General features: G+C 49.6%; 2 long non-coding RNA genes across 3 annotated transcripts in view; both read right to left on the bottom strand.

Moving 5' to 3' along the window:
• LOC127487640 (uncharacterized) overlaps nt 1-2179 on the bottom strand; it is a 9320-nt gene extending 7141 nt beyond the window's left edge. Inside the window, exons 1-2 of the long non-coding RNA XR_011384047.1 lie at nt 776-2179; nt 409-526 (exon numbers count right to left, since the gene is read on the bottom strand). This is a non-coding gene — a long non-coding RNA (uncharacterized lncRNA). The remainder of the gene's footprint in view (nt 1-408; nt 527-775) is intronic.
• A 19952-nt stretch (nt 2180-22131) lies between these two features.
• LOC127487645 (uncharacterized) lies at nt 22132-40223 on the bottom strand. 2 transcript variants are annotated; one of them, XR_007914693.2, is made up of 6 exons: nt 40163-40223; nt 38167-38298; nt 29769-30008; nt 26383-26867; nt 24340-24465; nt 22132-23933 (listed from the first exon to the last, which is right to left on the bottom strand). It is a non-coding gene; the product is annotated as an uncharacterized lncRNA (long non-coding RNA). The 2 variants fall into 2 exon arrangements; XR_007914692.2 differs by having other exon boundaries at nt 24340-26867.
• Nucleotides 40224-71408: the final 31185 nt, after the last annotated feature.

The raw sequence follows: 71408 nt of genomic DNA, 5'->3' as shown, positions 1-71408 counted from the left end.
GTGCAGGCTTGCTTTCATTTCCTTTTTCAAAAGATTTATTTCTTTATTTGAAACTGACAGTTACACAGAAAGAGAAGGAGAGGCAGAGAGAGAGAGAGGTCTTCCATCTGCTGGTTCACTACCCAGATGGCCATAACAACTGGAGCTGCTCCAATCCAGAGCCAGGAGCCTGGAGCCTCTTCCAGGTCTCCCATGTGGGTGCAGGGACCCAAACACTTGGGCCATCTTCTACTGCTTTCCCAGACCATAGCAGATTGTTGAATCAAAGTGGAGCAGCCAGGATTTGAACCGATGCCCATATGGGATGCCAGCACTGCAGGTGGCAGCTTTACCTGGTGTGCCACAGCGCCAGCCCCCTGCTTTCATTTTCCTCCATAGCTTTTATCACCTTGTACCGCAATGACTTACTTGTTTTTGCTCATCGATGCTTCTGTCTAGAATAGACGCTCTTCAAGGCAGGGGACTTGTGGTTTTCTGCCCCTGTGTCTCCAATGCTGAGAATGATTCTGAGCAGCAGGAGGCAATCCTGAATCAGTGAATCAGTAAAGGAAGGAAGGAATGACCCCTTAGAATTCTCTCTGCCCTGTGCAACATGTCTGGCCCATGCCTATCTCTGCACACTCCTCCTTGCCTCTGGTCTCTGGGCGTGTCCCGCATGGGCCTCAGGCAGGGGTCCCCTCCCCTCCGTGTGTGGCCTCCATCCTGGGAGCTACTCCTCTGATCTCTGCACACCTCCCCCAGCACCCTCCAGCCCCTCCTTCGTTCCTGGTCTTACTTTCCTGATGTCCAGAGGAGTCTCCCTCGTTGCTCTCCCAGTCCTTGTTCAGTTCCCAGGGAGCTCCTCCACGCTGTGGTTGTTCGTGCTTATTGGTAAACCTCGAAACAGGGACACCTGTGTGAGCTCTTGCAAGGGCAGAAGACTGGTCTCAGTCACCACAGCAGCCCTGGAGCCCAGCATGGAGCGACACAGAGCTGCTACTCACTAACTCTTCTTCACCTATTTTACCGATGAGGAATGGGGGGGCGAGGAGCTGATTTGAGACTTGGGTACCACCTGGCGCTGTTCTCGGAGCTCCTGCGGCTCCTGGTAAAGTCAGCACACCCGTGCTTCCCAGGTGACCACCCTCAGCAACCCTTCCATGAACTCGCTTCCAGGTGGGTCTTGGGGGCTATGACTGGAGCATCTCTGGGCCAGGCAGCGTTCTAGAAGACCCAGTCAAAGGAGATGAAATCCCGGGTCTCGTGGGGCTTCATTCTAGAGCGGGGACAGATGTTAACAGGTCAGGAAGCACAACCTCAACTAAGAAATGTCAGAGCAGAGTGGAGGCTGTGAAGAGAGCAGAAATGGGTGATGTGGCAGGGGCTGCGGTGGGGGAAGGGCTGCTTCTGATAAGGTGTCCGCACATCATTCTCCTGTCCGTGCCTCTCCTGAAACTGGGAAAACCTCGGAAGCATCTCTCTGCTTCACGGGCACACGGCTTTTCAGGGGCCTCCCTGCTTAGACTCATCTTTTGCATCCATCAGCCCAGGAGATGAGATCCTGAGTCCATCAGAGCAGCGGCAGGAGGAGGAAGTGAGGTGCCCATGGGCCCTGGCCAGAGCTCATGGTCAGACCTGGTGTCCACCTCCTGTGCTGTGAACTCCTGGTGTGGCTGTCATGCCTGAGCCACATCAAATGCAGAAATTGGCCACAGCAGACAAGGGGATGCTCCCATGACCCAACCCTCCTCCTCCCTGCTCATGCATGGGTAAGTTAGAGCTAACTGGGGTTTCACCTGTAATTCCAAAGTCCTACATTAGAGCCACACCCTTTTTTTAAAAAGAGATTTTTATTTATTTATTTGACAGGTAGAGTTATAGACAGCGAGAGAGAGAGAGACAGAGAGAAAGGTCTTCCTTCCGTTGGTTCACCCCCCAAATGGCCGCTATGGCCGGTGCACCGCGCTGATCCGAAGCCAGGAGCCAGGTGCTTCTCTTGGTCTCCCATGCAGGTGCAGGCCCAAGCACCTGGGCCATCCTCCACTGCACTCCCGGGCCACAGCAGAGAGCTGGCCTGGAAGAGGAGCAGCTGGGACTAGAATCCGGCACCCATATGGGATGCCGGCTCTGCAGGCGGGGGATTAACCAAGTGAGCCACGGTGCTGGGCCCCTTAAACCCTTTTTTGCAATGGGAGTAGCAGAGGTTTAAAATGCACGACGTGTGTGGCTGTGAAACCAGTTTGTGTGAAAGCTCACTGAATTTGACCATTGCGATAGAGCTTAAGGGAGAAAAAAAAAAAAACCTTAGGGCAAGAAAAATGCACCCAAGATTCTTCTGGAAATGAGGACTTACTGCCTGCTCCCTCCTCTTCCCCTGCCCAAACTCACCAAGCCAGTCTGAGAGCATGGACCCCGCGCTCCGAGTGTGCTCCAACAAGCACTTGCTTTGTGACCCTGACACACGCTCCTCCTCCCGGGATCTCATAATTTCTACATTTAGAAGAAGAAAACGCATTATCTTACTTTCCTCACAGGCTGTGTGATTGTGACACTGACTGTGACCATATATAACTTCTCTAACTCTCCCTTTCTACCAACCCACCCTGTAGAGTGGCTGTGTGCATAATGAAGACCTCGATACACAACGAATTAATTGCATGAGTGGAGGACAGATGGATGGATGGATGGACAGATGATGTGGCCCAATCATCTCAAAATGTCCCAGGGTGGCCTCCTTAAGGCACGCAAGTGGAAGGGAAGGGGCTGGAGAGTGACCAGGAGAAGTCGGAGGGATGACTGCCTTAGCCCAGAGGCTGGAGAGTAATTTTCTTCATGTGGTATGTCATATGTCACATATGTCATATGTCGCTCCCCCATTCACGGAGGAACGACACAGGACCCTGCGCTGTTCTTTTGTCTGCTCGGCCCTTCCCGGGTTTGCTGCTGGTCCTTCCCGGGTTGGCTGCTGACCCCTCCACCTCCGTGGAGGGGCGGTTCCCCCTGCCACTTTCCCCGCTTCCGCGGGGGAGCGGCACACCGCCGGCCGGCTCTCTCGGGGGCTGCTCAGGTGTTCCTTCAGATGTTCCCTCAGATGTTCCTGGTGCATGTTGTCTCTCTCCTCCTTTATAGTCCTCTTCCACCAATCCCAACTCTGCTACCCACACGCCGAGCATGCTGCTCTCCTCCAATCAGGAGCAGGATCAGCTCCTGCAGCTCATCAGTCAAATTGGCGAGAGGCAGCTGCGAAGAAGTTTACTCCTCCCCAGCGCCATATTGTGGGAGAGCAGATGCATAGAATAAGTCTTAATTCCAGTAACTTAGTCTAGTCTCAGTTGCTCCCCACAGTCATATGTCCCATATGATAGGGACATAGGCCTGACTGGAATGGAGCCTCTGATGGGAAGAGTAAAGCATTATGAAAATAAAGGAGGGGTCGGCACTGTGGCATGGCAGGTAAGGTCGCCACCTGTGGTGCTGGCATCCCATGTGGGCGCCAGTTCTCATCCCAGCTGCTCCACTTCCAATCCAGCTCTCTGCTACAGCCTGGGAATGCAGTAGAAAATGGTTTAAGTTCTTGGACCCTTGCACCTGCATGGGAGACCCAGGGGGAAGCTCCTGAGTGAACCAGTGGATGGAAAATTCCCTCTCTCTCTCTCTCTGTCTCTCTCTGCCTCTGCCTCTCTGTAACTCTGCCTTTCAAATAAATGGACAAATCATTAAAAAGAAAAGAAAATACAGGAAAAATTGTGGTTCCCAGGGTACGACTGTCACATGTTGAACATTTCCAACGGCTTTGGGAGATGTGGAGACTTCAGAACCATAATTCATTCTCCTCTGCCTCCCTCCCCCTCTCTGTGCCTTCCCCTATTGGGCTGGGGAATCTAGGTTCCATAGAAATATCAAGCATCAGGCCGGCGCCGCGGCTTACTAGGCTAATCCTCTGCCTTGTGGTGCCGGCACACCAGGTTCTAGTCCCAGTCGGGGCACCGGTTCTGTCCCGGTTGCCCCTCTTCCAGGCCAGCTCTCTGCTGTGGCCAGGGAGTGCAGTGGAGGATGGCCCAAGTGCTTGGGCCCTGCACCCCATGGGAGACGAGGATAAGAACCTGGCTCCTGCCATCGGATCAGCGCGGTGCGCCGGCCGCAGCATGCCAGCCGTGGCGTCCATTGGAAGGTGAACCAATGGCAAAAGGAAGACCTTTGTCTCTCTCTCTCTCACTGTCCACTCTGCCTGTCAAAAATAAAAAAAAGAAATATCAAGCATCCTTGGGGAGCACAGGGAGGAGAGGAAGTTGGCAGAGGTGACTCAAGCCTGGAACTTGGGGCCAAGATGTGCATCAAGCCTAATGCCAGGAGGATGGCAACTGTGGCCTGACTGTGACTGATGGGGGCACCAACCACTGAAGAGCCCCTCAAACAGCGCTGCCCCTGGGCTGAGCTTTCTCCAGGAGCCAGCAGCCCGCTGGTGACCAGGCTCAGCAGCAAGTGGGCAACCTTGAGGGAAGGGAACTCAAGCCCCTCCATGGGCTGGGCCCTGCTGACTCTGCCAGCTTCCAACATCACTGCCTCCTTCACTGCCTAGCCCTGCCCCCATCCCCCACTCCTCTGGGCGGTCCAGGGCCTCCCAGCCATCGCTCATTTCCACACCATCTTCAAAGGTTTAGTCTGTCTCTTCACCATCTGTACTGTTTATTTTTCCCCTCCAAATGATGTGTTTTGTTTACTTACATATATTAAAAACATTTCCTGATTGCTGGACATGAGAAAATGGACCGCCGATCATAATTAAGGATAAAAAGTTGATAGCTATGACAATAAAGCTTCTTCCGTGCACCAGCCAAAATCTTGCACATTCATGGTGGTCCCCAGGCATATCCAGAGATTCGGTGGTGGAAATCCATCCTGGATTAATTTGAATTCACCTCTTTGTGATTTTCAAGGCCTAAGATTCTTTCAGAACTAAGCTCTTCTCTATGAACACTTAATCATGCTATAGTGCTATTTGCACCTTAATTAATTTCACAGAAAACTGTTTTTTTTTTATTTGACAGAGTTAGACAGTGAGAGAGAGAGACAGAGAGAAAGGTCTTCCTTCTGTTGGTTCACCCCCCAAATGGCCACTACAGCTGGAGCTATACTGATCCGAAGCCAGGAGCCAGGTGCTTCCTCCTGGTCTCCCATGCGGGTGCAGGGCCCGAGGACTTGGGCCATCCTCCACTGCCTTCCTGGGCCACAACAGAGAGCTGGACTGGAAGAGGAGCAACTGGGACTGGAACCTGGCACCCATATGGGATGTCGGCACCACAGGCAGAGGATTAACCAAATGAGCCACGGTGCCGGCCCCCAACACAGAAAACTATTGAGCACCTACTGTATGCTAAGCATTGTTTTTAGAAACTTGATGCATACAACGGGGAGTAAAGCTGACTCAAACACTTGTGCCTTCTTTGAACTTACATTCTGATGGGCAGATAGACAAACGATGCTCACAGCAAGTAGAGAAGTTATACAGGGAATGAGAAAGCAATAGTGCTGTAGGGTTAGGAGATTCTGGAGCAAGGGGTTGCAATGTCGAACAGCGGGTGAGAGCAAGCCTCACTGAGAAGGCAAGATGGGAAGAAAGTGGGGAGGGGGAGACGTGTGGCTGTGGGGGGAAGAGGATCCCAGCAGAGGGATCAGCCATTGCAAAGGTCTCTGGGGAGTAAACCAGGAGATGGAAGAGATCTTTCTGTCTCTGTGTCTCCTCCTCCCCCCTCCCCATCTCTCTGAGGCTCTGCCTTTCAAGTAAACAAACTTAAAAAATGAACCTGGCCGGCGCCGCGGCTCACTAGGCTAATCCTCCGCCTAGCGGCGCCGGCACACCGGGTTCTAGTCCCGGTCGGGGCGCCGGATTCTGTCCCGGTTGCCCCTCTTCCAGGCCAGCTCTCTGCTGTGGCCAGGGAGTGCAGTGGAGGATGGCCCAGGTGCTTGGGCCCTGCACCCCATGGGAGACCAGGAAAAGCACCTGGCTCCTGGCTCCTGCCATCGGATCAGCGCGGTGCGCCGGCCGCAGCGCGCCGGCCACGGCGGCCATTGGAGGGTGAACCAACGGCAAAAGGAAGACCTTTCTCTCTGTCTCTCTCTCTCACTGTCCACTCTGCCTGTCAAAAAAAAAAAAAAAATGAACCTAACATTTTGAATGATTAGTATTGACTTGACATCAACTGAAATGGAGGAAACTGGGGAATGTATGGGAGAAGGCGTGTGGTTTTGGATAAGATGAGTGTTTAAGATATCTCTTGGGTGTATCTGATATACTGTGTTATTGTTCACAAATTTTTACTACAGCTTCCCACATCATGGATGTCAAGAACAACCATGGACTTGATTTGGCTAGAGGAATGTGAGCAGAAACTTTAAGAACCCCTTCATGGTTTGCCACTCTTTCTATTTTCCTTTGCAGGAGGATCAGCAGTATTCTGAGAGCCGCTCCATCAGCCTGAATCCTGGAGAGCTGATGACACCGTGCTGAGCGTGGGGAACACATAGCATGAGTGAGAACTGAACCTTTCTGTGATACGCTGCTGAGATGTGAGGATGTTGTTAGCAGAGCATAGCATCCTAGTGGGGATGCCAAGGAGGCAGCTGAGCGTGCTTGTCTTCAGTCTGTGAGAGGTCCAGGCTGCAGATACAAATTAGGAAGTCACTGGCATACAGATAGTGTTTTAAAGTCATTGGCTGGATAAAACCAACAAGGGAAGATACAGAAAAAGAGAGGGCTGAGACTGAGCCCTAGAGCTTCCAACATTCAGAAGAAGTGAGATAAAGGGAGCTTAGAAGGAGTAGACAGGTAATGGAGGGAAAACAAGAGAATGTGCTGCCCTGGTAACCAAGGGAAGGAAATGCATCCAAGAGGACAGGTTGGTAGCTGACCCATGCTGCTGATGGCTCACCCAAGACAAAGACCAGAATGGACCATTGGACTGGGCAACATGGAAGTCATTGACTACCCTGCCAATGGCCATGTTGATGGTCTGGTGGGGGCAAAAGTCAGGCTGGATTTGGTTTGAGAGAAAAAAGGAAGAAAGGAACTGGAACCAGCAAATGCAAGCAATTCCACAAGGGCTTGTGCCTCAGAGATGGCCAGACAAAGAATGCTGCAGCTGAGACTGGAAGTGGGGCCAACATATCAGTGTGAATGAGGGAGAAATAACAGTGTTGCTTGCGTGCTTGAGGGAAAGATGCAGTAGAGAGAAAAATTTTGATGCAGTGGGAGATAGGGGATAATTGCTGGAGAGCCATCCTTGAAGAAGCAAGAAGGGATGGGATTTGGTTCACAAGTAAAGAGACTGGCCCCCTACAGGGCCCTGACAATTCTTCCCTGGTAATAGGTAGAATGGCAGAGCACACAAGTGTTGAGCCTTTCTCGTTCTAAATTCAGAGCCAATTTCATGGCTTTCCACTCACTTTCAGGTACTCAACTAATAGAGTAAGCTCACTCCCGTAAATCATTTCCTCCAACCTCAAACTGGATTCAAAGCTCCTCTTGTTCATGCCCATAGCCAGGCTTCAGCTGCACAGAGAAAAGAGATAACAAGGTCCAGTCTGAGATGTGGCCTTTCCCTGATGCCAGTTCTTCTAGATTGAGGACAGGGAAGAGAAGTGACAGTAAGCATTTTTTGGCTTACAGACCTGGTGACGGATGAGTGTTGAGGAGGGTCCTAGGTCAGGCTAGCTCTCTCTGGAACTGCAGATCCCACATCTGTAGTGCCAAACACAACTTCACCCTGTCTTCTGGATGACCAAGAACCTCTCTCAACAATAGCTGCAATGTCTCCATTTGACCTTGCTGGTGGGACCACCCTCCTCCCCTCTCAGGTCAGGCATTGCACTGCTTGGCCCAGAGTTCTTTCCCTTCTGCCAACTTCCTGTTCTGCTCGCATTGACTTCTGTATTTCCCAGGGCCACAGAGCTCTGGACCCCATGTCTCCCTTCCTGCTGTGTTTTTCTCCTCCCCACCCTCTGACTGTATGTTGTTTATACACTTTGAGTATTGTAGGACTCCCCTAACTACACTGTAGAAACCATGGCAGTGTTGCCTGTCTAGTTCACTGTGAAATCTTTGTTCATGGATACCTGGCTGCCAGGTATCCATGAACACTAAATACTAATCCAACAAATCCAAGCTCAACAAATACTAGCTGAATATCAATGAATGAATGAATGAATGAAGCAGGAATTGTGCCCAACTTGTTCTTGAATGCATTGCAGTAGGTTGTTCTAGTAATAGCCCCAATGAATCACGTCTCCCTGTGTGTTCTGCATCTTATATCAGCTGCTACCACACTGAACCCAGGCTTGGTCATGTCACTTGCTTTGGCCAATGGGACCTGAGCAAGAATTGTCCCCTCAAAACTCATGTGTTCGGGGGTTTTGTCATTCTCCTTGCTGTTTTTGGGACATAGTCACCATGTTAAAAATCCATGGTGGACTTCATGGGGAGAATGGCCCAGCTGACAGCCGGCACAAACCCCCGGACAAAAGACATGGCCAGCATAGACCTCCCATCCCCAGCCGAGTCCCCAGATGACTGCAGCCACAGGCCTTTTAGCAAACCAATGGCCCATGGACACGTGAGCCAATCAAATGACAACTATCTGAAGCCATTGGGTTGCAAGGTAGCTTGTTATGCAGTGAATGATAGCAGCTACAGCCCGACACGTTTATCCCTCCATCCTGCTGGCACGAGACACTTTGCAGAACAGATTCCCAAGCACCACCTCTCTCTTTTTCAGTAGTGTCCAAACTCAAGAGTCTAAAGGATTCAACAAAGCCCCATGCTGCTTCGTATGTCCACAATCCCAGAAGTCGCTGTGGTGGCTGATGCAAACTAGCTCACAGAGATCACAACCATTGCCCAAGGTGACCTTCCAGAAATAACCAAGGTAGCTCGAGTGCTCAGTCTGCCTGGGCACAGCAATTGTAGAGGAGGTTTCTCCAGGACTCTCCCAGGAGCCCTTTGCCAGGGAATGTGTAAGTTTTTTTCCAAGAGGAAGTGAAAGAGGCAAAGAGGGACAGCTTCGGAGCGATGGTCCTCGGCTGGAATGCTCCAGGACTCCCTGAGCCCTCAAGGCCCCACCCCCGGCTTCTGAAGCTCTCACCAGAGTCACTGCTAGGATTTGTTGAGACCTGCTGTGCAGTTATTTCTCTCTCGGTCCCCCAGGTATCTGCAGCTCCCTCCTACCAAGCAGGGATCTGTACGGCAATGCTCACCAGGGAAATCATCTTCTAGCATCCTGACCCCATGGAATTAAAAACCTGGCCTGCCACGTTAGCAAGGGTGAGTGGACAGGACCTGTGAAGCTACCTCAAACACCTGCAATCTTAGCTCTCCCAGCCCCGGGGAAGGTGTAATTAAGGCGCCCAGGAGCAGATGTGGCCTCATTTTGCACAGGCCACTGGTCCCCAAGTCTTTGAAGCTAAGCATTGGGGGTGGGGAGCAGGAGGGAGCGATCCAACAGAGAATGTGGCTCCTTTCCAAGACTTCTATTCAATTCCCTTCCTAAGCAAGACCCCAAGATCCAGGCTTCCATCACGTTTTGAGAAGGAAGCACCTGGAGGTGGTAGATGTCCAGTGGAGGGAAACATAGTACCTCCAGAAGCCCCACTCAGCCTCTTCCCCCACGAGCCCCACAGCTCTGCAGGATGGCTCTGCACCCACCCAGGGAGGCCTCCAGCCTGTCCCCTCCACTCAGAAAGCAGCCTTGCTCTCTAGATCCAAGGTCACATAACCAGATGTGTTTAATGAAGCTCAACATTTCCTGGGTCTCCTGGATTTGGGCAGCAGCATGTCTGCTTGCATTCATCGACTGGAGTTGGGGAGTGCAGTGCTCCAGGCCAGCACAACCCCCGTCTCTCCACTCAGGCCACCTCACTCACTGGTATTATCTGCCTGGAGCTGAAAGCCATTTGGATCGGGTCCTGTGGCTGGTGTGGAGATGTGCCCATCAGATAACCCTGCGCAGAGGGCTTGTTGTTCAACTGGCAAAAGTGTGAGTGGCAGAGAGCTTCCACCTGCCGCTCCTTCAGGGTATGGCTCCGTGAGTGTGGCCTTACCTGGGGCCACATCCTTCCCAGGACAACCTGAATCTGCTCCTGTGGGAAGTGAGGCCGGGGCAAAAATGCCCAGCCATTTTAAAAAAAAAAGATTTATTCATTTTATTTGAAAGGCAGAGAGAGAGAGATCTTCTATCTGCTAGTTCACTCCCCAGATGGCCACAACAGCTGAAGCTGAGCTGATCCAAAGCCAGGAGCCAGGAGCTTCTTCCGGGTCTCACACATGGGTACAGAGGCTCAAGCACCTGGGCCATCTTCCATTGTCCTGGGCCATAGCAGAGAGCTGGATTGAAAGTGGAACAGCCAGGATTCAAACTTTCAAACTGGCACCACATGGGAGATATCGCGCTTTGGGAGTGACAGTCCAGGTGACTCTGGAGCACATGAGACTCAGGGGCAGGCTCTTCCAAGCTCCCCAGAACAGAAAGGGACTGAGGCATGGTCCCCAACTCTGAGAACAGAGCCCCACTGGAATAGCTCCTCTGGCAGGCCGCCCCACACCCCATCCCTGCCCAGGCCGTCACAGGTTAGGCGGTGTTCCTTCCAAAATGGATGCCAACACAAGGGTGGGGAACAGGTTGGTTGTGTGGAAGGTGATCTTGGACACAGCAGTGAGGGCTTAGGGCAAGTGGCACATAAGCCAGTGTGTTGTGACCGCTGCTGCCAGGGGCCACCATGACTCCATTCCACAGCGCCTCTGCAGGGCATGCAGGCTGCCACTTGGAACTGTCCACCAGCAGAGCCTCTGTCCCCCGACTCGGTCCTGAGTGGTTGAGGGTTGGACCCAGGACCCAGCTCCCCATTCCTGGATCCTGCTTGAAGCTAGGCCAATGTGGTCCCCATATTGTCTGATAAAATCATAAGACAGTGGGAAGTTGTGCCCTGCACGGAGGAGCCAACCATGGACCCTTATGTAGGGGACGGCATTGTAGGGAAAAGTCTGCAGGATGCCCAGCAGGGCAGAAGAGGGCCACCTAAATCTGGTGGTGAGGAAGACAGCTGCATGGAGGAGGCTGGCTCTAAGTAAAGTTTTGAAGCATGAATAGGAGCTCTCTAGTTCAGCAAGGTGGAAGGCTCCACAGAGAGGCAAGTCTACAGAGTGTTGGGGGAGCTATAAGCACTTTGACATTTCGGGTGTGGAAAGATGGAGGTGGAGAGGGAGCAGAGACAGAATCAATGAGGAAGGCAGCAGCCAGGCCTGAAAAGGTCCACATTTATTCAAAGGATATTTTTTGCTTTTTTATTGCCACATAGTAAAATTGACTTTATTTTTCTTTGGTTGTATGGTTCTATGAATTTTATTTTAAAGATTTATTTTTTATTTATTTGAAAGCCAAAGTCACAGAGAGAGAGATGGCGGGGGGGAGAGATCTTCTACCTGCTGGTCCACCCCCAAATGGCTGCAATGGTTGGGATTGGACCAGGCTAAAGCCAGGAACCAGAAGCTTCAGTTGGGTCTCACATGAATGCAGGGGCCCAAGCACTTGAGCCATCTTTCACTGCTTTCCCAGGTGCTTTAGTAGGGAGCTGGACTGGAAGTGGAGCAGCCGGGTCTCGACTCAGAATACATATGGAATGCCAGCGATGCAGACGGTAGCTCAAACCCTCTGTGCCAGAGCTCTGGCTCCAGTTCTGTGAATTTTACTACAAGGATAGATTCAAGTAGCCACCACTACAACCAGGATACAGAACAGTTCCATAATTGCAAAAAATTCCTTTACCGTGACATCTCTGCCAGCTCCCAACCCTGACCATCACCAGTCTGTTCACCACCAGTGGTTTTGCCTCCCAGTGAAAATCATAGAAATGCAACTAAATAGTACATAACCTCGTGAGGCTGCTTCCTTCACTCAGCACAAATCCTTCAAGATTCATTCAAGTAGTTGCCTGTACCAACAGCTGATGTCTTTGAGTAGTTGAGTAGTCTTCCATAACAGGTGGATCTTTGCTTCCCTGTTGAAGTCATCAGGGCTGTTTCTAACTGGGGGGTAATTCTGAATAGGAATGCTGTAAGCATCTGTGTATAGGTCATTACAAGAGCACAGCTATTTATCTTTCTAGGGAAAATATTCAGCAACAGTCAAATTGCTCAAGCAACAGTCAAATTCTTTCCCAGAACAGGCAGACCTGTTTTCACAGTCTCACCAACAGTGTATGGGAGTTACAGCTGCTCCAACTACTCATCAGCACTTGCGTGCATGTTTTATGTCAGCCATTGCAACACATATGTAGTGGCTTCCCCAAAGGGTTTTAAGAGATTAAGTGACATGATCAAATTGGAGAGAAAAATTGAAGCCAGGGGAACCAATTTGGAGAGTGATATTGTAATGCAGGCAACTGAGGGCCTGGATGAGGGCCAGTAGGGGGTGAGGGAGGAGGAAGACGAGGGAGAGAGACTCCAGCGAAGGAGGAGTGGACTTGGGATGGAAGAAACGTGTCTTCCGTGGCTTTCAGGTTTCTCCACGCAGAGGAGCTGTGGGAATTCCACTGCGTGAGCATGAGTAAGTGGAAATAGAGCAGACTTCCTCCCTCTGCTGGTCCTGCATCCCCACCCCGAGGATTGCACCAAATAGTTGGGCTCCATCTACTCTAAGGAAAAATTCTGTCCTGCTCTGTGGGCCGGGATGAGTCTGTCCACCAGTCTGTGTTTGCAGAAGTAGACAGCTGCTGACAGCCCACATTCTGCGAGTGGCCCATGCTGCCTGCAAACGTGAGTGTGACTCAGAGGAAGAGCCTTGAATGTGGAGCCAACTGGACAAGGAGGCAGAACTCCGCCACCCCAAACACCAGGGCGGAAGCTGCCTCCTTCCTGAGGGGGCCGCAAGTGCTCTTGTCGGAATTTCTGCTGAGTTTGGGGGTTGTTTTCTGTTGATTCTGTTCTCAGAGCCCTGGGTGACATGAACTGTTTGGAAGCCCCAGATGAAATGACATGGGAACATCAAGAAATGGGAATGCTGATGAGAAGCTACTGCTTTGATAGGATGTCTGAAACTCGCATTTAATCTGGGCGTGGGAGGGCTGGGTACCGAGGCTCTGGCTACCAGGGAAAGGAAGCTCCAGAGAAAACACTCCAAGCCCTCAACTGCGTGCTAACCAGCCCAGTGCTGGGTCCCAAGCCAGGGGAGCTGTGCAGAGGAGGAATTCTGCAGAGTTCCCCAGTGAGCTCCCTCTTCTCTCACCGCTCCTCTGAGCCTGAAATATTCTATCTCACGGTAGCTTTGCAAAGTCCCTTCTTATCCTTGCTTTTACAACAACTCCAGTATTCTTATCCTACTTTTCCAAAGAAGAAAATGAGATTTAAGGAGGGTAAATGACTTATTTAAGGCCAGGGGTTGAACTGAGATCAAAACCCAAAGCTTGGGGCCGTCACTGTGGCTTAGCAAGTAAAGCTGCCTCCTGCAGTGCTGGAATCCCATATGGGCACGGGTTCGAATTCCTGCTGTTCCACTTCTGATCCAGCTCTCTGCTATGGCCTGGAAAAGCAGTGGAAGATGGCCCAAGTCCTTAGGCCCCTGCACCCACGTGGAAGATCCGGAAGAAGCTCCTGACTCCTGGCTTCAGATGGGCACAGCTCGAGGCGTTGCAGCCATCTGGGGAGTGAATCAGTGGATGGAAGATCTCTCTCTCTCTCTCTCTCTCTCTCTCTCTGCTTCTCTGTAACCTGCCTTTCAAATAAAATAAATAAATCTTAAAAAAAAAGAAAAAAACCCAAAGCTGAGGATTCCATAGGCAGGACAAGGTGCATCTTGCTCCATTGCTACCTTTTCTTTGGGAAGTTACTTCAACTCCAGAAGCCAATCAGATGTCTTCCCAGTCTGGGGCACCTGCAGAGTGGACTGCATTTGGGTTGACTGCTCCCACCTTGACTTCCTGGGAACTTCTCCTCCCGCCTTTGCCTCACATGGTTACAGCAGCCGTGTTTGTGCAATGGTAAACACTGTGCTCAACTCATAGCTGATTGGTCTAGAGTAGACAATTGACAAAAGCTGAACCAATCAGAATGTGCTCTGAGAATCTAGGATTATGACTGAGAAAATAAGAACAGGTTCTCCCTGGAGAGCTGTAACCTTTGACCTTTGACTTCCACTCCCTGGAATGGGAAGCAGAATCCACAGGAGGAAAGAACACAGAGAGTTCTAGACGTCATCCAGTCCTCCTACCTCATCTTGCAGAGTGGAAAAGTGAGGCCTGAGGCAAGGAGGCTGTTGACGAAGTTCCCACAGTGAGTTTTCAGCTGACCTGGGGCTGAAATTCAGGCCCTGTGACTGTCCATCACTGGAGGAAAGGCCACCCAGCACAGTGCAGTAAGAGCCGCAGGTGTCAGCCAGCCCCTGGAGCCTGGTGGCACGTGAAAAGCTTGTCCCATGCTGGTTCACTAAAGCCTCATGCATGCCCGGAAGTGTTGGTGCTATGGCTCCCATTTCACAGGTGAGGACACAGAGGCCTAGGGACACTGCACAACTTTCCCAATAGCACATACTTGGTACACAGCCATGCACTCCTCCCACGTCCCTCTGCCTGTAACTTCTACCGCTCTTGCTTCAAAATGCTGCATGCAATGGCGGTTGTTTTGCCGAGTGGTTAAGATACTGGATAGGATGCCCATATCCCGCCTAGAGGACTGGGTTTGAGCCCTGCCTTCACCTTCTGATTTCAGTTTCCCGCTAGTGCAGGCCCTAGGAGCCGGCAATGATGACACAAGCAGTGGATTCCTGCCACCCATCCAGAACACCTGGATTGAGTTTCCAGCCTTCGGCTCTGGCTCTGCCCAGCTTGCAGGCCACTGCAAGCATTTGGTGAGTGAGTTCCGGCTGCTCCACTTCTGATCCAGCTCCCTGCTGGCTGAGTGGTTCTCTCTCTATCTGTGTCCCTCTCCCTCTCAAATAGATTTTTTTAAAAAAATTAAGTTTTGCATGTACCAGTGTTTTACTGTTGATCCTAGCAACTCAGGACTTGTGCCTCCTGGGCCACCAGCCCATTTGAGTATGCCATTTGTCTAGTCTGTTAAGACCCATTCGTCTTTAGAGTCTGCGGCAGCACCTCATGAGGATTCTGTGCCTGGTAGTAATTCCCAGGAGAGGTAGATGGAGGCTCCTGTAAGGGGTCTTTGCCCTGGAACCCAGAGCTCACCCAGACTCATCCCCCCCGGGAACACACAGGAAACCCTGCCTCAGTCAGCCCACCACCAGCAGAGAGCATGGGCCTCCTTGGCCTCCACCATGCTGTGGCAGGTGGATGGATGATGGATCCTTGCCATGTGTTGCCTTTAGAGAGTCAGCTGTGATTACTGGGACATGAGAAAGGGCCTGAAAGGGAGAAAAAGCTTTGCACCGTGGTCAGATGCCCTGGGTTCAAGGCCCAACTCTACTCCTTGCTAACTGTGTGATTTTGGATTAGCTACTGTCCTTCTATGCATGACATGAACGTTTGCAAAAAAAAAAAAAAAAAAAAAAAAGAGAGAGAGAGAGCAAAAGAGAGAGGATAATAATAACATCATACAGACATATTATCCAGCAAAATCCTTGTCATGAAAAATAAGTGGAAAACTGCAAAACTAGTGTGGTGGGCTCTTGGGACATTTATTTGCAAGCACTGATTGTGAGCTCCTAGTATGAAGTCAACCTGTGCTGAGTGTGGGAATCAGCCCCAGGCTGTTGTCTTTTCCGCCTTAGTTTGAAAGGGTGGAGTCCAAGGTTTCCCTTCGTGTTGCTGCTGTACCCCAGGAGCCAAAGACCTCGCCAGCAAAGGTTAATTGGTTAAATGCGTTGGCCACTGGAAGAGGAATTTCCACTTGGCAATTAAGTTTGCAAACATTGTACAACCTTATAGAGTGTATTTCTCCAAATTGATGTGTTCTTTTTCATGTAATAATCTATTAGTGGGTGTTTCGGTTGCCTAATTAGCTCTGCATGTAAATTAATCTCTGCATATTGAAATTGCAAACCCAGCCTTGTAACATTGGCTTGTTTCTGAGATAAATCAAATTACAATAGCTCCAGCAAAGGTTCTGAGTTTCGAGAGTCACCCAGGGCCAGCAGGTTCCTTTAGCCGTCTGAGCGTGGGGGCTTAGGGAGGATTTGGCACATAATAGCCAGGCTAATTATATTTACCCATGGAGAGGACTCCATGTCAGTTCTTATTTCTGCTCTTAGGCAAAGCCGCCTGTTGAATGAATAAATTCTTGGAGCCGTGTAGGTCTCCTGCCTGGGTCTTGATATTGCTGAAGAGTAAAAGACATTCCCCGTTTCCCCAGGCAGGAGTGAGGGCTGGCAGGTGGGACAGACTTCCTGCTTTGGGAAGGAGGCTGGCAGGTGAAAGAGAGGGTCAATCCATGACCAGTCCTGGCCCCACCGCCCAAGGAAACTCCAGCAAGGCCTCTTTGTCTGTGCCATGCTGCCCTCTTTCCAGCTCCCACAACCCCCACCTAAGGAGGCCGGAGCCTGCCCTCCCCTGCCACACATGAGGGTGCACACACATCTGGAAGCAAGCAGCCCTGGATCAAATCCCGACGCGGCTCCCTACCTGCTGTGGGACTGTCCTCCTACGTAAAAATGGAAGGAAGAATATCCCACTTCCTCGCTCAGCCCAGGTGAGGTTCAGAGGAGGACAGCATTGTAAGAACACTCAGAGAGTGGTGAAGCGTTGTGTCAATGCCACCCGAGGTCTGGCTGTTTTGGGGTGCATGTTATTTTCCCACTCCTCTTAGGGGCACAGCCCTGGTTGTTGCTTTTCCCCTCATGGGCCACCCTTGACACCCAGCCCAGGACTGGTCTGAAGCTCTGACGAGCGCTCAGCCGATCACAGGCAGGAGGGACCCCTGGTCTTGGCCACCCCTCCTTGGAGTTTTGTTGTGTGGTCCCTGACCTTACTTTTGGCCTGATTTCCTGTAGGTAATTCTGAAAAATGTGAGAGAAGTGCAGACTCCTATGTGCGGAGCCTCCAAAATCTTGGGAGTGTGTGGACAGGCGGTCCACTGTGAGATTCCACCTGCTTCTGGGGTCGACATTGTGGCAGAGAGGATTAAGCCACCAGCTGCCATGCCAGCATCCAAAGTGGGCGCTGGTTCAAGTCCCAGCTGCTCCACTTCCAATCTAGCTCCCTGCTAAAGAGCCTGGGAAGCCTGGGAAAACCACAGAAGGTGGCCCAAGTGTTTGGGCCCCTGCACTCACATGGGAGAACTGGAAGAAGCTCCTTGTTCCTAGCTGTAGCCTGGCCCAGCCATCGTGGCCATTTGGGGAGTGAACCAGAGGATGGAAGATCTGTGTGTGTGTGTGTGTGTGTGTGTGTATGTGTGTAATTCTGACTTTCAAATAAATAAATTAAAAAAAAAGATTCCACCAGCTTCTGTCATTACCTTTCAAATAGCGTCAACAAAAATGAGAAGTGAAGAGTTGCCCTTCCCCGTGACACTCCGGGGAAGAGCCGCTTTGGGGCCAGCCCATCCTGCAGAACTTGCACAAGAGCCCAGCCGCCGGAGGCAGGAAGGCCCATGGACTCTCTGCTGAGCCTCCCAATGGCTCCAGGGTACATTCAGGACCTCCTGGTGGAACTGGGGTGACCAACGTTCCAAAGTAGACATCACCCAGGACCTGCTGCTGTGGTTTGGGTCACGGCAGAGGGATCTGTCACCCTAGGGGGAAGGAGGGCTCCCTAAGCAGGGAGCCTTCGGGCCCAGAGTGTTCAGTGCAATCCTGAGCATGTGGTAAAAGCTTACAAGAATGAGGAGGAACTGCACACCCAGGTCAAGGAAACACTGAACCCCCAAGTACGTGAGAATAGAGGGATTAATACGCACTGATGCACAAACAGAGAAGAGTGGATAAAGAACAAAGATCTGAAATCAGTGTGTCAAAGAGACATCTGCATCCCTAGGCCCACTGCAGTGCTGTTCACAATGGCCAAGTTGTAGAATCAATGCAAGCGTCCATCAAGGGATGCACAGATAAAGACAATGCTGTATACAATGGTAATCCCGTATACACCACAGGATACTATTCAGCCTAGGAATGAACAAATTCTGTCATTTGCAACAGCATGGATGGACTCAGAGTACGGTACACTAAGTGCAATAAGCTAAACACGAGACAAATACTGTGTGCTGGTGTGTGAAACCTCAAACAACCGAACTCACAGAAGCAGAGAAAAGAAAGGTGGTTCCGGAACAGAGGCTAGGGAGGGAGGAGAATGAGAGGCCATAGTCAATGCCTCAGGTGGGAGGAGTCAGCTTAGCTTTTTTTTTTTTTTTTTTTGAAGTCAATTGCAAGCATGATGAATATAATTAGTGATGGAGTGTTGCACATTGAAACTTTTCCAAGAGGTTAAAATTTCAAACTTGGATCATAACAAAAATGTGAAGTCTTTGGGGAGACAACTACGCTACTTAGCTTGGTCAATCATTCTGTATTGCATCCAAAACTCATGCTTTGCACCCCATAAATATATGCAACTATAATTGTCAGTTTTTTCCTTTAAAGGTATGGATTTGAATGATCGAAGCCCAGGATGAGGAATGTCCTAGGCAAGGCCAGAGCTTTGGGGAGCAGCAAAGGGGATCATGCTTTGTGACAGCTGGGATGATCCCTCGTCCGGCATGTATTTTGCGTTCACTGAGAACTTAGTTCTCACACTTCTGGCAGCACAGTGTTTCTGCAGCCAAGGGTCCCTGTGTCTAGAATCTTCTTTCATGCTGTCCTCTTCCACCAGCCCTGGGGGGATTGCACAGAGCTGCCTCGAGGGATCACAGTTCCAGAAACTGCCCTCCAGCTTTTCCACGAACGTTCTGATGACCCAAAGTGACCTTTCCCTGGGGGCAGGGACTGAGGGCTGAAGCATCTTATATGGAATGCAGGGAAAATCAATTCTTTCCCTCCCGGCTGAGGATTCTTCTTTTTTTTTTTTTTTTTTTTACTTTTCTTTTTTCTTTTTGACAGGCAGAGTGGACAGTGAGAGAGAGAGACAGAGAGAAAGGTCTTCCTTTTGCCGTTGGTTCACCCTCCAATGGCCGCCACGGCTGGCACGCTGCGGCCGGCGCACCGCGCTGATCTGAAGCCAGGAGCCAGGTGCTTCTCCTGGTCTCCCATGGGGTGCAGGGCCCAAGCACTTGGGCCATCCTCCACTGCACTCCCGGGCCACAGCAGAGAGCTGGCCTGGAAGAGGGGCAACCGGGACAGAATCCGGCGCCCCGACCGGGACTAGAACCCGGTGTGCCGGCGCCGCTAGGTGGAGGATTAGCCTAGTGAGCCGCGGTGCCGGCCTGAGGATTCTTCTTGCTTCATCTCGGAGCTGAGGGCTCCTGCTTGTGTTCCCAAAGCCGCAGTACTGAGCACCCTCCATTCAGAAATCCCCAGAAGGGGGACGGTGAAGGCCTTGTGTGGGCGCTGCTACGAGGACCCAGCCCACGAGACACACCCCGTGCACAGCTCCACTCGGGGTTTCCTGGAGAAACCAGAACAAGCTGAAACTGCCTCCTCCAACACCCCTCCGTTCTGCTCAAGGACAGGAGGCGCGGCATGGCTTTCGCTGGTTGCTAACTCATCAGTTTAGCCACCCCCACCGCCCCCAACCCACACACACGGCCAGATGCGGACAAGATTCACTGTTCCCAGGTTGCTGCTGTTTTTTATCTTGCTCTTCTCTCTCCTCACTCTTATAAATCCCATCTTTTTTGCTACAGTGCGCAGGCTGTTTTCCCGCACCACTATGACCAACCATCCTGCTTGGCCTGAGCCTGAGGGCTGGTTTCTGGAAGGTTAGAGACTTTCAGTTTTAAAACTAGACCATTTGGGGCCTGGAGCTGTGGTGTCGGCATCACATATGGGCACCAGTTTGAGTCCCGGTTGATCCTCTTCTGATATTGCTGTTTGCTACAGCCTGGGAATGCAGTAGAAGATGGCCCAAGTACCTGGGCCCCTGCACCTGAGTAGGAGACCTATAAGAAGCTCCTGGCTCCTGGCTTTGGATTGGCTCAGCTTTAGCCATTGCGGCCATTTGGGAAGTGAACCAGTGGATGGAAGATCTCTCTCTCTCTCTCTCTGTCTCTCCCTCTCTCTGTCTGTAACTCTGCCTCTCAAATAAATAAATAAATAAAAACTTAAAAAAAAAAGACTAGACAATCCCAAGGCAGATATTTGAAGCAGTGGTTTAGATGTTGTTGGGGGGGGGGGGGAGGTGGAAGCACTGTAGCACAGCAGGTTAATGCTCTAACCTGAAGTGCTGACATCCCATATGGGTGCCGGTTCAAGACCTGGCTGAAAAAAAAAAAAAACAAAACCCTGGCTGCTCCACTTCCAATCCAGCTCTCTGGTATGTCCTGGGAAAGCAGTAGAAGATGGCCCAAGTCCTTGGGCCCCTGCACCCACAAGGAAGACCTGGAAGGGGCACCTGGCTCCTGGCTTTGGATCAGCTCATCTCTGGCCATTGAGGCCAATTGGGGAGTGAACCAGCAGATGGAAATATCTCTCTCTCTCTCTCTCTCAATCTCTCTCTCTCTCTGTCTCTCCTCTCTCTGTGTAACTCTGACTTTCAAATAAATAAATACATCTTTAAAAAACAAAAGATGTTAGTGGGGACACACACATCCCATATCAGTGCTTGATTCAAGTCCCAGCTCAAATTTTGATTCCAGTTTCCTGTACTTTGCACAGCAGCCGCTAATAGCTAAGGTACTTCAGTCCCTGCCATCCATGTAGGAGATCCAGACTGAGTTCCAGGTTCCAGACTTCAGCCTGGCTCAGACCTGCCTGATGCAGGCACTTGGGGAATGAACCAGCAGATGGGAAATCAATCAATCAATCAATCTCTCTCTCTCTCTCTCTCTCTCTCCATCCTGCTTCCAAAACAAAAAACTGGACAATCTCAAGCAAACCAGGACAATTCACCTCATCATCTACATGTGAAAAAAATCTGTATTAAAATAACTGTGTCTAAACTATTGTTTCAAACAAATTAACATACTTAAAACCTGGAAAAAAATAAGTGCTCAGTAAATACTCATTGCTATGTGATTGCCATTGCTGTATCCGAGTTGTTCTAGTGAGATGCCGCTCCCACCCCTCCCATCTGACCCTGGCCTATTGCTGTATCCGAGTTGTTCTAGTGAGATGCCGCTCCCACCCCTCCCAACTGACCCTGGCCTACGGTCCAGCGGCTTTTCTACACAGACCTTTGTGATGGGTGAGATTGCGTCCTTCTCATTCAACAAAATGCACTGGGTCCCCACCGTTCCCTAGACAGAGATCCAACAGTCAGCTCCAAGTCGGCTCGCTTTGCCGGCAGAGGACTTGCAGCTGAGTGGGGGAGATGGACACTGAGTTAGCTGACCCCTGAGCTAACACACTTAGCCCTCTGTGTCTGAGGGTCTTGCGTTTACATAGTCAGCCAACTATGACTCAAACATATTCCAGAAACTTGCATCTGTGCTGAACATGTACCAGTGTTGTGTTGTCATCACACAGTGTCAACAACACAGCACAGCAGCTGTTTATATGGCATTCATATTGAGGGAAGTCATCTGGAGATGTATGGGGCAGATGCGTGGGGGTTCCACGAAAATACTGCACTGTGTAATGGACCTGGGCATCCACAGGCGTCTACAGGGGTCCTGAGACCCATCTCCCCCATGGACTCTGGGAGACAACTGTGTATAGTTACACACGTGGTAAGAGCTGAGGAGGAGATAATGGGGTGCCATGCAAGAGCACAGCAGGTGACCCCTAACTGGGACAAGAAAATCTGACAGCTCTGTGCAAGCCATGTGTAAATTAAAAGTAAAAGGATGCTGAGAGGGGGCTGGCGCTGTGGTGTAGCAGGTAAAGCCCCAGCCTGCAGTGCCGGCATTTCCATATGGGCACCAGTTCCAGTCCCAGCTGCTCCACTTCTGATCCAGCTCCCTACTAATGCACCTGGGAAAGTAGCAGAGGATGGCCCAAGTCCTTAGGCCCCTGCTCCCATGTGAGAGACCTGGAAGAAGCTCCTGGCTCCTGGCTTCAGATCAGCCCAGCTCTGGCCATTGTAGCCAACTGGGGAGTGAACCAGTAGAAGGAAAGCTTCTCTCTCTCTCTCTCTCTCTCTCTCTCTCTCTCTCTCTCTCTCGTTCTACCTCTCTGTGTAACTCTTTCAAATAAATAGGACAAATCCTAAAAAAAAAAAAAAATGATGGTAGGGGCTGCACCGTGGTGCACTGCATTAATCCTCCGCCTGCGGCGCTGGCATCCCATATGGACGCCAGTTCTAGTCCCGATTGCTCCTCTTCCAGTCCAGCTCTGTGCTATGGCCTGAGATAGCAATGGAAGATGATCCAAGTGCTTGGGCCTCTGCACCCACATGGGTGACCAGGAGGAAGCACCTGGCTCCTGACTTCGGATCGGTGCAGCTCCAGCCATTGTGGCCATTTGGGGAGTAAACCAAAGGAAGGAAGACCTTTCTCTGTCTGTCTCTCTCACTGTCTGTAACTCTACCTGTCAAATAAATAAATAAAATCTTTTTAAAAAATGATGGTGAAAGTTCAGAAGCTCAATAAAAGGTAAATTGCTTGAATTGAGAGATACAAGTAGTCCTGCAAGTTTTGGTCATTTCTTAAGCTCTTACGAGCAATAAAGCAGAAAGTCTACTCATTGAAACAAAGTCAATGGTGAAAACCATGGAGTTAAAGACATTCATGTGGCATAAATAATGAGCCCAGATTCAGCAGCTGGGCAAGCTTTGCAGTATATGTAAGTGCCAAGAACTGAGCAACAATGATCCCTAAAAATCGAGTTTTTCAAAATACTTATTTATTTACTTCCATTTTATTTGAAAAGGCAAGAGACACAGACAGACAGATGGACAGAGCTCCCATTGCCCAAATGCCCACAACAAGCAGAACTCACAGCCGGATGCCAAGAGTCAGGAACTCCATCCGGGCGTCTCCCGCGTGGATGGCTGGGACCCAAAACACCTTGTGCTTGTCACTTACCCTGGCTAGACTTCACTTTCTGGTCTTGAATGGGTACAAAGTAACAAGCCCTTCCTCCGCCCCCACCCCATCCCCAGCCCCAGCTGCCTGGCTGAGTCTCTATGATGAACACTTAAGGAAAGCCTCGGCCAGGACGTGAGCGGCCAGCATCGCTGCCTCCGAATGGTGAGCTGCATCAGCGCAGGGGAGCAGATGTGCCCGGAAATGGCTGATTCTGAGAGGCGAAAAATCACACGGGTTCCAGACTCAGAAAACCCGCACTTGAATCTAAGCCCTGCTCCTCCCCGGCTGGGTGATCTGACAGCACTCTGCCTCAGTGATGTGATGGGGACACTCCTGCCTGCTTTTCAACACTGAGCTGAGATGTGAGGACAGTGAGAATGAAAGGGCCGGCAGGGGCCTGGGTACGACTCTCCAGCCTCGACTCTTGTCCCCTTTCCTGCGGGACAGCATCCACACGGGCTGCTCCCCGCACCTGGGGTGCTATCCTACCTTTATGGGAGATGGGGCTCCTAGTCCTTCAATCCTCACCATACACACGTTGCCCTCGGAAGGCCCTTCCTGGCCGCTGCACTTAAGGAAGCAGGGTCTCCTCTGTAAATCTCGCATCAGAAAACTCCATTTGACACCTGTGTTGGTAATCAAATCCATGCACTTAAAAATTATCCCCAAATGGAGTTGCTTACAAACAAACATTCACCCTCTTACAGTCTCCATGGGATCAAGGATCCATGTGGACTGAGCTGCGTCCTCTGCTTAGGGCCTCTTGGCGCTGGCCAAGGCTGGGGTCATCTCCAAGCTCATTCATGTGGCTGCCGACCAGCCTCAAGTCCTTGCTGGTTCTCGCCTGCAGACATCAGCTCATTTGTCAGCACTTGGACCTCTGGTAGGGCTTGTGCACCTGATATGGCTGCCATCAGAGAAGGAGAGAGAGAGAAAGAGAGAGAGAGAGAAAGAAAGAGAGAGGGAGAGGTGACAAGCCAGAGAGAAATCATACTTTTATCATCTTAGAAGTGGTATCCCATCACTTTAGCCACATCCTGTGCTTATTTATATTTACTTTTTTATTTTTAAATAAATCTCTGGGTCAACATGAAATACCTGGACACTATGGGGTACAGTACCATATTTCGGCAGATATACAAGAGATATAAAGCAATCATTGTATGCAACTAGCCTCTGCATTTCTTTTATCAAAGACTACAGCTGCCCTACTGTTCTGTGGAACCCCAGACCCATTGCCTTTGCCCACTGTCAGATCTCCCCCATACCAGCATCCCACCCATCACTGTTTTAGAATCATATCGATAACTTACACATGCGTGAGAAAATATGGCACTTGTCATTCTGTGTCTGGCTTATTTCACTTGTTGTGTTCTTTAGAAATGATCACTGGCCCCATTCCACACCACAGGAAGAACAATCCACCAAGGCAAGGCTACCTACGAGGAAGCAGAATCATTGGGAACCCCATAGTAACCTCTGTCACACTCCCCACAGTCCCTTCACTCCCATTTATTTCTTTTACTTCCTTATTGTCTGACCCTGTCCCCAAGACTGTGGGTTCCAGGAGGACAGGGCTCATGTGCCAGAGTAATAGCAGGAGTGTAATAAGCAGTTGGTAAACAAACGGATAAAGGCATTAAAGGAGCGCCCACTGGGTGCCAGCCACTGTGCTGGGTTCAGATGCTCCTTGCGGGTGTGCTGTGAGCCAGACAAGCAAACAGACAGGCACAGCATGTGATCTTCCCTCTTCTGCACTTTAAACCCCATGAGGAACCATGATTCTTGCCTTGTACAATGGCTGAGAAATCTCCCAATTTCTGCAGGACGATTTGTTTTGCCTTCTGGGGTCCCTGTCATCATTCCCGGTATTGTGCCAACTCATCCCCCTGTGCTGGGGGGCGCCGGAGGGGCGGCAGGGGAGGCACCGACAGACAGCATGAGGGAGGAAGTTCTGTAGGGCCCAACAAGGCTCTGAAAGGTTTTCTGATGCATCCACCAGCCAGGGGCCTGAGAGCTGCCTGCCTGCTGCCCGCTGCCCTGTTTGACGAATTGTTTGCTGAAGAGCCTGGCCAGCGGGAGCTTTGACCTTGGAGGGAGAGCGATCTGTCTTCATGGAAACACTGTCATAAGCACATGTCTCAATTGTGCTTGGGAAGGCGCTGAGGCTGCGCGGGAGGAGAGCCTCGGACGTGGTTAAGGAGGAAAAATGTGTGGCCCATCTGGGGGGCATGGAAGCAGCTAAAATTAACCCAGAGTGACCCTGAGGGCAGCTAGAAATCAGCATGCTTCCCTCGGTGGCAGTGGCAGTGAGTCCTCCATGAGGCCAGCAGCACGGTCACACCTTCCTTGGGGAGCCAAAGGGCCCCTCACCTCCCATGTCCCTGGGCCGGGCTCTTCATCTGTCACCAAGGACGAGGGCTGGGGAGGGGAGCACCTTTGACTTCTGGATCCCTCCCAGCAAAAACCAAACACTGGCCTCTGGGTCACCCTGAAGGTCAAGGAGAGGGCACCCAGTGGGACCGGGTGGTGATAAATCCGGCATCTCCACAGTCACCCCCCGCCCCAGGCTGGCTCAGCCGCTCCCCTCTGCCTGTGCTGACAGCTCCAGGGGAGATTTATCTGCCAGGATCTGCCGCTGCTGCAGAAGCAGCAAACTCATGAATCCGGAGGAAAGGCATTGACGGAAGCCCGGGTGCGCTTATTAAAGAAGAGAAAGGGACAGGAAGAAGAGCTCGGAGCTCCTGCCGGGCCGGTGTTGAGTGACACAGGAACTGGGTATTATGGGATGGCTGGGCCTGGCTATTTCGGGATGAATTGGACAAATAGATAATGTGCGTGGGGAGAAAATAAAAGCTCTGGGTGCTCTAGGAAGCTGATCATGGGCAAGTATTAAAGAGACATTTGCCAGGGAGGGGAGGGCGAGACGAGGGGCTTCTGAGAGACCAGCTGGAAGCTCCCAGCCCAAAGGCAAGCCAAAGGGCTGTGCTGTCAGAACAATGTGTCTGCCCCTGCCATGCCCATGGGGACACTGGTGGAAGAGACAGTGGACAAGGCCTGATAAAGAGAGCAGGTTTCTACCATTCTGAGACAGAGCCCGAGACAATCTGCAAGAGGCAGAGGGCTGGACCAGATGACTTCCAATGAGAGCACTGATTTATCTACTAATTTTTTTGTGTGTGGTTGTTGTCTTCTGTTGGTGTGTGTCTGATTGCCTGCCAGAGTTATTTTTAGGGTATTAAATGTTGAAGAGCCAAGGATCCAGTCCAGGTTTTGAAAGTGTGATGTTTTATGTAGTTGTTGGCATCTGACCCTCACATTCCATGGGGTGGAGGCAGACATGGTGACCCACAAACCTGGCCTCAACTCAAAGCAACTGCTCAGTCCTGACTCCAACCCAAGACCGAACAGGGCTCAAATGAGGTAGACAAAAGCGTCACCAGCATAAGGAACGCAATGGAGCTGAAAGGAAGAGAGAGCCCATGGTTAATTCACAAGGATTGGATAATGGAGTCAAAGCAGCATTGAGGACATCCCCAAACTCAATATAAATGGCATAATACACAAACCCCAAATAGCATCCAACAGCTTTACCTAACAACTGACAAGTACCAAACAGTACCCAAGGTCACCATGGGAGCTGAGGCACAGCCTGGCCCACAGAAGCTCTGCAGAGCGCACCTGTCTGCTCCCTGTCCATCACACTCAGCTTGATTTCACCTCCATCCTGGGGTGACATTGATCTGGTCTCTCCACTGTGACCTGGGGAAGCATTTTATTCCTTCGGTAGCGATGGCCTTATCTTCCATAAAGAGTGTTTTAGATTAGAGTAGTTGAAGATCTGAAAACAACAGTTAGCCAGCTATGAATATTTCAAGATGAAGTAATACTTTGAAGCCAAGCAACTTAAGGGACATTGTTACATGAATCCCACTTGTATTTCTGGCAAAATTCACCCAGTTCTTCTGTTTTCCTTTTGGCATCAGGAAATGCATACACTAATTCACTAAATTGCCATTTTTCATAAAGTTGCATTCACTGCCAAGGTTCAAAGGACTGGGAAAAACATAAATACACTGACACTCAAATTTCAACACTGGACAACTGTTACTATGTGAGCTTAGGATAGCCAGATCATCTGATAATCCAAGGGAAGCCATATCTCTGTATTTTAATGTGATGTTTTCAATTTTTAAATGCAGGCAACTGAAGTCAAAGTTTAAACTCTCACAGAGGTGATTTGATCACCATGAGCAAAGAGAATGTGATGGTGCTAGACTCAGCCTATTGGTAAGTCTACCTGATTTAGCATCCTGGAATTTCTTGCTAATTGACTGTAATTTTAGTTTTCCAATTGCTTAGATTCTGAATTTTTTAAATCAAATGGTTGTAGAGAGATGGCAGAGAAGAAAGATGGGAGGTTTGAAAAGAAAGCACGCTAGCCCTAGCAGTCCCTTTCCCTCCATAACAAAGTACTTAGATGATCTCTTAAATGTCACCCAGAGTAGGAAGGTTCAGTGACAGGTAGATTGAGAGAGAGGAACAAGGAGAAAAATGAAGATGTTTCAGGCCAGACCAGAACAGCATGGCCTCCTGACACCCCCAGGGACCCTCTTAGAAATGACAGTTGTTTGTTGTTTAAAAGTTCCTCTTCCTTGGGCTGGCCATGAACAGTCACTGACCCACTGAAAGACAGATCCTCAGGTCACTGTAATCTATGTACTACACAGCAATCAATAACACGGGGAGTCACACCCCCTCCCATAAACATGTAACTCAATCAGTGCTGTGAAGGTGGGGGCAAAATTTGCCCCCAGAAAACTTGCTGTGAACAGCAGAAAGTGTGGGTGATTTCATTATCTGAGATTGCTTTGTCATATTTCTGCTGAACCGAAGGATAACTGAAATGCACATTAATAATTCAGCACCATGGCCAGCGCTGCAGAACCTCTGGGCCCTGCCCCTTCCAACCTTGGGCTCCTCCTGGGTTTGGAGGTGGAAACAGCCTGGTCCCCTGGGACCACAAGGAGCCCCAAAGCCAGGCTCTGTGCCATTCCCCGAAGTGACTGGTATCTGAAGGATTGCTTCAAAGGAGGTAGAGTGCATTCCTGGACCCAGCCATGGTCAGGCTTCCTGGGCAGTGTACGGGAGCCCAGGGAATGGGGTGCCTCTCAGACCAGGGTTTAATTCTTTCTCTTTTTCAAAAGTTTTGCTTTTTTATTTGTTTGTTTCTGAAAAACAGAGAGAGAGAGAGAGAGAGAGAGAGAGAGAGATACTGAGAGATCTTCCATCCTCTGGTTTACTCTCCAAATGTTCACAGCAGCTAGGGCTGGTTCACACTGAAGCCAGGAACACAGAACTCCATTTGGGTCTGCCATGTGGAAGGCAAAGACCCAAGTACTTGAGCCATCACTTGCTGACTACTGGGAAGCTGCATGTTCAAAACAGAGTGGGAACTCAGACTGAAGTGCTCCTATACGGCATGAGGATGTCTCCAGTGACATCATAAACACTGTGCCATATGCCTGCCCCTACTTCTTTCTTTTGATGCTGTTTCCTTCTCAGGCAACCATGGCTTTGCTTTTGGCCCAAGGGCAGGTTGGGGCAAATCTTTAGAACATAACTCTGCTTCTTCCTATTCTTATCCCACACTCCTCTTCTTTTTCATCTCCCTTTCTCCTCTCTCTCTCTCTCTCTCTCCCTCTCCTCTGTTTCTTATTTTATTGCATGACTGTCTTTCTGTTAATAGAATCCTAGCATTTCAAAGTCAAGTAGGTGCATGGAGGCTTCTGATGCCAGCAAATCCAGATGCCCTTGGGGACTAAGCAGGTCACATAAACGTAATTCAATCCTAGCAAGAGGTGCCACTGTGGACAACTGGACAGTGTGTGTGCCCTGTCAAAATATATTAAAATTTTATATTATGAAAACGCAGTGCTGGCCAAACTAAACACATTCAGGATCTGAGGTACTGCCTGGGCCTCCACTGTGAGACCCAGTCTGAGTTGACCTCCTTCCTTACAGAGAATGAAATCAAGGATTGGAGGAAGGGGAGTGTTTGGCTCAGGTTCACACATGACGTTGGTCTTCTAGTTACAGTCTGGGATCTTTCCAGAACACCAATGCAGTCTTCCTGCATACCCTCCCTTGCATTTTTTATTCACTTATTTATTTGTTCATTCATCCCTGACCCACTCCCAGCTCCAAATACCAAGGACCCAGCCAAACCAGCCAAGACCTCTACCCTCTCAGGACCACTGGTCCATCTCTGGGAAGTCACACGGTGCCTTTCAGTGTGACAAGGCCTGTGTCTGCCTGGAATCCCCACAGGAACTAAGGAGACTCCCTGTCAGGTCCTAACCCATGGCTTTCCAGGGCACCCTTCCCTCTGACCTTGGACTGTCACCTGGACACTCCAAGATCTTACACCCTGGCTCCTGAGTGATGAGCCCAAGCAGAGATCATCATCAGAATGGCCACCTGTTAACTTACTCCAGAGCATGCTGACTGGCCTTGGGCAATCAGTCTGGCTCACCCACTGCCCAAGGGGCCCCTGACACCCACAGGTTGTAGCTGGAATAAAAATCACACCATGACCTCAGCATGGCAGGAACCTAGCTTGAGTCCAGGCTCGAATGGAAGCCCAATGGCCAGGTCATTATTTCTCAGGCCACCAGGTCTCTGTATTCCAAGGGACTCCATCATGCGTGAGTTGTGGACACCCATTCACTCATGTTCCTACCTGGACATTCATTCCACAAGCATCTACCAAGTGCCTCTGTGCTCTGGGCCTGGAAATGAACGGGACCCAGAGGTCCAGAGCCTGGGGACTTTCTTTTATGCTTCTTCCTTCTCCTCCTTGAGGCTTCCCTGACCTTTGGCCTCATTCAAATTGAAATTCTCATCCCTTTAGCTCTCACTGCAGTCCCATCAAAATAGTTGGTTTTCTTTAGTCCCATCTCACGGATCAGGAAACGGAGGTCTGCAAAGGAGAAAAGATGTAGTTGAGTTGCAGAGGGGAGAGGTGGAGCTGGAACGAGGTTCCGGTTCCTTCTGACATCCAATAAGAAGGAAAGTGGGGTGTTCTGGAAGGTTCTGGAAAGCTCTGACAGCAGCCTTGGGTCACAGGGACAGCCTCATCTCTGTGAAAAAGCCATGACCTTGAGACAAGATGCAGGTCCAGAAGTGAGACCCAAATTCAATTATCAGAGCCTCAAGAACAACCCAGGCGTCCAGGAGAGAATTCGTTAACACCATTTTAACCCCTAATGGTTAATGAATCTGTACTTTTTACTTAGTATTTACTGAGTACTCAATGCTGCCTTTTGAGAGATTTACATTTCATCTTTATAACAACTTGGAAAATGGCCTGCTTTTAACCTTGTTTAGCTGTGAAGAAGCTGAGACACTGAGAGATTATCTCACACTGCTAGGAAGGGAAAAGCATGACAAACAGAGAATGTGGCACCGAAGGCCAATGCTCCTGACCTCCCTGGCAGATGGCTTGGTCAGAGTGTGCCTTTCCATTTTGAAGGGGGGGGGCATTGCTTTACAAGGAAAAGAGAAAGAGCTCACAGACTAGCAAGTGCCAAATGGATGGAGGAAATGGCTGTTCAGACACCCATCAGCATGAAAGCCAAAAAAGCAGAACAAGATGGTAGTCTTGGGTGACGGCCTGACTTCACTCACGGAGGCCTTCAGAGAGGAGCAAGCAAGAGACAGAGATCCACACAAGTGAGCAATCTCAAGAATCAGCTCTGGGCCGGTGCTGTGGCACAGCGGGTTAAAGCCCTGGCCTGAAGCACTGACATCCCACATGGGCGCCGGTTCTAGTCCTGGCTGCTCCTTTCCCATCCAGCTCTCTGCTATGGCCTGGGAAAGCAGTAGAAGATGGCCCAAGTGCTTGTCCCATGCACCTGCGTGGGAGAACCAGAGGAAGCTCCTGGCTCCTGGCTTCTGGCTTCGGATCGGCGCAGCTCTGGCTGTTGTGGCCATCTGGGAAGTAAACCAGCAGATGGAAGACCTTTCTCTCTGTCTCTACCTCTCTCTGTAACTCTGTCTTTCAAATAAATAAAATAAATCTTTTTTAAAAAAGAATCAGCTCGAAAAGACACCCCCACAATCCCTGCTAATAGTGTTCCATGTACTGCATGGCCCAGCCTCCTACCACTGTGACTCACCATCAGAGAGGCACTCTTCGGTCAAGGTGCCGATGCGTGTTGGAATGAACTATCAGCCAGAACAAGCAGCCATGAAACCTTTGTCAGATGGACAAGTCATCTATTGCTACACCACAAATGATCACCAATTTGGTGGTTTAAGACAACTGCCACTCAGTGTCTCACGGCTCCCGGGCATCAGGAATCTGGGTACAGCTTAGCTGTGTAAGGCTCCCCTACCCCACTCAAAGAGTGACAGTTGGGCATCAGGCAGGGCCAGGGGCTTCAGCCAAGGCTGTGGTCTCATCTGAAAGTTCATCAGGGAAGGATCAACTTGCAAACTCACAGGGTTGCTGGTCGGGTTGAGTTCCTTGTGGATTATTGGGCTGGGAGCTTCTGTCTGCTGCCATCTGTTATCCGGAAGCCAAACTCAGCTCCTTGCAAAGCTCCTTGCTTCACCCAAAGGGCACACACTGAGAAAGCGGCAGAGACAGCCCACCAGAGTTCCAGAAGTCGCCTTTTGTTATCTTTTCGTGGATGTGACACACCCTCAATGTGGAGGCATTCTGTTGCATAAAACCAAGTTACTCAAGGGAACATGATTACATAGGGCTGTAAGAGCCAGGAAGCAGGGATCAACAGGAGCCACTGTCAGACCTGACAATTACGTTACTAATATGTTAGTATAAATTAGTTTGCAACATGACAGCAAGGGGGATTTTCAGCAAAAGGAGAGAGGAGCGATGATTTTGGCATCCATGGTCTGCTTTGGCAGGGAAGACCTAGTGAGCAAGCTTTGAACTGCCAGTAAACCAAGTGTGGGGTTCCCTGAGCCTCCGATCCCTCTTTATAGACGGGTGGAGGCAGAGGGTATGGGGCCAGTCTATGTAACTTTTTTCCATTTGTCCTTCAGCCATAGCATTGGCACCAAGTAGAGAACTGAATTCTGCATGGTGGTTATGTTGGCACTAACTTGCCTCGTCCCTGTCACCAAAACATCCTCTCCCTCTGTGGTCTCAAGGACATCCAACTCTGGCTGCCCGTGCATGGTGCCTGGGAAGCTTGCACCACAAGTATTGAGTGGTTCCCGGGGCCTGGCACCTTGGGGATTGGCCTCGTCACTCACAATTTGAACATTGTAGTTCCCTGCACTTCCAGCGCTACGAGTCCTCCCCAGAGAGGTTATGTAAAGGAACGCTCACTTTATTAAAAGACCTCTGACAGAGACACATCATTATCCAAGATCGGCTTAACAAAGGCTTAATAAAGACGACAATGAGAAGATATTAACTCATTTGGCTTATGTTTGAGAACCTGACACATCTTAGATGCAGAGGTTTTGTCAGCATCAGTGATGGATCAAATCTGTTTGCCTTGGAAATTGGCTAATGTGCTGATGCCCCAGAAATCTTGTGCGGAAGCCAAGAAGACACTGAACCTGTTTCACCGCACACGCCATCCCCCCTCCCCACCCACAAAGCTCACCACCACCCAAGCCAGACCCTTCAGAGCCTGAGACGTGTTGTGCACGGAGCCAGGAGTCTGTTTCGTTCCCCTTACATAGCAACTTACCATTCTCGTCCATTTATTTTAAGCAAATTATTCAGCCAAGTTGACAAGCATGAAAAAAACATGACCTACCCTGGGCTTTTCAAAAGAGATTTTCTCCCAAATATGATTCATTGTGCTCTGATTTCTCTCTGTATTTTTATCAAATGTTTCATGCCAGCTCTTAAAAGGACACTGTCAATCCTATGGTTATGGTTGATTTCTTTGACTATTGTCAGGTGAATGCCTTATCAACCTGCAACAGAAAAACCCACCTCCTGGAAACTCTGAGAGATGCCCAGAGAAGCCTCTGGGACTTTAGACACAGACCACAAAAACGTTCAACCACAAGATTATACGGACCAACCACGATACACCACTGCTGGTCTGGGCAACGGGTGCCAACTATGAAAAGGGCAACTATACTTAGATGATGAATGAATAGATAGATATAAACGATGACATAGATAAAAACATATTGATAGGTAGATAGAAAGGTAGACAATAGAGATGATAGAAAAATATATGGTCCATGACCTCATGAAGGTTACATTCTAGAAAGATAAAGGGCTATAAACATGCAAAGGATTAAATGAATACAATCATTTGGGATGTTGGCAAGCGCTGTGAAGAAAATAAAGCAGCGATTCAACAGAAAGTCTGTCCCCAGGAAGCATCACCTGAACAAACTCCTAAGGGAGGAAAGGTGAGTCAGACAAGGCTCTCGGGGAAGAGGGAACAGTGACCTCCACCCCACCTAGGTGGACGCCACCAATCAAGTGTGTTGAGTGACTGCTGTCTGGTGTTATGTGGCAGGAAGATCAGCTTTTCCCATGACCAAAGATGACTGGGAACATTGACAAGGAAGGATTCTAGGAAGTGGGCTCTGTCCTCTGCAGGAAGCATCCAGGCGTGGGCAGCAGGGAAGTCCCTGTCTTACATTTTATTCCATTACCAGAATCCAGCTCAGATCACGGCACAAAGTAGCTACTAAATATAGTTGAATAAGAAAAAAAGGGGGAGGGGGCATTTGGCACAGCAGTTAAGCCGCCACTTAAGATGCCTGCATCCTTGGGGCCTGCGTTGTGGCATAGCAGGTGGTCTCTGCCTGCAACACCAGCATCTTATATGTAACTGATTCGTGTCCCAGTGGGTCCACTCCCAATCCAGCTGCTGCTAATGGTCAGGGAAGCAACAGAGGATGGCCCAAGTGCTTGAATCCCTGCCACTTACTCGGGAGACCTGCAAGAAGCTCCTGGCTCCTGGCTTCAGCCTGGCCAAACTGGTACCATTGCAGCAATCTGGGGAGTGAACCAGCGGATGGAGTGAACCACCGAGACAAGGACTCCAACACAATAGAGGAGGATTCTTAGGAGCAATTTCTACCTATGGCCTCATGGTGTTCATAGTCCTGGATTGGTGGTGCTGTGATGTTTTCATTTTTTCTTGTACTTTGTTTACCTATCCGTTCATTCAGATATGTTTATCATGCACCTGTTGTGTGCTAGGTTCTGTATCGGAGAAACATCAGTGAACCAAACAGATAAAAGATTCCAGAACCACAGGAATCTCTGCCCCTAGAAGTAATCCTTGGGACGAGAAACAAAATATAGCAGACAGACTAGCAAAACAGCCATCCATGTCTGTTCTATGCTCTCCTCCCACTCCAGCCACGGCTCAGACATTCTGAAAACACGTGGGCATTTTTCCAAGTAGCTGAACATGGCAGGGAGGCTAGTGCACGGGAGATAACGTGAGGAGCTCTGGACACAAATTACCCCCAAGCACAAGCAAATTCTTAGCCAATGCCAGGCTGGCCTCCTGGCCCACAAAAGGGAAGACACTGCCGTGGCCACCAATCTTGGCGGCTCTACCCTACAGCTAGTCTTCAGAACGATACGGACTCAACAGAGCAGCATCACTCAGGCACACAGCCAGCCCAAGGCAGCCTTTCTTTCATGCTCCATGCAAGTGCAGCCCAACCCAGCCCCTGACCACCCATCCTCCACCCCTCCCCTCCCCCTTGCACTGAATTATTCCTCCACCTCTCCCAGGGATTTTCATAGAAATTGAGGGGGGAAGTGGGGGTCATCCTCTGAAAGGCAACAGAAGCAAAGTGGGCCCATGGACAAAACTGCCCTCATAGTAGGAGAGCTGAGGACACAGAAATGAAACACAACAGCCAGCCACTGTCCATTCAGGCCCCTCTCTGACTCTCCAGGAAGCTGCTCTTCATGGTGGTCAGGTGTATCCTCATGCACAAGGTGTGTGTCCCGCACCAAGGACCACCTGCCTGTCTCTGCGGAAGGAGGAGGAGGCCAACCGACTTCTCCCATGTTTTCTTACTGCCTCAACTCTCCCAGTCTTCAATCTCCAGCAGTTCCAGAGCCCTGTGCCTCTATACAAGAATCCGCTGTGATTTGTAATGCCTAACCCTAATACCCCTTAGCTGGGCAATCTTGGATGAGCTACCAATCCCACTGGTCATCATTTCCCTGGTGATAAAAGGGAAAGAGAAAGAATTACCTCATCCAGTTCCTGTGAGAATGTGCAATTCTAGCACAGCTGCTGGTACATTGAAAATACAGTATCAGTGGTTCTCATTTCCAAAAAAGTTAGAAGACAGAACATTGGATGCTTTCAGCGGAGAAATGATAAATGTTTGGGGAGAGAGATAAGCTTGTCTCGTAACTGATAGAGTGTATAGAGGAACCAAAATATTACATAGTATCCCATAAGTATGTATAAATTGCATGTGTTAATTAAGAATAAAATAAATAGGCAGGAATGGCAGTTCTCAATGCTGGGCATGCATGAGAACCATCTGGGGAGATTTTTTTTTTTAATTTATGTCTCTGGGCCAGCACTCTGATATGGGGGCTGGTTGGAGTCCCGGCTGCTCTGCTTACCAACCAGCTCCCTGCTAATGTGACTAGGAAGGCAATGGAAGATGGCCCAGGTGCTTGGGCCCCTGCAACCTCATCGAAGATCTGGATGAAGCTCCTGGCTCCTTGCTTCAGCCTGGCCCAGCCTTGGCTGTACAGCCATTTGGTGAGTGAACCAGCAGATGGAAGACCTGTGTGTGTGTGTGTGTGTGTGTGTGTCCACGCTCTGACCCCCCGCCCTGCTCTGCCCCATAACTCTTGCAAATAAACAAATAAATCTTAAAAAAAAAAAAAAAAAAAAAACTGATTCCTGGACCCCAATTCAGACCCATGAAATGCAAACCCTTGGAGGCAGAAACCTGGGCGTAGGTGTTTAAGACCCCTCAGGGCATCTGTGGCTAAGAAAGATGGCCACTAGGTAAACGTTAGCAACTGTGGCTGTGGCTGGTTTCAATGCACACTGTCCCCATGCAAGCCTAAAGGTTCATGGAAACTCTGGGTAAAAAGACTCATTTGTCTGTGAAAACGGTGGAGCATTTGTGAGTCTCAGCCAGGGTCTTCTCATCTTCCAGAGAGAACGAAATGAACCTCAGATGCCCAGAGCCCATGGCACGGTGTCTCGGGTTTAAAAAAGGCACCTAATGAAACATTTCAGGGATAATTGGCAAACGGGCGCTGCCTAAGAGGGAAGCCATCTGAATTAAGCACCAGAAGCTGGTGCAGAGAGGTGCTTGTGGCTCGTGCCCCATCTGCATAAATGAATCAGTCCCAGGCACACGCGCTCCTTCCCCGTGCGACCCTGGAGAGCTGGCTCCCTGCTCCACACTAGCTGTCAGTGGAGGGAAGTGCTCAGAGCCCATTTGGCGAATTTGAATTCCAAAGCCAGAGCTGCTAGGTATGGAGGAATGGGAGAAGGAGAACCTTGGCGCCCACACAAAGCCAAGGCGACACAGGTGGGAGTGAATCCTGGGAAGCAAAACAGGTGACACGAGTGGCTCATTTTGTAACATTGCTGCCTTGTGGGGAAATTTATGCTATTATTGTCTTCAAAGCCAATTTAGAATTAAAAAAAAACTTATAAAGAGGGAAGAGAATTATTTTAAAAAGGAACAACCTCCTCTCCCCATGTCCCTTTACCTCTGGAATGGAGTCAGAGCCCTTATTATTTCATTAGCTGCTCTCACTCCCTTGGCGGCCACTGGGTTCATGAGCATTTGATTTAAGCTGCAATTAAAAAGCCCCAATCATAGAAATACATTTTCAGAAGATAATTGGGTGCGTCATGCCAGCTTGTTGGCCTGTTAGCCAGCTCTAATTGTTGGCCAGTAAATTAAAAGCAAGTGGAAGTAAATAGTTCATCCAAAGACACATGAAAGGAAAGGAAGTCATGTTCCCATCGATCAAGGCCCCTGCCCTCTGCCCTAAGCAGCGATCTTGGCTTCGCTCAGGACTACAAATCCATCACTCTGGTGAAAAGATGCATGGGGTGGCAGGGCATTTTATTTGCTGTGGGTACATTACAATGAAGAGCTCTTGAGACTGAGTTTCTGTCTTGCTTTTTCCCTTCCACACCCTGCATTTTTTTTCCTTTCTCTTTCAGCGAAGCCACTAGAATGAGCCATAAAAATCTTTATATTTTTAATCTCTCTCCCTTCCTCTCGTACTGGTAGCTCCCACAGTAGTAGCTTGAGTTAAAGAAAGCTTTTTCGTACTTTTTTCTTCTGGGTAGATGGCAAAGTGGTCAAAATAGACAACAAGCTGCCTCTGTAGGTCCTGAGTTCCTCTTCACTGGGAGAGAGAAAGGGCAGGGGGCACCTTCGGAAGTAGAGAGATTCCAAGCACTGAATGAGGAGATTGCAATATATCACAAGAGGTTGGCTGAGTTTTACCATTCTTCTAGCAAATTATAGCCTGCCTTTCTTTTTATCTATTTTTATTTCTTTGTTTATTTTTATCTGAAAGGCAGAGCAATGGAGAGTGAGAGCGAGAGCGAGAGAGAGAGAGAGAGAGAGACCAAGATTGAGATGGAAATGGGGATACAACCCAGTGGTTCACTCCCCAAATTCCTGCAGCATCTGAGGCATGGCCAGGCTGAACTGGAAGCCCACAACTCCATCCAGGACTCCCACGTGGGTGATAGGCACTCAAAGACTTGAGCCAATCACCTGCTGCTTCCTAAGGTACGCATTAGGAAGGTGGTGGAGGAGGAGGTAGAGTGGGAACCAGAACCCAAGCACTCCCATATGGGTTGGGGATGTCCCACGTGGCATCTAAGCCTCTTCACCAAATCTCTGTCCCTGCCCTGCTGTTGCTTGAGGAAACTCCCCTTTCTTCTCTCAGCACCCATCCGTTGTGGGTGCCAGTAGACTCCATGTGTGTTTGCAAGTCCTCACTACCACACTCGCACTTCCCAACCCCCAGGGTACCACCTTGGCCATGGGACTGGCTTCCTTCAGCAGGGTGTGAGCAGTCCTGACAGACACACCATCAGAGCCAAAGCTTTAAAGTGATTGCATGGTCAGTGCCACCTCCTACTCTTCCCACTTACCTTGGGGCGTTCATGCAGCCTGAGAGGACTGTGGGAGAGAGCCCTGCAGGGGCACACAGAGCCCCAGCTGCTGCACCCATGCCCAAGCTGCCCCAGCTTGGTGCCGTCAAGATGCAGCCCATCATCTGGGCTCTGAAAGAGAAGAAGCAAACCTCCCTTGAGAATGTGGAGCTGGAATGGGGGCCATGGAGCTCCTGCCCCTTTCTCGCCAACATGTAGCTTAAAGGTAAGGCCCAGAGGTGGAAGAAAATCAGCCCGAGGCACAGGGAAGCCAGGTCTGTGGCAGGTCTTGTGCTTCAGCAGAACCATATGGAAAGCAGCTCTTCCCCTTAATAGTTCACTCCTCAGTCAGCCTCCCCTTTTGCTCCTCTATTTGCACTGGGCTCTCTGTCACTCGTGATGGAAAGAGTTCTCACTGAAACCAAGTCCAAGTCTAAGGCTGTCACTCTCTCAGCCCTCCGGCCCCGTTCCTGCAGCATGAGGTCTCGGGGACAGTGGTGCCACTGCTCAGAGTCCTGGAAGACCTGGCTGTCCTCCCTGTCTTAGGAAAAAGCCCTGCCTCAGAGTTCTCTCCCGATCCATCATCTGAAGAACAGAATGGAGAAGACTGGGCCCTCACAGTGACCTGAAATTCCACCTGTAACCTTGCAGCTGAAAATGGAAGCCTTCTGCCCAGCCCAGCCCATCAATTATCACAGCAACCCACACTGGCCAAGTAAGGGCTTTGACTAAGCCTTTGCTACAGTTTTATTTCTGAAAGCATCAATGACAATTTGATTTGGATGATTAATTTCTTCACCAATAGCCATTTCTTCCTGATTTAAGTCAGAAACTAAATAATACAAACTGACTAGAATATCATTGCAGAATCAATAAAACATCCTCAACAGATAATTATAGCATTAATGCACTTATTCTCTGGTTGGTACATCAATCATCCTTAATGGGGATAAGTTGGAATGATTTTAATTAAAGGCTTTCCTGAGTCAGAATTCTGAAGCACCAAGTGCTAGGAGCCGACAGGGAAGAGGCTTCCTGGTGGAGTTGGTGGGAATCTGGGGTCCTTGGATGCGCTTCTTGGGCTGCAGCTGAAGGAGCTGGGGAGGGGAGGGGGAACTGAAGGTGAGAAGCCCCAGGATTCCCAGAGAACATCTCTGAACATGGATTTAGTTGAAACACGGCTTGGGCTACAATAATCCCATAAAGCACAAAGGAGAAATAAGGAAGAACAGGACAGAAGAGGACAAGTTTAGCAACCACAGGTCCTGTACAACCTCACTATTTTTCAAACAGGCGAACTGAGGCTCTGAAAGTGGGAGGGATTTGTGCAGCACCACATAGATGCTGTATAGCAGAGCCCGGGCCAACACCAGGTGCTCCGACTTCCTAGCCAATGTGGTTCCCATTGCATCAGCCTTACATCTTTTCCGTCTTAGAGACAAGGGATGCAGTGCATGGTGGCAAGCAGATCTGGGGCCATCCTGCCCCAAGATGTCTCCAGGAAGGACTGTTGCCCCTGGTGGCTACCTCCTACCGGTGATGGCATTGAATGTCTTATTCCTGGCCAAGGACTGCTGCCAAAGTGCTGCATTCAAGATCTTTCTCATGTGATCTAGAGTAGATTCTATTCCTAGCAGGGAAAGCCCCCGGGTGAACAGGTGACTGATTTTCCTATTACCCATGTTCTCATCCATTGACATACCACTTACTACACATGAAACTCTATGCCAGACACTCAAGAAATTGATGGAAAATTCAAGACAATGACCAGGTCCCCACATTCTGAAAGAGAAGTCTGAATCAATAGCCCAGTATCCCAGTAAAGGATTCAATTGGCATTTCTTAGCTGTTAAACTGTAAACTCTGTTAGGTGGAGATGACATCAATCATTCAATGCTGTATGTCCAAAGCCTTGCGAGATAATGAGCACAAAGTAGGTTCTCAATAATTGTTTCTGGATACTTTCAAACAGGCATAATAAAAGATTAACACTTACCATGTGCCATATCCTTTTGGCAATTCATACATAATAAAGTAATCAATCTTGACCACAACCTAGAAAGTAATTAGGTTGTTATAATCTGTTCTATAGCTGAGACACAGAGGAGTTAAGAATACTGCTGCCCCTCCCTTCTTTGGTTGCACACCCTTGTTGCACCCTTGTTGAGCCACGCCTTCAGGTGCAAGGCCTTATGGTCTCCACCCTGCCTCTGCTTTCCTGCCTATATGCTTGCTCCCTGTGGCTCCTGGCCTGCTCTCTTCCTGGTATGGACCCAACTTAGTTTCTAGACTTCTTTCTCCCCTAACTAAAGCCCTCGCTTTTCTGTGCATTTCTCTCGCTGAATATAGTCCTTAAAAAACTTTTTAAAAAATACTGCTGAAGGTCACACAGCCAGTAAGTGATGAACTTGGATCCAGAGCCAATTTCAAATATCTCAACTTTAACCACATATTTTTTAAATTATTAATTTATTTTTTTCAGAGGGAGAGAAGAGGGGGAGAGAGAGAGAACATTCCTATCTGCTAGGTCATTCCTCAAATATCCACAGTGATTGGGTGCTGAAACTAGAAGCCAGGACCTCAATTTGCGTCTCCATTGTGGATTGTAGAAACCCAATCATGTGAGCCACTACTGCTGCCCCCAGGATGTGCATTAGTAGGAAGCTGGAAATGGGAGCTGGAGTCAGGTGTCAAATCCAGGTATCTGCACCTGGGATGCACTGTGTTCCCCCACTAGGCTAAACACTGCTCCAATCCTATTCTTAACACCCCCAAACTGTGATGCTATCTCAGAGAATTTATACAAAGACTTTAAGTAGGACTTCAATAAAGGGGTAGATATTGGATCAAAGAATTAAAGAAGCTAGAGGGGCCTTCCAGGGAAAGGAGATAGAGTGGGTAAGGGCATGGCAAAGGAGGACCACGGAAGATTCCACTGGGCTGAGCACTTTCTGTTAAAACCCACTGGACAAGCTTTCTCTTATGGCTACCCTACAGGCCAGGCATTCAGAGTGGAGTAGCAGAGGAAGACAACAAACTTAAGGCCAACTCCAAGCTCTCTGGATCAATAGATCAAAGTTGGAGGCAAAACCCAGATCTTGCACATCACACCATAGGTTAATGCTGTTCCTTAAGTAAGTGGTCTGGTCCATGTCACTCCTGTTGCCCTAGCCTGACACTCTCAACTGGAGAGTGACCTTAGGTCCAGCTGTGATGACGATGCACCCAGGGGCCAGTTTGCAGTATCAGTGACCCCAAAGGAACCACATTTTCTAGGTCCAGCTGTGAACATATCTTCATCTTTTGGAAATCTGAATTGAAAACCTGTAATTTTCATTTCCTAGAATTCCACGGGAAAAAGCAGATAGCCTAGATTCAGCAAACACAATGAGACTACAACACTGTAAAAATAACCTTAGACTTTCTGCAAGAGTATCATCATGGAGCAATTTTAATAATTCGTGGCTATGCCCATTCTTTCTTGAGACCTAAAATCTTGGTCCTACCTCATCTCCTTTGTCCTTGGTGTGCCAAGGGTGTGTCAGATTTGAGAAAATGGGCACAGTTCGAAGACCACTTGGAGATAATGCCCATCCAGGTGTGGGAGAAAGATCCCAAGGTTGAGGATTATGAACAGCAGGAGCTGGAGCTCTGCTGTGACTGTGGAGATTTTGTAATACCCTCTTGCTGACTCATTGCGTTGAAGACCTTGCTTCTTCCCCTCCTTGTGTTTATAACTTTAGCAGCGAGACTTGATGGTTCTTCCCACAGAGCGGTGAGGTCTGTGCCTTCACTCCTGAAATCCAGGTGAGCCACGGCACTGGTTAGTCTAGGATGGGGCAATCAAGCTTCCCGGGGCTCCAAATCCAAGGTGCTCACTCTCAGAGTCATGCAAGTACAGGGGCTACCCTGACAGTCAGCATCCCCTTAACTATGTGTCCAGGCACCTTGCTTCCCTCTGCTGGCCTCAGACCTGCTGGGGGCCTTGCATGGGCAATAGAATATGGCAGGTGTGGCACTGTGCCAGTTCTGAGCCTTGGGCTCCACAGGAAACAAATGCTTCTATTTGTCCTCTTGGAACCTGTCAGTGTCTTGAGAAGAAGCTTAGGGCTGCCTGCTGGGGGACTAAAGGCCATGTGGAGGGGAGAGGCATTGTCCCAGCTGAGGACATCCCCAGGCAGCCAGCTCACAGCTGATCCACCAGCTGACCACAGATGCCTCGGCAAACAGCTGAACTCAGCCTAGCCAGGCTCAGATCAGCAGAACTGCTAACCAATCCAGACTAATGAGAAATTATTCATGGTCACTGATTTACCATGTTTGAGGGGTGGTTTGCTGTGGAGCAATAGGTAACTGGTACAGGCTGAACATCCCTAATCCAAAACACTCAAAATCAAAAACTCCACAAAATCCAAAGCTGTTCGAACACTACAAGTAGAAAATTCCACACCTGACCTCACCTGACAGGCCACAGTCAGGATGCAGGCACAGGGCAGATGAATGACTCAGCAGTTAAGACACCACTCGGGATGCCTCCAGCCCATGGCAGAGTGCCTGGGTTTGAGTCCCAGCTCTGCTTCGGATTCTAATTCTTGCTAAGGCCCAGCCTATGAGGCGGCAGGTGATGGTACAAGTACTTGGGTTTCTTCCACCCACGTCAGAAGTCGAGGCATTTGGGAAATAAACCAGTGGGTAGATTTCTCTCTTTCTCCAAGTAAAATGAAAATAAATTTTCTTAAAAACTAAGTGCTTTGCTGGCCGGCACCGTGGCTCAATAGGCTAATCCTCCGCCTTGCGGCGCCTGCACACCGGGTTCTAGTCCCGGATTCTGTCCCGGTTGCTCCTCTTCCAGGACAGCTCTCTGCTGTGGCCCGGAAGGCAGTGGAGGATGGCCCAAGTACTTGGGCCCTGCACTCCATGGGAGACCAGGAGAAGCACCTGGCTCCTGCCATCAGATCAGCGTGGTGCACTGGCCGCAGCGCACTGGCTGCGGCGGCCATTGGAGGGTGAACCAACGGCAAAAGGAAGACCTTTCTATCTGTCTCTCTCTCTCTCACTGTCCACTCTGCCTGTCAAAAAAAAAAAAAAAAAAAAACAAAACAACAAAAAAAAACACCTAAGTGCTTTGCTGCAGAGCAAAAGCAACTGGGTTTCTTCAAATGCACCAATTCTAGTTTATCGGGATGGCTGTAGAGCTGAAGGGTTCTGAGACACAACAGGAAAGACTGCTGTTATCGATTAGTGATGTCTGCCCTGGTCAAAGGAAAAAAGGAAGAAAGGAAGGGAGGTGGGGCAGAACATATATGCTCCAGTTATTGTAACTGAGAGATCTAATCTAAGGGTCCTTCTAGTACTGCACGTCCCTCATACCCCTACTTAGAGGGGCAAATCTTGCCAGACCAATCAAGCTATGAAGGTATGTTGCTATTGTACACACCTGTTTATTTCCTGCCCTCTGCCGTTCAACCCAAACCTACAAGTACAAGTGGTAAAAGCAAGGACCCAAAGCCAGAAAGAGGTACCTGTGCTCCTGTCCTCAGTGGTGAACAGCGTGTCAGCACTGAACAGCTCTTCACCCAGGGTGTCTGGCTCCATGCAGTTCCCCTGGTGGAGCTGTCATTAGTCGTAGGGCTCAGCAGAAAATCAACTCATGCTACTCGGCACATATTTGGGAGGAGCACAATTTTCAAAATTTTCTTTTCAAGAATGACTAGGTTCTGGAAGCAGAGAACATTGCTGTTAGCAGTCACAGGAAGGGCCCTGGAGGGAGGAGGGGTTTTTCTCCAGGCTTGGCATCCTCACCCCAGCTTGGACCACTTCCCTTGCTATCTCTCACCCACCCACCTGCCTGGCTGCAAGTTGAGCTACCACTTGTAGATGGAATCATCTTTAGGTCATAAGTTCCAGGTGCCCTCATTCACTAGAGAAAATTAAAAATAGTTCTTTGCACATGGAAATCACTTCACAGCTTACAGATTGCTTTCACAACTTTAATTTCATTTGCTCCTCAAATAGCCCTGTCAGGAGAAAGCTGAGGTCCAGACAGGGCAGGTGCAAATTTTAAGGGCAAGCAAACAGTCAGAGGAAGGATGGCTGGCACCACAACACAGGTCTTCTTCTTAAGACCTGTTCTCTGGGGCAGGAGTGCAGCCCAGCATGGAGATGCCAGTTAAGACAATCGCATCCCACACTGGAGCACTTGGCTTATATCCCCAGATCCTGACTCCAGCTTCCTGCTAATGCAGACCCTTGGAGGCAGTCATGACGGCTCAAATAGTTGGGCTTCTGCTACCCACATGGGAGACTTGGATTGGGGTCCCAACTCTTGACTTCTGATCCTGGCTGTTGCACACAGTTGGGAAGTGAACCAGTGGATGGGAGCACTCTATCTCTCTTTCTCTGTCTCTATCTCTACTCTGTATTCTGTCTCTAAAATAAAAAATATTCTTTAAAAAAATGAAATGATCTTGTCTGGTTTCTATGACATAAAACTGCCTTTTCTTTTCCAGGCACCTCCCGTGGCCACCTGGCCACTGCCAATATCAGCACCACATCGCCAGCCGTTCCACCTCACTAACAATCAGGGCCAGCAGCCTCAGGGGGTGGCATCGTTCAGCTCCCTAAACCTTTGTGTCACCATCCACCACTGACAGCAGTGCCCCTCCCTGGTGGAGAGGTCCCAAGTAAACATTTTGGCACACAGGGAGGCAATGTGGTGTACTGATGTGAGCATGAGCTTGGGAACCAGAGATCACTGAGTGCAAATCCTGGCTGCATCACTTCCTAAGAGGAGGACGTGGGCAAGTTCCTTAACTCCTCTGACCACCAGTGCTTCCTTCTGTGAGCTAGGGGTAATTATAGGAATATTCACAGTATAAGGTTTCCTTAGGGAATACACAAAGTAATACACCAACGGATAAATCAATGAATGTAAAGGGATTTAATGGTGCTTGATACCCCACGAGTTAACAGATGGTGTTAGTCCAATAGTAGCAAGTAAATAATAGCAACAGCAAGAACAGCGGTAATAAACATGGAACATAAGGATGTCTTCCGGGGAGCACGGCCCCCTTCTAAAGGTCTTTCCAGCTGCAGGTGAAATCAGAGCACTTACCTGGCAACCATCCCCAAGCCCTGCTCATCAGCGCTCACAGGAACACGAATTCAAAGCTAGATTTGTCAGAGGGAGGATGTGGGGAAAAAACACTGGGGGAAGAGGAGTGGGCTGTATAATCAGGTATGTGATTAGTCATGCTAATGGCATTTTTTCCATATTACAATTACAACTAATTTACAATAATTTAATCATCAACGCACAACTGTGCAGGAAGAAGCTGGGTTATCAGATTCTCAAACAAGAGCTGTTGACTCAGAGTTCCGGTGTGACCCTGAACTTGTGCAATTCTGCAGGGGGAAAACCAGACCCAAGTCTCGGGGTCTGCAAGAATGATGACGAGTATTTGCATAGCAACACTAGAGGCTGCAAAGAACCTACATGGACAGAATCTCATCTGGCTCTTAGGACAAATGTTTACAGTAATGCATTTTTTTTGAACTTTACTTAAGATGGCAAACTAAGACACTGGGCAGAACTCAAACCCAAGCCTTCAGATTCCAGGTCTCCTGTCCTGCTTTGTAAACTGGCAGTGTGCATCAGGAGAGCCTGTGGGCCTTCACAAATAAATAAACACTGGAGCCACAGTGTGTTCTTGTTATGACCCAGTAATGCTGGGGAGAAGGATGGGAAGCTGATTCAGAAACACACTCCAAGTTGAAGACAACTCAATGGCAGGTTGAACAGTGGGAAGATGGTCCGGGGCGGGGGGGGGGGGGCTGGGTTACAGTCTCCTCTATGGAAACTTGAAATGTGACTTCATTGTCTTACCAGCTGTGTGGACCAAGCCACTTACCCTCTCCAGGCCTCAGGTTCCTCATCTGCAGATGGGGATGCTCATAGCTGCATCGTGGGCTAAGTGAGAACATGTAGCTGAAACCCTCATAAGGTGACTTCCCTTCCTTTCCTTTGGATGGCAAATACTTGAACCAAGAACTCAAGGATGCAACAGACAGTTCCTTTGTTATCGGGAGTGATCACTTTCTTAAGTCAAAAACTATTGCAAGTTTTCAGAACGTAATGCTTAAGAAGCAAAAATGATTAATTATAATAATAATAATAACACACACATATATATATATACAAAGGAACCTGCACCCCAAGAACAGAATGCTCTGTTTTTCTGGACCAAAAGATTAGCCAGGAAAGCCCGAGGAGCTCTCTCAACACCCAATTACTGCAGCAAGGCCCCTGCTGCTCCCGCTGTACTAGAGAGCTCCAAGCTCTTTTCCTTTTTGCTACTCAGGAAAACAAAAGGGTCAAGTCAAAGGCATTCTCTTCCTGCTGGGGAGGCACCACCAAAAGGGCCTTCAGTGCTTCCCTCGCAGCTGAGATAAATGCATTAAAAATATTCCAGATCGCCCCCCCCCCCAGAACTCCAGCAAGGGCCCTCCCGAGTCTCCTCCACCTTGGGCTTGCTCCCTGAACTTCCTGTGGAGCCTGTTCTGGGGTTTTTCCCACCCAGGGTGATGCCTAGATGCTCCAGGAATGGCAACTAGAGGCAGTGCTGTGGCAAAGGCCCCCAGCAAGAATACCCCATGGCAAGCAGGGGGCTGCTCCAGCACCATCCTGGGGGCTTTGTCAGCCCAGGGTTCTGAAACTCCAGCTCAAGTCTCCAGAAGCCCCCCCTGGGCTGAAGGAGATGCTCTCACAGTCCAGACACCCAGGAGTTCATGACTCAGCCTTTTGCTGCTCTCTCCTCTCGGGTCACAGAGAATCTCATTACCAAATCTTAGGTACTCTCCACCGGCTCTAGGGGAAAAAAATCTGGCTTTGACCAGCCCTGGGAAGGCTTCAGCTGTCAGAGTGGGAAGCTTAATGAGCTAGTGACGGAGAGAAAAATGCCCCATCTTTTTCAACCTAGGCTTCATCCTAGCTGCCTAATTGTACCCAGCTGTTCCGTGACTCCCTCTCAACCTGGTTTCCACCGTCCAGCGAGAGGGCTGGCTGGCCGGCCACACAGACAAGGCCCAGTAAAGGCCAATTACTGGTCAGATCGGATCCAAAACTCGACACAGAGAAATCCATGTCATCTGGCTGTGTCCACAGATGCTAGCTCATGAGCCAGAAGTCCCACAAGGGAAACACTCAGACTATGCCTGGCTCAGAAATATGCATCAGTGCATTTAAAAAAAATCTGTGGTTTTACCTAATTGTGTAATTCTGGGGAGTTAAAAACATTTGCTTCAAAAGATGTCACCTAAAAAAAAAAAAAACAACAACTTGAGTCTCCTAGAAAATCAGAACCTCTAGCCAGAGCAGGCCCGTATTCGATGAGTGTCACCAATCAAGCAGAATGAAGCAGCAGTTGCCTTTGCTAAAGAAAGTACGTGAGCCCCGGCTCACCACAGTCTCCACCACCCCCTATTGCCCCTCATCACTTGGGTTCTTAGAAGCCTTAGAAGCCTTTTTGTGTATTACCCTGATGGCTGTCCTGAACTGGGGTTTGACTTTTTCCATCTGTATGATGTCAAGGGTAGCCTGGCTGGACTCTCTGGTCCTTAAGCCCAAAGTGCTCCCACATGCCCTCTTGAGGGCAGAGTGCAGAATCTACTGGGCTCAGGTCAAAAACTCAGTGGCAGTGAGGTAAATGCTGGAGCTATTCACTCTGGAGGTGCTTGGAAGAGCCGCCCACGCCCCAGGGCCCACAGCCCTCCTCGGCCTCCGCCCATTACCAGACTCCTCACCGGCCCGCAGGGACAGCCGCTGGCGCTAGCATCTCCAGTATGGAGAGACAGCGGATGCTCGCAGAGAGGGGCCGCGACATCGCCTCACTGAGCCCTCTCTACCATCACTGCCTCTCCAGCCCCTTCCCTTGGCCAGATGTAACGAAGCATGATCAAGGTGGCAGGGCTTGAAAGAGAAAGGGGCTTTGGAAGGGACTGGTGGGGTGCTGGCCTGGAGCTCATTAGGACAAGGCTGCCCAGTCAGGACAAGGTGAGCTTCTGCCCGCCTCTAATTGCACGCCGGATCGCCCGGCTCCACTCAGCCGACCCGCAGAGCGCCCGACGTTTAAGGATTACCAAGGCGAGTTTGTAACGAAGCCGCTCCCTCTTTGTCTGTCCTTGCGCCAACAGCAGCAGAAGGGATACTAATTAGAGGGTGAATTATTAGCTTCCCATGGTGCACTGCAGGGACATTAAAAATGAGGGGGCTTTTGCTGCTTGCCTTTTAGATGGTTAGTCTTGGTTTAATATATTCGTGTTTCTAGGTGAGCAGCAGGGGACAGTTTTTATGATTATAATTGTTGCATAATTACTGGCCTAAGGTTGCCTATTGTTAAATAAAAATGCTGAGATGCTAATGTTTTATTGAACAGTACAAGGAGATAAAATTGTAATATCTTTTCCTGAGCCATCCAAGCTCCTCATTTGCAGCCTAGTGACAATCCTTGGTTGTCTTACGGAAGAAGTAGGTGGCTCCTGCCTGTGCCAGGAGTCATATGGAAAACATTTGCTTGTGTGTGGGGAGGGGAACAGGGCGAGAAAGGGAAGCCAGGGAGTTTGTGGATGGGCCACCACGGTGTCTGCGTGCACAGCGGGCAGGAGCCGTATAGACCCATGCTGATGTTCATGCACTGGGCATGAAGATTAACTCTCAGTCAGCTGGCAAATGGCCTGTGTCTGCAAGGAAGACTGGAAAGGCACAGAGGCATAGCCACCAAGGGCTGCCAAGACATGGCCAGCGTTGGACGGCCCCACAGAGACTAGCGTCCTTCCTCTGGGGACACGTGCATCTTCAATCTCTCAAGTCACGGAGAAGCTCTCTGGAACCATCCAGGCCATAAACCTCAGTACATCCCTTCTCTGGAACCATCCAGGCCATAAACCTCTTCCTTTTTCTCCCCTACCCTCCCACCAACACACCCTGCTCCGAGTGGCCATCACCTAGTGTCTCTGTCTCCTGTGCCTTCCATAGGTGGCCAAGATCTGTGCAGCCAGGCAGGGAGGAATGATTGATACCAAGAGCCAACCAGATTTTTAAAAATGTATTTGAGGGCTCACTTGGTTAATCCTCTGCCTGCGGTGCCGACATCCCATTTGGGCACTGGGTTCTAGTCCTGGTTGCTCCTCTTCCAGTCCAGCTCTCTGCTGTGGTCCAGGAGGGCAATGGAGGATGGCCCAAGTACTTGGGCCTCTGCACCTGCATGGGAGACCAGGAAGAAGCACCTGGCTCCTGGCTTTGGATCAGCACAGCGCCGGCCATAGCAGCCATGTGGGGAGTGAACCAACAGAAGGAAGACCTTTCTCTCTGTCTCTCTCACTCACTGTCTGTAACTCCACCTGTCAAATAAAAAAAATGTATTTGAGTCATATCCACTGCCTCACCAGGCCAGAAAAGCATAAACAATAGGGGGCAAATGGCATTTGATTTGGTAAAAATGTAAACACATGACCCATCTGGTCTGACCCCTGGGGAAGCCCATCTTTCAGAAGGACGAGATGAATTAGATGGTGCTTTTTACTGTACATCTGGAGGCACACAGCCAAGAAGACAGGCAGATGTGGGTGGGCAAACCTGCATTTCAGAAAGCCCAAGAGTCTAGAGCGGCAGCCACCACCCCGAGTGACCCTCAGGGGCTTCCCTTAGCCCCGCCCAGCAGAGGACCCTAGATCGTGGTTAAGACGGGCACAGCAGGCATCAGTGAGAAAAGGACCTTCCTCCAGGTTTCCACAGGCTCTTCCAGGGCACACCTTAACCTCGTGCAAGGAGCCCGGGCTGGGGTCAGGATCAGGAAGCCGAGCTCTGTCCTCAGCTCAGCCGCTCCACTGCCACTCTTAGACAAGTCCCTTCCACCCTCCCCCAGCACAAGAATCACGCCTCCACCCTGCCTACCGCGCACAATTCACGAGACCAGAATGGACTTGACAGGCTCAGAGGCTGCCAGCGTCACAAAGAACTCAGCAGGTTCCTTTCAAATGCAGCAACTCTTTCCAGAACGTTCCTGACAGATGTTTATCCTCTTTCTGCAGGAAGCTAAACATTCCGGAGAGCTCAGAGAAACCTTGCTGACAACGCTGACTTTGCTTTTTTTTAAGAGAGAGAGAGAGATCTTCCATCTGCTGGTTCACTCCCCAGATGGCTGCAATGGCTGGTATTGGGCTGATCAGAAGCCAGGAGCCAGGAGTTTCTTCTGGGTCTTCCACGTGGTTGCAGGGGCCCAAGGGCTAGGGCCATACTCTGCTGCTTTCCCAGGCCATAGCAAAGAGCTGGACCAGAAATGGAGCAGCTGGGACTCAAACTGGTGCCCATATGGGATGCTGGTGCCACAGGCCAGGCAGGGCCTGCTGTGCCACAGTGCTGGCCTCTGACTTTGCTTCTTCATGTAAGCTGAGCTCTGTCCATGCCTGGTCCCAGGGCTGCCCTGAGCTCTACGTGGTCCACACAAAGTCCCTACAAAAATATGAAGTCCATGATTTGCCTGTCACGGGTCTGTTCTTCTCCAGGACAACTCCCCCAAGTTCCTCAGCCATTCTTCAGGTTTCAAATCTTTTCGTGTTTTCCTCCTCTGAATTGTCCCCTCGGACAGCCCACTCATCCCACAGCAGGAGGGAACACAATTCTAGCTGCAGCCCTAGCAGTCCAGAACACAACAGCCTCCCTCCATGTCATCCCCCTCCTACGAGTGCAGCCTGGGACTGCACAAGCTTCGTAACAGGACCCTCGCACCGTCCGCTCAATGTGAGCCTGTGCGTGACTAAATCTACCAGATCTTTTGCATTTTCGTGAAAAGCCTTACAATTCTATGTGTGTGCATGATTTTAGATTTCTGTTTTGTTTTAGTCTGCTGGTTTGGATCTATCTTTCTAAGCCATGATAAATCTTTATAAATCCTGACTTTATCATCTCATGGTTGAATCAGAAAACTCTACTTATAGTTTTGTATCATCTATAGATTTACTAGGCAAACCCTTGCTGTCTTTGATTAAAACTATTGAGCTGACAGTATTGGTCTGAGGGGAATCTGTTATATAAGAATAAAGGAAGATATCAAGACTAGTAAAAATAAAAATTAGTTACATTAGCAAATTGAGGGAAAAGCATACAAATCACCAAGGCCACTGGGGTAATGGTAGAAAAAAATAGGAGAAATGCCCAATGTTTGCATTTGTGTATTCAGAACAAGGCGACTCAAGACCCCAAGATCACAGCTGGTCTCCTCCATATACTTGGGATCATATAAAGCTAACCCATTCTTACATCACCCATAGTTTCCCTGGAAATAGCATCCCTGGTTTATAATAATGATGTAACAATGAGACAAACTGCATGCAAATAAAGGAAGGAATTAGGGTGATGTAATATACAGTCTATTTCATTTTGCCTCGGTGGGCTTGAGGCCTTGTTGTAACTTATGTGTAAAGAGTTCACGTGAGCTTGTATCCAGCAGAGTCTGCAAACCTGGGGCTTTCCCTGTGGGTTGAGGACAACCTGTGCCAATAAATCAAGAAGTAGCCCGTCTGTATCTTCTGCCTTTTAACACGGTTGCCTAGGCAGGCCTTGGGTGGGGAAACGGTGCTCGCCCTTCTGTATAGGACACGTGGAGATGTTGCTTGTACAGTGCTGCTTCCCTGGTCCTCCCTATGGTTAGGAGATCCTATAGAGAGGAAAGCCCAGGTAAACCCCAGGGTATCAGTCTCTTGGGGCTGCTGTGACAAGTCGCCACAAACTTGGCAGCCCAAAGCAACAGAATTTTATTACAGTTTTGTGGTATGGAAGTCCAAGCTCAGTGTGAGTACGCAGAAATCAAGATGCTGGGGCCAGGTGTCATGGTGCAGCAGGTTAAGCCACCATGCATATCACTGTGCTGGTTGAAGTCCTGGCTGTTCCATTTCTAATCCAGCTCTCTGCTGATCCACCTGGGAAGCAGCGGGTGATGGTTCAAGTCCTTGAAACCCTGCCACCCACGTGGGAGACCTCGATGGTGCTCCTGGCTTCTAACTTCATCCTGGCCCAGCCTCAGCTGTTGTGGGCATTTGGGGAGTGAACCAGCAGACGGAGGATGTCTCTCTCTCTCTCTCTCTCTCTCTCTCTCTCTCTCCCTCTCTCTCTCTCTCTTGCTGTCACTCTGCCTTTCAAATAAGTAAATCTTTTTTAAAAAGGGAGATCAAGGTGTCGGCAGGCCCATTTTCCTTCCAGAGTCTTCAGGGAAGAAGATTCTTTCCTTACCTCTTACAGCTTCCAGGGGCTGCTGGCATTCTTGACTTGGGCCACATCACTCCAGTCTCTGCCTCCATGGTCTCATGGTCCTACTCCGTGTGTGTCAAATGTCCCTCTGCCTCTCTCTTGTGGGGATAATTGTGAATGGATTTTGAGTTCACCTGGATAATCCAGAGGATATCCTCAGGCCAAGACTCTTCATCACACTTGCAAAGACTTTTCCCTTTTAAAGGTAACATTTATAGGTCCCAGGGATTGAGTCCTGATATTTTGGGCTATTTTTCAGCCCTCTGTAGCCAGATTCAATAAAAAAAGAATGTTGACTGGAACAAAATTAGCATTAGACCGCTACGTGGGCTACAAGACCCACTGGGATAATCACTCCATAGTCAGCATCCTGGGAAAGCTCACACATCCAGTTTTGGACAGCTGCTTGTTAAATCACCCCCAGGAATCCCTAAGATGGACAAAATCACTCTGGGGATGTAGACAATGTTAATATTGGCTCCCAAAGGAGAAATGACCCAGGACCCTCACATGCAAAGAAGAAACCATTTCAATCTCCCAAAGGAAGCTGTTCTGATGACCCACCTCCCTGTAGGTACTTGCTGAGTTCTGAATTCCATCAACATGGAATCAGGCAGGCGTGGGTGCTGCAGGTGGGACTGGGCAGGAGGCGCACTGAGTACGGCAGGTGGGCTCTTTATTGGTCCTGCAGGATTAGTACAAGTTGGAGTGGCAGGAAGGAAGCACCAGCAGGCAGAGGGAGAAGTCCAATGGCAATGTTGGCCCAACACAGCCTCGGCCAAGCTCACAGGGCCCTCTGGAACAGAAGCGAGCCTTCAGAGTCATACAGAGGTGGCCAGGATGGCCATGCCTTTATACCCCGGAGCACTTTAGGCACTGGAGGTGGGCTGCCCAGAGAGACGTGTGACCTCAGGCAAGGCAGCTCTCTGCAGCTGAGATAATTCCTAAAGGGGCTGACAGCTGGAGGCCATCCGCTCTCTTCATTCCCAGAGCTGCATGGGTCCCTCCTCGAAGGAGAAGCACGCCATGCATCATGGCTTCTGTCTTATCGGGAGGACGCATTCTCCACCATTGCTGAGCACCGAGGCACCAGGGCGCAGCCAACGGAGGACACCTGACCCTCCCAGAGCAAAATGTCCCTGCTTTGTTTCCTTGTGGGCTTCTTTTGAGAGTTCCGTTCACTTGCTTTCTCATTTAAAATGTTTTCAAAAAATTTGACATCAAAACTCGGTTTTTTTCAAAAAGCAATTATTGCCAGAAGTAAGACTGAAATGGCTGCTGTTACCACTTGCATTCAACACTGAACTGAAGGTTACAGCCAGGGCAAGAAAATGGAATAAAAGACATGCAGATTGGAAAAGGAGAAGTAAAACTATCTCTCTTTCCAGATGACATGATCTTGCATATAGAAAACCCTAAGGAATACACTAAAAATCCATTGGAATTAATAATGAGTACATCAAGTCTCCAGGATACAAGATCAATGTACAAAAGTCAATTGTATTTCTTTATGCTTGCAGTGGACAATTCGAAAATGAAGTTAGACTTATTTCGTTTAGAATGGCATTAAAAAGCAAAATGCTTGGGAACAAACTCAATAAAAGAAGTCTAAAACTTACACTTGAAACATGACAAACCATTGTTGAAAGAAATTTAAGACCTAAGCAAGAGGGAAAACATCCTGTTCTCATGGATGAGAAGACTTTATAATTGTAAGGATGTCAGTGTGACCCAAAGGGATCTACAATGTAATCCCTATCAGAACTCAGTGGGCCTTTTCTCTGGAAATGGAAATCCTGAAATTCATATGAAATTTCAAGCATCCTCAAACAGCAGAAAAAATTTTAGCAAAGCAGAACAAAGTTTGAGGACTCAGTTCCCTATTTAAAAATCTGTATCAAAGATACAGTTGTCAAAATAGTGTGGTGTTGGCATAAGGATAGACATGTAAACCAATGTAACGAAGCTGAGATTCTAGAAGCAAACTCATACACTGATGGCCAATTGATTTTGACAAGGGTGACAAAGCCATTCCAGGAGGAAAGAATAGTCTCTTCAATAGGTGATGGCTGGGACAAGGACACACTCACTCCAAAAGAGTGGGATTAGCCCCCTGTATCATCCCATTTACTAAAGCTAATTCAAAACTGATGCAGGATCTAAATGCAAAAGGTAAAACTATAAAATCCGGGAGAAAGCATAGGCACAAATCTTAGTGACATACTAGCCGATGGTTTCTTAGATATGACAATAAGAGCAGGAGCAAGAAGAAAAAAAAATTGATAAATCAGGCTGTGTCAAAATTAAAAGTTTCTGTGCTTTAAGAGGACCCAGTGGATGACAGCCCATGAACTGAAGGAAAATATTTGCGAAGCATATATCTGATATGGGGCTTGTATCTAGATACATAAAGAAACATGACAGCTTAAGAATGAAAAGCCAAATAACTCAATTAAAAATGGGCAAAGAATATGAAGACATTTCTCCAAAGAACATAGGAAAATGGTCAATAAGCACACGAAAAAAGGCTCAAAGCCAGTAGCCATTAGTGAAATGCAAATCAAACCTGTAATGAGATACTACTTCACAACCACTAAGATGGCTGTAATTAAAAAAAAAAAAAAAATGGGGCCGGTGCCGTGGCTCGCTTGGTTAATCCTCCGCCTGTGGCACCAGCATCCCATATAGGCACCGGATCCTAGTCCCGGCTGCTCCTCTTCCAGTCCAGCTCTCTGCTGTGGTCCGGGAAGGCACTGGAGGATGGCCCAAGTGCTTGGGCCCTGCACCCGCATGGGAGACCAGGAGGAAGCACCTGGCTCCTGACTTTGGACTGGCGTAGCTCCAACCGTAGTGGCCATTTGGAGGGTGAACCAATGGAAGGAAGACCTTTCTCTCTGTCTCTCTCTATCACTGTCTAACTCTGCCTGTCAAATAAAATAAATAAATAAAACTAATAGATTCGAGACATCCTTGTATGCTGTTAGCACAAATATAAAACTGCACCAATCCCTTGCAAGGTTAAACACAGTTGCCGCATGACTCAGCAATTCCACTCCTACTCAAAAGAAATGAAAAAATTTATCCACCCAAAAATGTGCACATGAATGCTCATAGCAGCATTAATTTTGATGACAAAAAAAGTAGAAGCCACCCAAATATCTCTCACGCAAAGAACGGGTAGGTGAAATTGTAGTCAAAAAAAAAAAAAAGAAATTGTAGTCTATGCATACGATGAAAACTTCTTTGGCAATGAAAAAGAAATAAAGCCCTGTCACATGCCACACCATAGATGTACCTTGAGAACATTCTAAGTGAAAGGGACCACACTCCCAGCACCACACATTGTATGATTCTGTTTGTATTAGATGTCCAGGATAGGAAAATCCACAGAGATGAAAGACAGGTTAGTGTTCGCCTGGGGTTGTGGCAAACAGGGAAGAAACGTGGAGTTTCTGCGAATGGGTGTGATACGAATGTTCTGAAGTTGATGATGGTGATGTTCACAACTTTGTAAATGTACAGGAAATTGGTGACTTCTACACTCTGCGTGGATGGATTATAGAGCATAGGATTGATCTCCCAGTCGGGCTGTTATTTTTGAAAATGTATTAAGTAACTATAATATACCAAATGAATTCCCCTATAGATGGAAGAGGAAGACGCTGAGGTTGCTGAGCAACCGACGGGATGAGATGTACACACACAAGCCAGAAGTCACTCGTGCCGCCCCTTCTCCCTTATCTGCCTTGGCTAATCACACAAACATTCCTCAAATCCATCAGCTCTTACATCCGTGGCCGAGCTTCATCCGAGTTGTGCTCACTCCAGCCTGGACCCACAGAATGGCCTTCCAAATGCCCTCTGTTATCTGGCCCGCACGTCCACAGTCTCCTCACTGCAGCTTGGAAAACACAAATGGAATCAGGGCAACATGTCTCAGTGACTCTCCACCACCCCGGGGATAAACTCTGTAATCCTAGTGATCTACCAGACCGTCACGACCTAACCTCTGCCTGCCTCTGCCTTCGGAAGCCACCTTCTCCCGCATCTCCCAGTGCATCCAGCCAAGCTGCCCTCTCTGTAGTTCCTCTCTTCCCACGAGCCTGTCCCACCACATGGCTCCGGCCCAGGCTGTACTCTTGGCTTGAAGCCCTTTTGCTACTCTCTACTCCTTTTTTTTTTTTTTTTTTGAAGATTGATTTATTTATTTGAAAGGCAGAATTACAGAGAGGCAGAGAGAGAAAGAGAGGTCTTCCATCTGCTGGTTCACTCCCCAAATGACTGCAGCAGCCAGAGCTGAGCTGATCCAAAGCCAGGAGCCAGAGGTTCTTCTGGGTCTCCCACGTGGATGCAGGGGCCCAAGGACTTGGGCCATCTTCCACTGCTTTCCCAGGTGCATTAGCAGGGATCTGGACTGGAAGTGGCTTTACCCACTACATCTGGCCTCTACTACTCTCTGCTCCTAACCCCTACTTGTCTTCTATCCTCAGCTGATAAGCAATGCTTCACAGGAAGTGACGTTTGAGCCCTAGCCCCTAGAGGTGATCAGGTCACCACTGTCCGTACTTTCATAATGTGTCCAAGTCTCCTTCTACACGCTATTCATATTCGCCCCTCAGTCATTGTTTTGTGCAGTGTCGTCTCTCCTGCAGTACCATGAGCTCCAGCAAAGTGGGGGTTGTGTGCATCTTTTTGTATTCTCGAAATCCACCATTATGTCCAGTACTCAATCAACATTTTGTAAATTAATGAGCGAGTGAATAGATAGAGTGAACGTTTGATAGGTGTCACGTTGAGTGGGTCTCATAGGTGTATAGACGAGGAAATCACCACTTGACATTGATCATTGGGATCAATTGGGAAGGCAATTCCATTCCATTTCACAATTGCTGAAAGGGTGAAGACATAGAAAGTGAGCTTAGAATCTTGACAACAGATGGAATCTTCCAGGTCATCTTGTCCATATTCCTATTTTCTTGAGCGAGACTCTGAAGATCAGTTTGGAGAATTGGCATTATTCCCATTGCTTTGAGACAAACTTGGGGGGTTAAAACTCCAAACTCCTTGGCATGGCATCAAGGAGTGAGTAATCTGGCCAAAGCCAGTGGCCACCAGCAGCCACAGCAAATGGCGTGCTGTTTCCCAAACAAGTCACTAGGGTTTTACCTCGTGCGTTTGTGCACCTTGTTCATTCTGCCTGCCATGTCTCCTCCCTATGTTAAAATAAGATCAATTTAGCAGAATTGATTTAAGCAAAGAACAAGCTATGGATTGGGCAGCACTCAGATGTAGGAGAGATTCTGAGAGCTCCACCCAGTACTGTGAGCAGATAGCGTTCATAGCTGGAAAAAGGAAGTGACGTCAGAGATACGGAGCTTGATCACTTTCAATTGAGCATTTGCCTTCACCTGGGCCTGGTGTGATGAGGTATTTGCCCTATATGGGTGAGGTCTGATCAGTTGGCAGCCTTTGACTGGCTGGAGCTTGGCTGCTGTGATTGGTCACAGCCATCTCAGCTATCTATCAGGAGATATATTCTTAATTAGCACACAGTGGGTTCACATCGTAGGTGGGATTGCTGCTCACTACATGGAGACATGAATTACGAACATGCATCCTTAGGACGAACGAGTTGATTTGACACTTGTCCCGATACTTCCGTGCCTCCAGGTCTGAGAAACTTGTTTAGACCTGGAAATTTTACCTGCTCTCTAAAGTCTTCCCCAGTCCTTCAAAGAGAGTTTCCACTTTCTGTGGACAGTCGCGGTACCTTCTTTACAATTCTCTAAGCACCTCATTATATACCATGCAGAATAGGTTGTGAAATCAGCACACAAGACAAAAACACGTAGGGTCAAAACCTCCCTGGAGGGTCCCTCAGGAGGGTGCGTAGCCCTAGACTATTCCTCAGTCGGTTCAAGGGTCCTGTTTGCCTCCAGTTTTGGAAGAGATCACTGTGTCTGTATTTAGGCCCCAGATGAGCTGCTCGGCTTATGTGCATGATCCTGTTGAATGAAACACACACACACACATGCACACACATACCCCTTTGCTTGAATCACATTCAGCATGGAAAGCTCAGTGGGAGAGGCAGACGAGAACGGAGCCCACTCAAAAGTTCAAAAATCCACATCTCTCATTGCACGGCCCCACTGGGAGAGGGGTAGGAGGTGAGCAGGATCTCCCTCACTTGCTAAATCTGTCTGCTCCCCTCCGCCTCATCATGCTTAGCATAATGCATTCGTAGAAATTACTCCTAAAGAGTCAAGAAAATCTGCCTTCTGCATGATGCCTGTCACCCAAACAGAATGAGTGGGTCCATGTAATCCAGGTTTGTAAGAATTTGCATTGCACAAACAAGCAAAAGCCTCAGACAGCAGTCAAGCAGAAATTCCATAAGGGAAGGCCAACTAGCTTTCTTCTACTGGAGTATATTAAAAATGATACAATTCGTAGTCCCAAGCCAGTCTGTATCAAAACCTCCTTCCTCCATTGCTAATATCTCTCCTACCAACTTTGGGAAGTCCCTCAAGCAAAAGCCCAACTCCCGTCCAGCCCTGACGAGCAAAAGCGTTTTTCTCTTTCCAGTCCTCTGATCTGCAGCCCCTCATTTTATAGATGAACTTGGCCCCTCTGATTACATCCCCTGTCCCCCTCATCCTCTCCACACATCTGCTGCACAGAAAGTCAGGCCCTCACTCATGGTCCATAGCTGATGTGTGCCTGTGTGTGTCTGTGTGTCTGTGTGTGTGTGTGCACACGCACGTGCTCATGCACCACATTTAAAATATTTATTTGAATTATTTGTCCACTGATGAAGAGATTTGCATGTTTAAAGATCCACTTTTCTAGCTTCTGTTGAAAAATCAAAAGATGCGGCAATATGACCCTCTCTTCTGTATGGCAGCCAGGGACCAGAGGTTTTAGATGTGACATGCAGCCGTCAATCCCTCCCATCCCCCGCCTTCCCCCACCCCCAGGTGTGTTTCCGGCCGGGAATCTTACAAGCATTTGAGTTGGGGCTGCTTGCTCTTTCCACAGTTCCCTTTCTGCTTCCTGGGTGTGAGGCCCGGGCCTTTCTTCAGCATAGCAAGGGACAAGTTAAATCCAGTCCTCGTATAATCGCACACCAGACACAGCTTCCTGCAAAGAAAAAGACCACGTCTGACTTTCTAGCCCCACCCTCATCCCTGGCCTTGCACACTGCACCTGACCTGGAGCAGACACTCAGGAAACCATGAAGGACAAACCACAAACAACGGAAATTTCTCGCACAGAATGCAAAAGAGCTGCTTCCGACTTCGTTTCGCCCACGCCTTTTCCCCTTTCCCTTCTGCATATTCACTCTCTGTGCCCTGGCCCAGGCCCGGGCTGGGATGTGGGTCAGGGAGCAGCCGGAGAGGAGAGGCAGGAGGGGGCCGGGGTGGAAGCCAATGCCGGCTATAACTTCCCGCCCGAGCCGGGGTGGCAGGGAGCCCGGCCAAGCACTGCATCCTTCCCCCCGCCAGGCTGGCTCGGCAACCAGATGGTAATGACGTTCATCCCCTCGGTCCAGGCAGGCTGTGAACAGGCACCGTCAAGTGTGCTCCTCATAGGCCCAGCCCCAGGGCCTGAAGCTGCCTTGTTCCAGCCAACGACAACTTTTTAATTTCCAGCCTTTGGTCCCTGGTGAGAGAGGTGGAAAGAGGGGGTAGGGATGGCATCTGGATCCTGCAAAATCAGAGAGACCTTGGGCAAGGAGCAACCTTGAAAGGTCATCTATTCTTTGTTAGGCCAGCTTCTCCCCTGTGGTCAGGACCTGGGCCAGGCCCTCCTCCTTCAAGAAGCCTTCCTGGACTACCCTGCCCTCCCTGGCTCGCCTTGCCCCCCAAACACCTCCGAAATAGACAATGGAGCAGTGATTCCTGGAAGCAGGCACTGGTGAAACTTGGAGTCAGGTACACACTTCGGTCTTGGCTTTAGTTCTCACAATGGATGTGTCATCTTGGAGAGGTCACTCGGTCTCCCTGAACCACAATTCCCTAAAAGGGCATAAACCCCTCCCCTGCAAACTCGGGGCTACCGAGAGGGTTGAATGAGGTCACGAGAGAGGAAACTCCTCTGCAGAGTTGACATGAATGGAAATGACAGAGGATCCTCCTCTTTCCCGCCTCTCTCCTTTTCCCTCCGCTGCAGAGCCAGCTCCGAAGAGCAGGCCCCTCCTGTCTGGCTCCCCGGAGTCCAAGAACCCAGGAGCTCCCTGAAGACAAAGACTCCTGTCTTCCAGAAACACTCAACACCTCACCCCAAAGATGAGGCTCAGGAGAAGTTGTGTGGGTGACCCCAGGGGCTGGGACTCGGACTTGACCTGAGGTCCCGACTGGTCTGTCGGGAGAAAGGATGCTGATCTCCTAGGGAACTTCAATTGAATGGCCACTTGTTCGGTTTTGCTCCATTTATTTGGAGAGTAAGTATTTGCAGCGAATGCTCTGGAAGCAAAGACTTTTAGTGGAGATAGCAAGAGGAAGGTGAGGGAGGCCCCTGGGCTTGAAAGCCACCGTAGCACCCCTGGGCATCACGTGCTACTTGGACAGTGAGTCCTTAGGACTCGAGTTTCGGGCTGCGGTGGCAGCGATTCTGCTACCAGATGAAAAGCTTGCTGTGGGGCTTTGGCCGGACATCCCAGGAGATGCTCAGAACAGCAGACACAGACAAAGGCCAAAGTCATTTTCAAAAATGTTTCTGGCACTTGGCCAAGCCAGTCCAACTCAAATTGATCACTACCCTGACCAGGAAGCAGGCACTGATGGTTGAGCCAGCCCCCAAGGAGACCACCTTCCCGCTGGTCCATGAGAAGACCCTGGGGTGGGGGGGACCTGAATGGGGCTTGCCAACCAGAGACCAAGGGTCCCATGCTCCTCCCGCATGATGGGTCTCAGGTGGCCTGCAGCCTGCCTGTTTTGAAAGGCAGGCTGTGGGAAGGCTCTAGGGTAAGAAGCTTTCAGCTGGGACTGATGCTGTGGCCCAGTGGGTGAGGCTACTGTCTGCAGCACCCACATCCCATATGGGCACAGGTTCTAGTCCTGGCTGCTTCACTTCTGATTCAGCTCCCTGCTAATGGCCTGGAAAAGCAGCATAAGATGGTGCAAGTGCTTGGGTCCCTGCACCCATGTGGGAGACCTGAATGAAGTTCCTGGCTCCTGGCTTTAGCTTGGTCCAGCCCTGACTGTTGTGGCCATTTGGAGAGCCAATCAGTGGATGGAAGATTTCTCTCTCTCTCTTTCTCTCTCTCTCTCTCTCTCTCTCTCTCTCTCTCTCTCTCTCTCTCTCTAACTCGGCCTTTCAAATACGTAACTAAATCGCAAAAAAAAAGGTGGGGAAGAAGAAGCTTCAACCACCCAAGTGCACTTCCTCAGCCCCTGACTTCGACTTCCAGACCCCAGCTGAGGCCAGTGCTGCACGGCAGGATTGTCGTGGCCATGGACCTGCACGGGAAAGACGCCACAGACCTTGTTCATTGTGCCCACGCACTGCCTCAAACTGCTTTCTTATTCCACCACCCTGGTTTCTGTTACTGTAGCAAAATCCCTGAGGCTGAGGACCTGGCAGGAAAGAGGTTTGCTCAGCTCACAGCTCGGGAGGTTGAAAGTCCAGACAGCGTGGTCTAACTCTGGCAAGGGCAGGAGTGCATGGCAGAGGGAGAGACACGTGATGAGACAGGAGGATGGTTGAGAGCAATTCTGAGGTCAGGCTTATTCTTTTTATAAGAACGATCTCTTGGGGCTGGCACTGTGGCATTGTGGGTAAAGTCGCCACTTGCAGTGCTGGCATCGCATATGGAAGCATCTCATACGGAAGCTGCTCCACTTCTGATCCAGCTCTCTGCTATGGGCTGGGAAAGCAGTGGAAGACGGCCCAAGTCCTTGGGCCCCTGCACCCATGTGGGAGACCTGGAAGAAGCTCCTGGCTCCTGGCTTCAGATCAGCCCAGCTCCAGTCATTGTGGCCCACTGGGGAGTGAAGTGGCAGATGGAAGACCTCTCTCTCTCGCTCTCTCTCTCGCTCTCACTCTCGCCCTCTTTCTCCTCTCTCTATGTAACTCTGACTTTCAAATAAATAAATCAATCTTCTAAAATAATGCTCCCATGAGAACTAATTCAGAGTCCTGGGAGAAGTACCTTAATCCCTTCCAAGGGCAGAGACATCTAACCAACTCCCAAAAGGTCTCACTTGTTAAAGGTGCCACTGCCACCTCTCAACATTGCTGCACTTAGCAGCAAACACATGCGTCTTTGGGGGCCAAACCACACCTGAATCATAGCAATTGCCACTTCCATGTATGCTACGCAATTCTATCTCACAATAACTAAGTGGGGGGGGGCAATACATTACACCCATTGCACAGATTAGGGGTCTGAGGCCCACAGGGGGAAAGAGTTACTTGCAGCATCCTGAGCACTATGATTAACGCAGCTCTGGTTGCAGTTTGCTAATAGAAAATTGGTATGAATGACAGATAGAACACCGGATGCCAGTTAGTCTTAGATTCAAATACCACGTAGCCATTAACTAGACCACAACCCCTGAAACAAATTGCTGCTGTTTGGGATTCTCATCTGAAACTCAGGACCCCCAGCCTGGCTGCTTGGGCTGCTGTGAGCCTTCAGTGGGAAGAGACTGACATGCTGCATGGCATGTCCTATAGGCACTCTGTGAATATTGGTTCCTGTTTGGCTGTTACTTATTTACTCTCAAAGTGAACACAGCACAAATTTGATCTGTGTGTGTCAGGCATGGAAGAAGGTAGAGCAAACTGGTATCAGTTGTCTTTCCAGTGCTTTTTTATTAGACTATCTCATAATTTTTTAAAAATTGTTAATTGATTAATGAAGCAAAGAGACACATGGAGAGCTCCCATCTGGTGGTTCACCCTCCAAATGGCCATAACAGCCAGGGCTGGGCTGAGGCAGAAGCTGGAAGCCAGGGTCATCATCCAGTCTCCCACGTGGGTGGCAGGGACCCGGTTACCTGAGCCATCACTGTGCTTCCCAGAGTCTGCATTAGCAGGAGTTGGGAGTCAGAAGCCAGGAATCAAACCCAGGTGCTGTGATGTAGGATGCTGTCATCTTAATTGCTAGGCTAAACACTGGCTCAGAAAACATAGACATTTTTAAAGAAGTCACATACAGTGTAAGGCGAGCATGCGAAAACAACCTCAAGGGAGCAGAAAAGCTAAACATGAGGAGACATCACAGGAGAAGGAGTCTTTTGAGGAGTGGAGTTGGGCTTTGAGCATGCTCTGACAGCGGGTGGAGCCCTCACTGACCTCGAGCAGGCAGCAGGCGATGTGCCGGCAGAGTTTCCTGGCTCCCTTGCACGGAGTCACTCTTGCAAGGACCCTTACATAAGCCACACCAGGTCACGGAGTGAGCCCAGGATTTTGCAAAAGGCAGAATCATTGTTCAGGAATGTTTCTCACTGCAGAGCTCACAGTAGACTCTGGGCTGCCTGTCCCCACGGCATGTTGACTGACTGAGAGAGTGCCACTCCTCAGCCAAACTGGCAGGACCCCTGAATGTACCCCTCCGTGCTGCCCCCATGCAGACCCCCCCACCAAGGACCACTCCCCTTTCCAGGCGTGGGGATGCTAATTACTGTGGCATTTAGGAGTCTCCAGGAGGGTTGGAGACACCCCCATATCTTCCCCTCTCTCCTTCTTCCCCTCTTTTGCATCTCCCTCCTCACTAATGATGACATTTGCACCAAGTGGCAATGACAAGAGAAATTAGTTCACAGCCCTCGGCAACTGAGCACTGAGCATTCAGATTAAACTTTCAAGGGGAAAATATAATCTGAGCATGCAGCGAAATCATTTGGTATTTGGGGAAGACTTCGGGGTACAAGCCAGTCCTTAAGGGGGGCGGCCACTGGAGAGGAGACCGAGAGAGCTGAAAGAAATAGGTAGACCTGCCCTCTCAGATGCAGGAGACTGGCCGACTAGGTAAGACACAGGGCCCCCACGTCTGCTTTAACTACAACCAGAAGCTGTCAGGGAGCTCTGGAGCTTAATGAGCCCATCAAGCTGGGGATGCACTGACTGTAACATTTCAGCTAATTGGCCACAGCGTTTCTCTTCCGTCAGTTCCCTCTAGCTTCCCTCCACACCATCCCCCTCTTCCCAATCAGGGAAAATTATTAAGAAAGCTTGGCATTAAGCAGGGCATGACACAGCTCTCCTCCTGTGCCCCTGGCACTCTTCTCATTGTTTTTAAAGTCAGGGAATTAGACCTCCCGAGAGGCCTGCAAGTAGACCATCGAGAGACATGCCCATGTGATAGAGCAAGCTTCTCCAGGGCACAGCACCATCTCACTTGCTTCTGCATCGCCACCCGCAGGGCCGGGTGCCAGATTCAGGAGTGACTCTTTTTTTTTTTTAATTTTTATTTATTTGACAGAGTTAGACAGTGAGAGAGAGAGAGAGAGAGAAAGGTCTTCCTCCCGTTGGTTCACCCCCCAAATGGCCACTACAGCTGATCCAAAGCCAGGAGCCAGGTGCTTCCTCCTGGTCTCCCATGCAGGTGCAGGGCCCAAGCACTTGGGCCATCCTCCACTGCCTTCCTGGGCCACAGCAGAGAGCTGGACTGGAAGAGGAGCAGCCGGGACTAGAACCTGGCGCCCATATGGGATGCTGGTGCCGCAGGTGGGGAATTAACCGAGTGAGCCACAGCGCTGGCCCCCAGTAGTAACTCTTGATTGAGCCCCAGGGCTGCCCTATCATTGTCGTGTGTCTTCCGATCCATGAGTATGAATTCTCCTGGAGTTGAACAGTGGACAGCTTGCACCGGCCTTTTCAGTAGCCTGGGCGTTGCTATTCCCAAGTCGGCTCCCATAACGCCCGCATAGTACCCAGCCCAGCTCATAACTGGCCTTTGACCCGGACTTAGCACACTCGTGTGCTGAGCACACAGGGGCTACTCCCAAAAGTGCTTGATGAGCTTCCTTGAAGTCTGAGCTTCCGTGGTCTCCGCAGGGCTTGCTTTTCCTGACTGTTCTGTCCTCCATCATGGCTATCAGGCTGGACAAGAAGCCAGGGAATCCTGGACTCCCGGGCTGCTCTGGCCCTGTTTCCTGGTCTCTGGGCCTTGATTTTCTCATGTGTAAAAGGAGACGACTGGACTTGAAACTCTAAAACCACTGCCAATCAGGCTAGAAGGCCAAATCCCTCTGACTTCAGGCAGGGGCTTGACCGCACCGTAATGTATGAGTGACTGACACCTCTCCATCTCCTTCTCTTTTCTCAGCTCAACTTTCACTTCATGGTGGCAAATGCTGCCCAGAGCCCAGGTCCTGAGCCACTGCAGCAGAACAGCTCCCTGTGCTCACAGCAATGTGAAGCAAAGTTTTGAAATTCAGCCTCACCAGGGAAACTTGGTCACATGCCTTTTGTAAGGAGAATCCCGTGTCCCAGGGCACCAGCCAGGCCTCCCCTCTCCCAAACCTCATGGGTAGAGGGTCATTGAGAAATGGTTCCCCAAAGGAAAAACTGGAGGGGGATGGGTGCTGGACCTTCCAAAAACAAGAACTGGCTCCCAGGGACCCTGAGAGTTCATAAGAGGCCAGGTTGACTTGAGGTCTGGTATATTGAAATCAATGAACAAATGCCGAAAGATGGCTATGGAAACTATGAAATATTCTTAATGCGAACTTGCAACAAACTAATGTTTTCACAAGAAGAAACCAAGACAATGTAGCAGTGCTAATCACTAAATAAACACAGAGCTGATTGGAAACAGTAATTCATGAAGCCCTCCAACCCTGGGTTCCATCAGTGGCAAACATGTTTACACCAGAGGGAGCACCGCCATTTCTCAGGTCTGTGGGCGGTCTCTGCAGCCGCGAGCAAGGCCCCCAGGGTTTCCTGGCAGTCGGCACCAAAGCGGCAGAAGAACGGCCCTACTGTGACCACACTAAGTGGCTTTGTGAAGTTACAGCCCGGCTGCTGTGTGAACAATCCTAGCAGTAGACTGGCAGGAAAGTCTATCGTACATAGACAGGGAGAGTCCTACAGTGCAACAGGCATGACACACAGGGGACAAAGTGGGCCCGGGAAACCACAATTGGCACAAGCACGAATCTTTATTTTTCTACTGTTGCTTTAACCACTAATGTTGTGGCTCTTGTTTTGAGCTCATCCTTTTCAACGAAGTCTGACAGCACCCAGGGCAGGGTAAAGGACCCTGCAGGTTTGTCACAGGCACCCTTCCCAGCTACTGAGAGCTACAAAGTTGGCAGATAATGGACCTGATTGGGCTAGGAGAGGAACAGCATGAAGTAACTCCCAGAGGACACGGCAGGCAGCTTCAACCAAGTGGCTCAGGGTTTCTGCTAGGGACACGGCAGGAGATGGGCACTTGAACAGCCTGGATTAATGCCTTGTAGGTGACCGCCGCTGTAATGACTAGGGCAGGGTGAGCTAACCTGCACTTTGAAAGCGATGAGGGAGGGAGACAGTGGCTTGCCCAGGTCTGGGGGAATCTAGACAAAAAGGCCCTCCTCTCCCCGCCCCGTGGAGTCGCTGGTTCTCTGCTGGCTGCCTGCAGGCCGCTGTTGCTAACTTGCTCTGACCAAGACTCATTCCAAGTGAGCGCAGATGAAGCATTAGCGGTGAAGCCAGGGGTAATTAGAGCACCGGAGTATAACTCCGCTGACATTCTCCCGATGCTGTCTGAAGGGTTCAGAGTCTTCCCACCCTCCAGTAAGCAATTACCCAGTGCGGGGGGGACCAGCAGGCCCTAGGCCTGGGAGGCCGGCAGCTGCCTGGGGATCAGGCAGGGGCGGGGGCAAGCACAGAGGTGTCTTCGAGAGGGGAGCTGGAACCCGGGGCCAGAGAGAAAGAGCGGCCTCTAAGGGTTGTAGATGGGACTGCAAGGCAACAGAAGCGGGGGAGGGGCAGACAGGGAAAGGAGACCAGAGATAGTTGGAGCGGAAAAGAGGGAGGGAGAGGTCCAAGAGTGGAGGCGGGGAGAGGACAGCTTGCAAGACCAGGGGAAAGAAAGGGAAGTGAAAGAGCCATGGGACCACCTCGGGTGGGGAAGGGAAGAGAGACCCGGAGGGCGCCTCTCCCTGCGGCCCCAGATCCTCCTGGCGTGAATCTCCTAGTCCACCATCATCCCGGACCAGCGCTGTCCTCAGAGGGGTCCTCCGGAGCCCGCCCCTGCCTGGCGGGGAGCATCCTGGTCTTCGCGCCCCGAGACACATCGACTGTCTCCCCGCACTCAGCAGCGTCCGAGGGCCGCGGGGGACCTGCGGGCGGCCAGAGCGCGGGGCCATTGATCCGGAGGCGGGGGCCTGGGTGCGGGGGCCGCCATCGATCCCGCCGCCTGATTGATGACAGAGGCGCTTCCAGGCGGCCCGAGGCGGCCGCGCGCTCCCCACTGGGCCGGCAAGGCCCAGGTAAGTGGGAGCAATTGGGCCGGGCGGCGCCGAGGCACACCCGCCCCGCGCAGCTGCCGGGGCCGAGCTTGCCTCAATTAGGGCTGAGCGTCTAAATCGGCCAAGTGCATCGCAGAGCATGCCCCGCGCCCTGTTTACCGCCGAGACGTGCTCGGCCAGCCCGCTAGCAGCCCGCCCGCGGGGCCCTGTGCGCGTCTGGAGCCACGGGGAGGCTGGGGCCGGCTCCCTGCGCACGGCCCCTGGGCGCGCGGCGGACCCGTGGGCACACAGGCGGCCGGGTGAGGAGTACCCGCGTCGGCCCTTCCAGGGCCAAAAGATCGCAAGGATGCGGGGAGCCTCCCGCGTGCTCCGGGACCGTGGGCGCTGGGCACTTGGCCCTCTCTGAGCCGGTGTGGGCCCTGTGACTCCAGGAGTTGTCGGAGGCTGCTACAGGATGGAAGGAGATCTTAGCATGCAAGTCACTGGCGCGGCTCTCCGTGAAGGCGGAAGGCAAGTCGCTGAAGGTCACCACTGTGTGTCAGGGCAAACGCAGTTCTTAGGGAAACTCAGTTAACAGAATGCAGGGCGCAGGGAGGAGAGGTGATCACCAGAGAGAGCTGCAGAGCTGGGGCAGAAATACAGACGCTCACAGGAGATAGAGCCAAGGGCCAGGGCTTCTCTGGCTGTCACACTGGGGGTCTCCACCCAGGGTGACTGAGGAAAAGGGGACTGGGGAGGCTGGCTCCTGGCTTCTGCCTACTCCAGCCCGGCTGCTGTGGGCATTTGAGGAGTGAGCCAGTGGATGGAAGAGTCTCTCTCTCTCTCTCTCTCTCTCTCTCTCTGCCTTTCCCTCTGTCTCTCTTCTTCTCTCAAATAAGTAAATCTTTTTTAAAAACTAAAGCTAAAAATCATCATTACAATAAATAGATGTGGCTGGAGGGAGCCTGTTGGCCACAGCTTCCACCTGAGGACACATAGAAGATGCCATCTTGATCTGGGGTGTTCCAGCCTCTGGAACTGTGAGCTGTAGCTTTCTTTGGTTCCTTGGTTGCCCAATCTGAGGTGTTTGGTTACACAGCCTAAATGGACTAAGGCAGTGACTACAGCAACCCATCACTGTCACCCACTGTTCATGGTACTGTGTGAGTTAGGGTTTGCTCTTGGTGTGCATTCCATGGGTCTGGATGAACGTGTGCCCCTGTTATAGCATCACACGGAGCAACTTCACTACCCACAAAATCCTCCACCTGCTTATCCCTCCCTCCCCTCTCATTCTTGGAAACCACTCATCCTGTTCATGGTCTTCATAGTGTTGTCTTTTCCAGAATGCTGTATAGTTGGAATCACACAGCAGGGTAGACTTTCCAATGGGCTTCTTCCACTTAGTAACCTGCATTTGAGTTTCCTCCATTCCTTTGCATTCCTCAGCAGCGTGGTTATTTTTGGTGCTGAATAATGTTCCAATGCCTGCAGATTACACTGTTTGCCCTTTTGCCTACTGAAGGGCGTCTTGGTTGCTTCCAAGTTTGGGCAGTTTTGAGTGAAGCTACTGTAAACATCCTTGAGCAGGTCTTTGTGTAGCCGTGGGTTTTATACACTTGATGAACACTGAGGGGCCTGATTCTCAGATCCTAGGGGACAAGTGCATTTAGTGTTGTAAGAAGCTTCTTTACTGGTGTCCAAAGTGGCTGAACCATGTTGCACTCCCACCAAAATGAATGAGAGTTCCTGTTGTTCTACATCCTTGCCAACATTTCGTTGTGTCTGTGTCCTGGATTTTGATCATTTTAATAAATGTGTATTCATATCTAATTGTTTTAATTTATATTAAATAAGTATGATGACCTATTTCTACATATTTACTTGCCATCTGCCTATATTCTTTGGTGAGCTGTCTGTTAAGGTATGTTTAGCCCATTTTTCACAGGGCTGTTTTCTTATTGATGAGTTTTAAGAGTTGAGTGTTCTGTAGGCAGCCATCCTTTACCAAAAAAATGCCTCATGAAAATATTTTTCCCAGTCTGTAGATTATCATTTCATTGTCATGACAATCTCCTTCACAGAGCAGATATTTTGGAGCAAAAGCCCAGCTTCCCAAGTCTTTGTTTCATGGATCACACCTTTGCTGTTGGGTTTTGGAAGTCCCCACCAAACCCAAGTCTCCTGTCACCCTCTTGGGTTTTAGAGTTCTGTGTTTGATGTCTGTGGTCTATCTTGAGCTACGTTATGTGAAGGGTGTGAGGTCTGAATCTAGACTCATTGTTTATGCACAGATATGTGCAGTTGCTCTGGCACTCTGTTGAAAAGACCGTCTGTTCTCCACCATGTTGCCTTTACTCCTTTGTCAACCATCAGTGGACTGTATGGATGTGGCCCATGCCTGGGCTCTCTGCTCTGTTCTGTTTATCCATCTGTTCTCAATCAGGAGGGAGTCTTGAAGTCAAGCAGTCTGTCTTGACCTTTTGCTCTCCATACTGAAATATTGAATTGTCTGTTCTAGGTCTTTTGCCTTTGCATATGAAATTATATCAAATAAGCTTATCAATAGACACAAAGTAAGTTGCTGGCATTTTTAGTGGGATGACTTTGAACCTGTAGATTATGTGGCATGAACTGACATCTGGACAATATTGAGTCTTCCTATCCATGAACATGCTATGCACATCTTTTTATTTAGCTCTTTGATGTCTTTAGTCAGGATTTTGAGGTTTTCCTCATAGAGAAATTGTACTCAATTTATACCTAAACACTTTATTATTTTTGTAGTGCTAATACAAATGACTTTTAATTTCAAAACCCACTGTGCATTGCTGGTATATAGGAAGCATTTGATTTTGTGTACTAACCTCATGTCCTTTAAGCTTACTTTTATTGTTTATTAGTTGCAAGGAGATTTTTGGTATATTTTTTCAGATTTTTGACATAGAAAATCAAGTCATCTGCAAACAAAGACTCTTTTTTTTCCTTCTAATCAGTCTGTCTTTTATTTTCTTTTCTCATCTTATTGAATTAGGTAGGACTTTCAGTTTGATGTTCAAAAAGAGTGGTGAGCAAGGGCATTTTTGCCTTGTTCTGGATCTTAGTAGGAAATTTAGTTTCTCAACAGTATCGATGCTAGCTCTAGGGTTTTTGTAGATGTTCTTTATGAAGTTAAGGAAGTTCCTTCTATGCCCAGTTTACTGAAGGTTTTTATTGCAAATGAGTATTGAACTCTCTCAGGTTTTTTTTCCTGCATTTATTGAGATGATCCTGTGGTATTTCTGTTTAGTTAGTTGATGTCGTACATTAACTGAACCAGCCTTGCAAACCTGGCATAAATCCCACTTGGTCTGTATGTACAGATCATTTTATACATTGCTGCAGGCAATTTGTTCTTATTTTGAAGGGAATTTTTGTTTGTTCATGAGATATTGGTCATCAGTTTTCCTTCTCGTTATCTTTGGTTTTGTTACCAGGGTATCACTGGCCTCATAGAATCAGTTCAGAAGCACTGCCTTCCTTCTGCCTTCTGAAATTACTCCCGCGTATTC

Source organism: Oryctolagus cuniculus, chromosome 18, assembly GCF_964237555.1.
Source record: "Oryctolagus cuniculus chromosome 18, mOryCun1.1, whole genome shotgun sequence".
Lineage (NCBI taxonomy): Eukaryota > Metazoa > Chordata > Mammalia > Lagomorpha > Leporidae > Oryctolagus > Oryctolagus cuniculus.
Note: the sequence above shows the minus strand (reverse complement) of the source record. Positions and strands in the feature narration are given on the sequence as shown.